Source organism: Rutilus rutilus, assembly GCF_951802725.1.
Source record: "Rutilus rutilus genome assembly, chromosome: 25".
NCBI classification, from domain to species: domain Eukaryota; kingdom Metazoa; phylum Chordata; class Actinopteri; order Cypriniformes; family Leuciscidae; genus Rutilus; species Rutilus rutilus.
In genome coordinates, this window is record NC_140229.1 from 8,107,035 (window position 1) to 8,163,596 (window position 56,562).

The 56,562-nt window shown below is 39.3% G+C and overlaps 1 protein-coding gene across 1 annotated transcript; it reads left to right on the plus strand.

Annotated features, from left to right (window-relative positions):
* Nucleotides 1-24,160: 24,160 nt before the first annotated feature.
* Nucleotides 24,161-51,201, plus strand: nrip1b (nuclear receptor interacting protein 1b). Its single transcript, XM_084400890.1, has 2 exons — nt 24,161-24,358; nt 45,906-51,201. The coding sequence occupies exon 2, from the start codon at nt 46,251-46,253 to the stop codon at nt 49,449-49,451; it is 3,201 nt and encodes a 1,066-aa protein (XP_084257016.1). The 5' UTR covers nt 24,161-24,358; nt 45,906-46,250; the 3' UTR covers nt 49,452-51,201.
* The last annotated feature ends 5,361 nt before the right edge of the window (nt 51,202-56,562 follow it).

Consider the following 56,562-nt stretch of genomic DNA (forward strand, 5'->3'; position numbering starts at 1 on the left):
TTGTGTCATCAAGTTGCAGCTGGTGCGTAATCGTGTTGCTTGGTAACCGCTATGAATGAAAAGGCGTCAAAATGGATAGAATTGCTCGCTTCACATTTGTTCTTTTTTTTTTTTTAACCTTTGGTTTTGTTTTCAAAGAAAAGATCCAGAAAGAGAAACACATTTGTGTTTGTATGCCGCAAAAGTACTAAAATCGTTCCAAAGACAGCGGGCTGTCCGCCGAAGACAATTTTTGCGGAGGCAGCCAGAAATCATCTCTCTGCTTGCAGTGCGTCAATCCCGCTTTTCATCAAGTTAAGTGTATACATGACGAGAATAATTCCTGTTAGTGATCCAGAGCGCGATCCATTTGGACGCCGACAAACTTTATTGCTGCGGATAAAACAATAAACCTCCGCAGAAGCATTCCAGAGGTACTCCGCGAGGAACAAAACATGTTCCAAACATAAAACAGGCTATAACCACCTGACCGTTAGTCCAATTGACTTGAAAATTGGTATGCAGTGTCTTGGTCCAAGGTGCCATGTATGTCTATGAGGACGTTGGCGTATCTCGAAAAACATGGCCGCCATCGACCAATGAAATTTGAGCACCTATTAGACAAGATTAACGGAGGCCAATCGGAACGAAACTCGATGGGCATGTTCGACTCATGGCCCTAGAGGTCTGTAAGAGTTTTGAAAGAAATCAGCCACTAGTTGGCGCTAATGAGTTTTATGGCTCTGTAATAACGTGGTGTAAAACTTAACAACTTTTGATGCTTTTGTGCTTAAAGTCCTTAAAGGCCTTAACTGCTTGAACCCCGATAAATGCTGCTTGCAGCTTTAATTATTATTATTTTTGTGATTTTTCAATTTGATATCTCAGTTGTTTTTTATAGACAGAGCAGTGATCTTAAATAGAGAGAAACAAATGGAAAAAAAGAAGAATTCTGCTTAACTCTAACCCTTGTAATCTCATATGTGTCTCCTTTAACGTTTCAGAGGAGTCAAACTGTACTCTGAGATCTTAATGACACGATCTCCACATTCACACATCCCTGTGCACATTCATTTTAAAACTCTGTACTTTTACTGTATGTCAACAAGTGTCTAATTTGAGACTATTTTTATTCTCTTAATAATTTTAGGAGAAACATCAGACAAAGTTGACTCTTAAAGGGCAACCTCTGAGCGATAAAATTTTCCTCCGGGTGGCCATTAAAGCATCAAGTTTGATCCCAAAGTGGAGATGAGGGGAGGTTTTGTGTATCCATGGGCAGAGTTAATGTGAGTGGTTAATCTGAGTCCGGCTTTCATTAGTTGGACAGTTTTATTGCAGTTGTCTACTCAGCTTCCTGTGTAGTCCCTGCACAGCTGACATTGGGCGGTCCAAGACAGAGACAATCTGAATGCTTTGCATATGAGGGTGTTTGTGTGTGTGGATACTGCTGTTTTTGTGTTTTGCTGTTATTCCCTCAGGGCCACAACAGGCCACAGCTGTACAGAACATTGCCAGTGTTGCATGTTGAGACATTAGAAGTGTGTGTGTGTGTGTGTGTGTGTGTGTAAGTTCACTCTGTTTGTGTTAAGACAGCTGATGCATGAAATGGAACTCAGGTAAGCGCGGGGCCCGCGGCTGTCTCATGTCTTCCACCAAGTGATTTTACTCTGGCGCATTGATTTTGTTCCTCACAAGTTCACAGCCGGCAAAAAGAATCAGCTGACCGACAGAGTCCTGACGTAGGTTAAACCCTTAGAAAGAAAACATGCAGTGAGTGTTACATTACATAGACCAGCAGACACACAAACAAAGCAGCTGCGCAACTTTTTGAATCAAATATAATTGAATTCATCATCCCTCCAAAAAATTTCTTATATTTTATCATAGTGCATATATTTATTATGTAAGGGATAATGTAGAGTGAAGCGGTTGTTATAGCGAATACAACCCCGACAGGCTGATCAGGACCCCGATGCGAAGCGGAGGGGTCTTGAATCAGCCTGAAGGGGTTGTATTCGCTATAAAAACCGCCTCGCTCTACATTATCCCGCTTATTACATGGCTGCCTACCAAATAAATCAATAATTTGACACAAAATATTGATTTAAAAAGGAGTTTATTGATTTAAAAACGATTCCGCTAAAGAAAATAGTCCGTTCCGTCTCTACGGTTAGAATCCTGTGTCCATAGCAACGCTCTGTTTTTCATGGCAACGGTGTGTTATCCTTAGCCGTGGTCTGTTATCAAGAAATAACAGACCGCATTCTACATTAGAATTCAAACAAGCCATGTAATAATATTATATAATGTAATATAATATAATAATAATATTCAGTTGTTTTTTAATTATTAATCATTTATTTATTTTTACTTTTGATAATTAAGTTAACATTATATTATAATAATTTGTTACTTATTATAATATACTAATATTCAATTATTTTATTTTTATATTTGATAATTGTTGAAAGTAAAAAGAAGTGAGTTGAGCAGATGGGGTTTTTTAATAGTAAATGATGTCATTTTATTATTCTCTCATTTATTCAAACTCATGTTGTTCAACATGCAGTAGCCTACTTTTCATGTTCAATCAATTTTTTCAATGGTTGACTGACAGGTGTGCCTTGGGAAATGATCAAATTCCCCAAAATAAGTAAAAACAAATGCTAGTACAAATAAGAATAGTAGGCCATATAATCGCGCTGTCGGGACGAAACCTTGTATCTCTACATTGTTTTATAAAATTAATGCTATTGGTCATCTTTGCCATCTGTATGTGGGGTTTTACAGAGCCGTTGAAAACATATTTAACGGCTCTGGGTTTTTACAATTATTTAACCAATAAAAAGCTTTTAAAAGAGGTTGTGACTAAACCATTGGCTCCTCAAACTGTCAGTCAAACCTCATTACTACATCCCGCCTCCATTTAGAATGTCGATCGAAGATCTCTAACGTTACTTGTTTGCAATGCGAGGGTAAATAAACTGATGTTTGCGTAAGTACAGCGTTTTCTTTACTCAAGAAACACTATGCCCATAAAGGCTAACGTTTTTGGTATTTGAAGAGCGAAGAATAGTCTTAGTCTTTGCTGTGTAGTTGAAGAAAAAGTTTGTGCATAGCGGTTCATATTTTGTATCATGAGATTTTGGTCGTGAGATGTCTTCAAGAAGAAAACTGAGCTCCCATATATCTACAATAAACTCTAAATCCTGTAACTGTTACTTTGATGAAAACGTAATGCCATGCACATAACGTTACTGCCTCAGATGCTCCAGTGACAGACAAAATATGTCATACACTGGTCAAAAACCTCGTAGGCTTACTCAATTTGAGCTTGATTTTCATAAAATGTTAATATTATAATGACAGGTGACACGTCTGACTATAGTTATATAAAGCCACAATACCAACTTTGACGACAGTGTTTAATTAAATAGGAGGTTTTATAATCACTAACAACGTCATACTGACCTTATTGTGGTCCTACCTGACTTAAGCTCTACTTTTAATATCATATCTAGTTTTTAAATGCCATTTGAAGCAATGCATGTTTGTGCAATTTTGTTTGCCTGTATTTTTATAAAGTGGTGTACCGTGGGATTTTTTACTTATCAAAACTGTGCATGGCAAAAAAAAAAAAAAAAAAAAAAAACAAGATTGGGAAACACTGGGTTAGGGTTCAAAGCTGTTGTATGGCATCAGAAAACTTGTAATATACCACAAATTTTTACTCTATTTTTCTCTCTTTTGGAACTCAACAGCATCCTGGAATCTCCATTAAAATCCATTGTATTGGCAAGAGCAGCATAAACATTCGTCAAAATATCTCCATTTGTTTTCCTAAGAAGAAAGAACTGGTTTGGAACAATTTAAGGGTGAGTAAATGATGACCGCATATACATTTTTGGCCAAACTCATTTTCTTCCTCTACAAAATGTAAGAGTTACATCCGCTGGTAAAATGAGGACACACACATGCCCCATCCAGACCTCATAAGTGAGACCTGCAGCTTGTGTCAGCCAGCAGAGCATTCTGGGAACTCTGAATAATAAGTGTTTAGTCCTGATCAATGGGAGCCACCGTGCTGTTAGTGGCAAAATCAATACAGTTTTCTTTGCTATTACAATAGGCTGTCTTGTTGCAAATGAGCTCTGAAACAGAGTTGTCTGGGAGAGATGTCGAATTGGAGCAGCCTGCAGAAGTTCAGAGTAATAAAGAGGTCAATAGCTTCCATTACTGCTGCCGTCTGCACTGAGGGAACCTCTCAGGATGCAGCGCAGTCATTACTTTCACTGTTCGGTGTGGAATAAAGGTTGAAAGAACAATAAGACCAACAAACATTAAAGTCAACAAGAATTGCACTCTGCAACCATTACTACTGTAATTTAACATTAACTGCTGTTCAAAAGTTTGGGGTCGGTAAGATTTATTATGAGAAGTCTCTAAGGCTGCATTTATTTGATAAAAAAATACAGTAAAAAACCTGTAAAATTGTGAAATATCAGTAATATATTATTATTATATAGCAACATTACTCCAGTCTTCAGAAATCATTCTAATATGCTGATTTTTACGTTTACATATTTTTTTCAGGATTCTTTGATGAATAGAAAGTTCAAAAGAAAAGTGTTTATTTGAAATATATATATTTTTTGTAACATTATAAAGGTTTTTGCTGTCACTTTTGACCATTTTAATGCATCTTTGCTAAATAAAAGTGTTCATTTCATTCAAAAAAATCTTACTGAGGCCAAACTTTAACTTCCAAGTGTAAAAAATAATATTTAGAATTAAATTAATTAAGGGACTTGATTTTTATCCATCAGGTTTTGATTGGCTAATGAAAATATGTCTTTGTGAAATATAATTGGCTATGATGACATTATTGGTTAAAAAAATGTTCTTGCATTCACAACCTTCATTACATCAACAGAAATAATGTGCACTACTTTAGAATAATGTGCACTAATGAATCGTGTATTAAAACTAAGGACACGTTATAGCCTTTTAAGACAATATGACATCCAGAGTGAAAAGTCTATAAAATGTAAATGATTGAAATGAGATTTTCTGTTCACATCTCCCCTCTAAATCAAATGAAACATCAGTGTATTGTGAGCTCATGAATCAAACTGCAGTCAGAGAGTTCAGCTCACTGTGAGAGCCCGTTCTCCAGCGGAGTGACCTTTACCACACGCTCCTCAGTGAGACTGGATCATTTTCCCTTCAAGAGATCCATCAGGATTCTATCTATGAGTTTATGAGGCTGAGATGAGAACAGATGTGTCTGAGAAGTAGACAATACTAAGCAACACTAAAAAGTGCATTTCTCTCTTTTTCTGTGATGAAATATAGCTTTTTGCTGCAGACATTAGCTCATGTATGTTGTAGGGTTCGGATAACATGTGGTGCAAATAAAATTAATGGTAGCACAGGTTGTGCGTTTTAAAACATGTCGTCACAATAATGTCAAATCCTGGTCAGTTCAAAGTCCATTCAGATTTTTTTCAACCCTTTTGTTTCAGTCTCTGAGGAAGGCTCAGGGTTAATGGCACAAATGGTTCAATGCATGTGTGTGTGATCCCCATCATCTCACTGCCTGATAAATATGACCTTGCTGTGACCTTTGCATGCAGCCCTAACCCCCAGCATGCAGAGGACAGACATGATTTTTCATATTTAGGCACTGCAATGTGCTCCCATTTTTAGTGTTTAATATAATGCGGTCAATAGTGGAACTTTTTTTGGTTTTGAAAAGTCTTAAAGGGATAGTTCACCAAAACATTTAAATTCACATCCACATTCCCCTGTATGACTTTCTTTCTTCTGTAGAACACAAAAGGTGTTTTTTTTTTTTTTTTTTTTTTAATGATATCCTGGTAATTATTTACAATAGGCTATAATAAAAGCTGAATAAAAACGGGGGTGGTTCAGCGCCAAAATGACAAGAAAGTCTTTTGAAGTCATATGATAACTTTAGGTCCGTGGTTCTCAACCCTGTTAATAAGAACAGACTAAAATTTAAGTAGTTATTCACTAATAATTTCCCCCTCGAGGTGGCTTTTAACTGAATCATTGATTCTAACGCTGAATTCAGAACCACATATTTTTACAGAACTCATACCACTTTTACCATATCTTTCTAAGGCAGAAATAGTAAGACTAGTGTGCTTGTATGTTGTTCTGGATTAAGCATGAATCTTTTACAATTGCTATATATGTCAGAGGTTGCACGCCTCTGGAGCAACTAGGGGTTAAGTGTCTTGCTCAGGGACACATTGGTGTCTCACAGTGGATTCGAACCCGGGTCTCTCACACCAAAGGCATGTGTCTTATCCATTGCGCCACACCACTTGGAACTAGAGAACCAAATCAGTCTGATTTGTGAACAAATAATTCAGACCATATTCATGAAGTGGATGATCTGACTTGTTGAAAAGAGATGCCTGAAGTACAATCAACTTGGATGTTTAAGTCATTTCAACTTAAATTACATTAAACTGAATCTTGTATAACTTGTTTAAAAAAAGTAGAAAATTGCTTAACTTATTTTGATGAGTTAAAGCAATGTATAAACATATGTTGTCATAACTTATTGATCATATCATTTTTTACAGTGTATTCATTCATGAATCAGACATCTGTTCTTCTAGGATTTAAAGCGGAAGTATAGCGACAGATGTCGTCTTCCGTTTTGTAACGTGCATCTGATGGATTATCAAAGAATTTAGGGCAGGGACTTGGTTCTATCCATCGGATGTTAATTAGATTTTGAGATGGTGGTGTTGTACTCAAAATAGATCAATCTGAATGCAAGCTTTGAGACAATTCTGGTGTCATTTCAGTGGAAGATCAAGTTATGACACTTTGATAAAATAAAATAAATATATATTTTATGCCGGCATTAATTCTCCTTTTCTCATAATATAGCATACAAGTCATTTGGACCACTTTTATGTTGCATTTTTGTCATTTTGGAGCTTGACAACCACCTTTTGTGTTCCCCAGAAGAGGGAAAGTCGTACGGGTTTGGAGCGACTTGAGGTTGAGTAAATGATGACAGAATGTTCCTTTTTGGCTGAACTATTCCAATGACACCTCAATCTTACAGAGCTCATATCCAGATCACAAAACCCACCGCTCTATCTCTCTCTCTCTTCCTTATGCATCTATTATTCATCCAGGCTTTCTCTCAACGCAGCACCTCATACTGCCAAAACACTCGTGCTAATAAGGCTCATAGCTTTTCTCGATGATTATGTGTGACAGCTTGGTCAGGAATTAGCCTCACTTTCACCCCTCTGAGAGGCACAGAGTGCCTGTGGCGCCCCGCGGTCAGTCTTCTGACACTCCCAAATGGAGTCAGGCCCGAGAACTGCCTGGATCCTGCACAGCCAGCCTCCTGTGCCCGAGGTCTGGCCCGTTCTGTTTGTTCAGCAGACATTTTAACCTTCATCTCAGAACAATAAAACAAGAATAGAGCGAATGTGTGTGTGTGAAAGCGAGAGACGGTGGGGGTATTTGACACATCTCCTTAAGCCACTGTGTGCTTTATTATCTTTGGCAGGCCTTATTGGTCGTGCTAATCAAGTGAACGATTTGCCACCCTCATTCCCGGCAACTGACAAATGCATTACGAACCGAAGGGAACGTACGACCTTGAACGTGTCACCTGCAAACCAGCTGGCGCTCTCTCCGCCAGCAGGGAACGACCTTTCGGAGGTCAATAAACTAAATAATTCACAAAGGTTATTCACTTTGCGCTGAATGCACAACAAATCTGTAACTCCTTTGCAACTGGAGTTGGTTCATAACGCGGATCCAGTTTCGATCACGTTCATGACACAGGACATATGCTCGATTTCTCTGCCCTCTCAGACTACAAACATGAAGACTTCATGAATTATTCAAACATGGCTTTGATGTGAAACATTTAGTGGCATTTGATTACACAGGGCATTTATGATGTGTACACTAACTTCACAATTTTGGCCGGGATGATATGAGGCTTGGCACTAATGTCTGTGCCAACAAATTATGATCAGTGAAGTTATCAGTATACAGCTGCGAGCCTTTCCAGATCACTAATGATGCCCATCTGCATGAGGTAAGAGTGTCAAACGTCATGCTTTAAAGGCCCCCTGAAATCAAATTTGAAGTTTTTTTTTAGCTTTTAGTATGAATATGTTAGCCTTAAGGTTATGAATAAGATGGTGTGTTCCAAAACAAAGACAAAATTCACATTTAGGAGATAAAAGCATTCAAAACTTAGTCTCTCACTTCCGCTAAAATGGATCACGGATTTTTATGACATCACCGCGGACTTCAGCTTCTCATCACATCTTCTGTCCAATCAAATACTCTCTAGAATCTAAAGCGTCCCGCCCCCTATGCTATAAATACCACCTGGCCAAAGCAACCGTTGACATAAATGGAGCAATATGGGTTGGAGATGTGTGTTCGGTTGCTCAAACGCTCGGGTGTTATTCCGTTTTCCAACTGAACGTTGGTTAAGAATGAAATAGCTAGAATTTATTCACACCTCTAATATTAAATCCAACATATCATCAGCGGTCGGATTCACTTCCGTGGTGCTGTCGAGTACGACTTGCAGTCTGTGAGTTAAACTAAAAGCTATTGGCTATTTGAAAAGGGTGAGGAGCCATTCAATATGTCCCGCCTTAGCTTCCTGTTTCAGTGGAAATTACATCAACGCATCATACAAAGCTGCGCATTCCAAGGCATTTCAGTGGGCCTTTAAATGTAACATTAAGAATGGAAACATCAACATTGGCAGCCAATGAGACGAAACTGCGCAAGCAATTCACACTAGGACAGAAAACACATTTGCTACTGTTAAGTGCCAATAATTCACTTTTATTGCTAGCCAGTTTTTATATCTGGGTGGTAAATATCTTCTGTATCCACAATCTTTTTCATTTTTCTTTTAAATCATAGAACTGAATGGAACTGAAGTAAAACCTGATTAGTGTGGACTATTAGCGTCCACACTAATGGAAAATCTGATTTTTATGTGGCAGTGTAAATGCAGTCTAAAACCCAAAGTATACTTCAGTTTTTACTTGAACACTTAGCGGTCGACAAATGCGTATTGGAAAGTTTCATCTTTGTCCAATGTCTGTGCTATTTCTCTCCACAAGTTATGACTGATAAAAAGGTCTTTGTGCTCCTTTAAACTAAAGTTGCAATTATCTTTTAACCAATAGGTTGTTGTTGTCATCTACAGTAGTTTTATGTTGTTCCATTAAATCGGTTCAGCAAATTCTGATTTTGCGGAGTTAGACGCGTTCCTGGGTCAATATATTTTGTTGACCCTGGGACAACATTCCTGTCTAAAAATGTAATCCTTACCATATCCCTACCCCTACCCCTAACCACTAAACCTACCCCTTAACCTAAGTTATCCCTAAAATCAGAAGAGAAATAATAGGTGAATAACACTGTAGGTGCACCTAACCTTGGTTGTAAGCCTAAACACTGTAAACTTGTCTCTCAAATCTGATTGGTTGATTGGAATGCTATTCCAGGATCAACAAAGAGGTTTATCCATGTTGCACTTGGTAAAATCAGGTTCTGCAGTCTGCACTTATGTGACGTAACGCTGCTTTGACTGTCGGGAAGAAGTCTGCAACAGAGCACGCTTCAGTGTGGGCTCTGCAAAAGTGCACATCGAGGGCACTTATCGACTGCAAAGGGGTTCTCGTGTGCACCCTTCTGAAACCTAAAATTACAAATGGGACACCCTACGGTTATTGTAAGGGTGCTTTCACACCTGAGCGTTTGTTTCGGAACTTGGTGTGTATTCTCCCTTGGTTCGGTTTGTTTAGGCATATGTGAACAAGGCAGTCGTGCTCGGATCTGCACCAAAACAATCACTCTGAGACTGCCTGAACGAGGTGGTCTCGGCCCAATTACAAACGAACTCTGGGGCGGTTCGCTTGAGGTAACAGACCCATCAGACCAATGAACCAAATGGAATTATAATTCATAACAGGAAACGTGTAATTGCGATTCTCCTGTCCCGATGAAGCTTTGATTCCTGCTCTAGCTGCATTATAACATTCGTGTAGTGTTTGCGTGTGTCTTGACACTGTTAACCTCTAGACAGCGTTGGGAGATCGAGAGAGAGCGCGTTTGAATTTGCGGCAGTATTAATATGAATGTAGTATAGAATTTAACAGCGGGAATGACGGCAACATTCGTATAGTCTTTGCATGTGTCTCGACAGTTACAGATAAAGCCACAATAAGCTCATGGAGCAAACTTTGCAATCATCTTGATGGATGACCCAGAGGAAACTGACCAATAAGAGGACCGCTTTGGAAGGTTGCCTTGTGAAAGTGAACCGAACCAAGAAGAAAATGCAACATTGTAACAAATTAAGGGCGTTTTCAGTCCTATAGACCTTATGTAGCCCCGCCCCTTTTCAGCACTGCGCTCGTTGTCTTTTGACTTCCGGCCTTTATTTTCACAGCAATCTTGCGTATTTATTAATGAACGGCTCGTTTTAAAATCTTCCCGGTCTACTGACATTTGTGAAGACATCTGCTTTAAACATTACAATCATGATAACTTTCGTTAACTTTACATTAAGTAAATCCACTTCAAAAGCTAATTGCTCCTGGACAGCAATGCCATAGAAATATACAGAGCGACTGCAAAAAGTGGAAGTTCAAAGACAATATTCTAAAGATGGCGGCGTCCTCGTTTCTCTGGCGCATAAGGTCTATAGAGCGTTTGTTTTGTTCCGAAACAGGTAGACACTACTGCTATTTATAGCACAAACGATCTACAAGACCATAAGTGCATATGAAGTGTGCCATTTGGGACAGGGCTTATGTATCCGCAGTTACATTGTGTACAGTACGCACAACTATGCAGATGATGAAATTTCTGTCATGTGCACTGTATGCATTATACTGTGTTTGCATAAAAATGGCATATTTTAGTTTTTGTGCATTCACGTATATGCATACAGCGGACCGCATAACCTTGCAAAGCATACTTTATTTGATATTGTATGCAAACACAGACGGTCGACACACGAAACTTTCATCTTTGTCCAGTGTCTTCGCCGTGCATTTGCAGTAATGTCCTTGTACTCTTTAAAAATGGAGTTGCAGTCTTTGTGGGTTTTAATGCATCCATGTTTGATGTAACTGTGGTATTGTGTAATACTATGATTGAATCACCCTGGCTGACCCCAGCAGGTGGGGTTTGTCTGAAGATTAGATAAAACAGGCGCTGGCTTCCATATGGCACTGAGACTCACTTAAGATTAAATATGTTTACTTACCCTTGGACTAGGTAAGTCAAGGCAAATACATCCATATGACCTGGCCAGTGTATGGTCGCCAACATAATGACTAATTCATGATACTATTCCTCACAGGTGTTTATTAGATGGACTCAAATGTCACCATGTAGTTCCTGTCTGCGTCAGGATGGCCTCATCATTTCCGCTGGCCTTGTGCCACACTGAAATCATACACTGCATAACTGATGTCTCAAAGCTGCTGAAACATCAGTATTTTCCAGCAGATGCAGAGGGTTTGTAGCTGTTACATGCATCAAACGCGGCACACACCTGGCAAAACGCTGCCGGATACTTCTCCTGGACGCAGGTTTGACTGCAGTAATGATTGTGTGTTTCTGTGGATCTGATGCAATCTGTGCAAATTCACAAGTGTCATGAAACCTGAAAATTCGCTCACCTGAACAGTTCTATCTCATACTGTATGTAGCAATGGAAAAATGTCCCATTAATTTAAATCCTAAATCCTAAATATTGTATAGTCCAGGGGGTACTTATGCTGCCTTCACATGCAATCAGAAATGTCCTACTTCCCACTTCTTTAAGTTGCGATTACAAGCTTGTCACATTCAAGTGTTGGAATCATAGAGGACACCAGGTTTATTTATGCCTATTTATTGGGAAAATCTTATTAACGCCAAAATGATATTTAGCGTCCCATTCATTGACAACTACAGTGGGTACGGAAAATATTCAGACCCCCTTAAATTTGTCACTCTTTGTTATATTGCAGCCATTTGCTAAAATCATTTAAGTTAAATTTTTTCCTCATTATTGTACACACAGCACCCCACATTGACAGAAAAACACAGAATTGTTGACATTTTTGCACATTTATTAAAAAAGAAAAACTGAAATATCACATGGTCCTAAGTATTCAGACCCTTTGCTGTGACACTCATATATTTAACTCAGGTGCTGTCCATTTCTTCTGATCATCCTTGAGATGGTTCTACACCTTCATTTGAGTCCAGCTGTGTTTGATTATACTGATTGGACTTGATTAGGAAAGCCACATACCTGTCTATATAAGACCTTACAGCTCACAGTGCATGTCAGAGCAAATGAGAATCATGAGGTCAAAGGAACTGCCTGAAGAGCTCAGAGACAGAATTGTGGCAAGGCACAGATCTGGCCAAGGTTACAAAAAAATTTCTGCTGCACTTAAGGTTCCTAAAAGAACAGTGGCCTCCATAATCCTTAAATGGAAGACGTTTGGGACGACCAGAACCCTTCCTAGAGCTGGCCGTCCGGCCAAACTGAGCTATCGGGGAGAAGAGCCTTGGTGAGAGAGGTAAAGAAGAACCCAAAGATCACTGTGGCTGAGCTCCAGAGATGCAGTCGGGAGATGGGAGAAAGTTGTAGTAAGTCAACCATCACTACAGCCATCCACCAGTCGGGGCTTTACGGCAGAGTGGCCCGACGGAAGCCTCTCCTCAGTGCAAGACACATGAAAGCACACCTGAAGGACTCCAAGATTCTCTGGTCTGATGAGACCAAGATAGAACTTTTTGGCCTTAATTCTAAGCGGTATGTGTGGAGAAAACCAGGCACTGCTCATCACCTGTCCAATACAGTCTCAACAGTGAAGCATGGTGGTGGCAGCATCATGCTGTGGGGGTGTTTTTCAGCTGCAGGGACAGGACGACTGGTTGCAATCGAGGGAAAGATGAATGCGGCCAAGTACAGGGATATCCTGGACGAAAACCTTCTCCAGAGTGCTCTGGACCTCAGACTGGGCCGAAGGTTCACCTTCCAACAAGACAATGACCTTAAGCACACAGCTAAAATAACGAAGGAGTGGCTTCACAACAACTCCGTGACTGTTCTTGAATGGCCCAGCCAGAGCCCTGACTTAAACCCAATTGAGCATCTCTGGAGAGACCTGAAAATGGCTGTCCACCAACGTTTACCATCCAACCTGACAGAACTGGAGAGGATCTGCAAGGAGGAATGGCAGAGGATACCCAAATCCAGGTGTGAAAAACTTGTTGCATCTTTCCCAAAAAGACTCATGGCTGTATTAGATCAAAAGGGTGCTTCTACTAAATACTGAGCAAAGGGTCTGAATACTTAGGACCATGTGATATTTCAGTTTTTCTTTTTTAATAAATGTGCAAAAATGTCAACAATTCTGTGTTTTTCTGTCAATATGGTGGGGTGCTGTGTGTACAATAATGAGGGAAAAAAATGAACTTAAATGATTTTAGCAAATGGCTGCAATATAACAAAGAGTGAAAAATGTAAGGGGGTCTGAATACTTTCCGTACCCACTGTATATAAACATTTTCCGCGCTATCTAGATCATCAGCTTGCTGACGATTCTGGAATTTCAGTCAAGTACAGGCTATTTTCAGTTATATGAATGAACTTATATTGTAGTTTTAAAATTATATTTACTGTAAATAAATACTGAACTTTCAAGAGATAGTCTTACTCTACATTGGAAACTTTATGCATATATAATCCTAAATTGGATATGAATTTGAATTGAGAAAGCAAACAGTGTAGACATAAAATTGGATTTTTAAAATTAAGTAGAATTAAAATGAATTGAAATTCAAAGAAATCCATATACTGCAAGTATTTTGTGTATAAAAAAGACATCAAAAAGGACAAATCATTAGCTTGGCAAAGACTTGTTTGTAAAAACACTATCATATGGCTAAAGAAGAATTAAAATATAGCACATAAGTAATACTGTCTCCTATCATGGTGTTTTAGTGGTGCAGTTTTTTGTGCTTTTTTCTGCTTGACAGAAACCAGGCCATTATACGCTTTCATTACATTCAAGCAGCATAAACATTCCTCAAAAATTCTCTCCGTGCTTCATGGAAAAAAGAAAATCATGCAGGTTTGGAGCGACATGAGGGTGAGTAAATGATGACAGAATTTTCATTTCTAGATGAACTATTCCTTTTAAAGGCCGAGGAGGAAGATAAATACAGTGAGACAGAGCGAGACAGTAAGAGAGGAGTGCGTGTGTGAGGGGCGGGTGAGATTTTCACAGTGTGAAGGACAAAGTTAGTGACCCGTAGATTATTCAGAGGAGATTGTGTTTCAGGGCCATCTGAAGGTCAGACTGAATATTTTATCTCTCTGCTCTCCATAATTTGCTTTCAGCAGTTGGAAACTGTTTAATCACAGACGGCTGCATAGAGGTCATCCTTACATCAACATTTGATCTGTTAGCAGCATAAATTATAGGGGAGCTACAAACTTCCTTTTTTAATAGCAAAATATTTGTAGAGGGCCAGATGTTACTGACTGATTTGCAACTGTTTTGTAACCTGATGTATTTTATAAAAAAAACTCTGCACATGGACTTCACACTAGAGGCTATATTTGTTTGCCGGACGCAGATAACAGTTGCGCAATGAGGGGTCAAAAAAGGTCCCCACTTTCACACTATGAAGGGTCACGGCTGCTATTGACTGGAGCGCAAGGTTGATGTGACTCGTTTAAACTCCATTTGTATTTGTCCGGTCAGTGCATTCCACCTCATTTAATTGATTTAATCTATGATATGTATCAAGAATATTCATATTTTCATTATACTAAGTTATAATGCTTAACCTATGCACGTATGATGACATTTAAACACGGAAAGCAATATGTCATTGATATCACAGTGTCTTGGAAATGTACTTGTGTAGCAGTGTAGTCAGCAGTCATTGATCTGCAGTGCCGTATGCTGAGATTTCCCCGGAGTGGATCAACCCGAGTGCCTGTGAGCGTCTCAGAGGGACGAGAAATACGCCTGGGACTGCAGTGCTGTCCTAGTGCACTAGTATCACTGTATCTACGCTGCAAGTAAGTGATGTGACACATCAAAACTAGAATACACCCATTACAGGACTGTATCACATGGGCTCCACTGCAGTTCTGGGTAGTAACTGATTTCGTGTAATCTGGATTACATAATTAGATTTCAAAAACGAAGTACTTGTAATTAGATTATATTACGTTTTAAAATACAGACTACACAGAAATCATTTCACTTTTAAGGAGGATTTTCTCAACATGCAAGTCCTGACGAACACATTCTGAACAGATTTCAAAATACTTTTTCCCGTGTTTCACAGACAAGGTTTAAATCTAGTCCCAGACTAAAACGCTTGTTTGAGCTGTTTTAAACGAAAGCAACTTGAACTGACGTATCTTAAAATTTGCCAGTGCTATTGATTTGGCTAAAAATGCACACCAGTAATGTTTGTTTCTAATGCACGTTTAAAAAAGCTGCTTAATTGTCCTAATTAAACAAAGGCCTAATCCTGGCTTAATCTAAGCCCTGTCTGTGAAACCAGGCTCAGGCATCATACACTTGCTGACTTAGAAAATGGGAAAAATTTGCATCATACACTAAACGACTGAGGATCATACACTTTCAAATCGTTCTGAACACAATAAACTCACACAGAAACACAGGAGACGCATTACAGATTAAATAAACATGGATGTGCAGGACATGATCACAGTAGTGGTGAGTTTCCGTTCGCCATCTCATCTTTTAAAAAATTCAGCATCCTTAGAAACGCTTTGAACAACTCAGAACATCACTGGAGAAACATCGTAACATCATAATATACATCATATACATAATTCACCCGCTATATTGCTAAATGTACACGATTTTTCATATCAACAGAAAAATATATAGCCTGGCTTCTCTTGAGACTCCCCTGCTTCACAGTTAATGATATGCTAGTCCACACCCCTAGTTACGGGATTGGTTACAAGGTAGTTTGTGACGCAAGAAACACCGTCGATTTCAAACCGTGTTTTTGAGACTGACTTTGTCACTGCAGCAATAGTGTTGACTTATGAATATGCACATGGTTTGTCTTAAAGCATATTAAAATCACCACATAGACATATAAACAACATTAAAACTTGATTTTCACCACAGGGGGACTTTAAGGAGAATATATATTTGACAAAACAGTAGATGGGCATTCAGACTAAATTGTAATTTATTTTTATCGATATATTTTATATATATGAAAAATATAAATAAAACAAGCAATGCGATCCAGCAATCTAATTTTGTTGGATCGCATTTCTTGTTTTGAACATAGACACGTGTGAGAGAGAATGACAATGTGAGTATGTGTGAAAAACAGAGAGAGAGAGTGAGACAGGCTTGTGGACTGCAGACTCCCCCCTTAAACGGGGAGTTTTATCTCTACTACGTACGGCCTGTTAAAACAGCCTCAGACTGTTCCATGCTGCTCTGATAATGAGCAAACAGGGGCAATTGAATGTCAATGCCCCCGTGGGAACAGAGGAAATGTGCCCGGGGGGGCCATGGCCGCTCTCCCCCTCCTCCCCCTGAGCGACCGGAGAGAGAGAGTGAGAGAGAGAGAGAGAGAGGCGGTGTAACCTTGCGGAGTTGTCTTTTCGTCCTCTGATCGGCTCACTGGGTGAGGGGGGTCTAGCTGACAGCTGAGTTTCCCCCACAGGTGGGCCTCATGCAAACAATGCAGATTGGGCTGTTTTAAAGTCAAAGGATGATTTTGACCTTCTAGAACTTCATTAGGACGTGACCTTTGGGTGTATTTATCGTTGTAGACTGTTGATATTTCATCTTTCCCAATTTGATTGATAATATAGACATGTTAAAGGAATGATTCAACTATAAATGTCAATTCTGTCACTTTTTATTCACCCTCATGTCATTGCAAAACCCGAATGCTGTTTGTGCAGTTTACGTCGTAGAACAAAACCTCAAAGTATCGTCAAGTTATGTTTACCAAAGACCTTTACTCATAACCTGAAAAATAACTGTTATAAAAGCCCATAGGAAGATTTCGAGGGAACCAGCAGTGAATTAGTCTTCCAGGTTGTGACATCATCTCTGCACCACTCTGGTTTTTTCTTTTTTCTTTTCCTCTATTTTTACTTTTAGATTTCCTTTACCATTATCTAACGCGCACTTAAAGTTAATCTTTACTAGTACTTTACCAAAACACTAATAATTTTATAATACTGTTAAATATAATCTTTAGGAAATCTTAAATAATAATTTTTCATGTTGTTTTCATGTTTAATTTAGACAAAAAAATATGATACAATATTTCATATTTATATATAATATTAGTATATAATACTATTTTATCTTATACTATAATATAAAATATGTAATAGTTAATTAAATTATTAATATCGATATTGGATTTTGTCGATAAAGAGTCTGGAAAATCTGGCTAATTAACAGAACTGAAGAACACGGATGAATTAAGCAAACAAACAAACAAACAAACAAAAAGATCTGGAACTCTCAGCGTTGATTTTTGCCGGTAACTAGGAGTTCCATAAAGCAACTGCCAATATTTCAGGCGACCTCTAATCATTTTAATTACTTTTAATGTAACATTTTCAATATTTATTAGCATCATACAGAGCCCCTTTTACAAAACATAAGTTTCTCGAGGGTACGTAAAAGTTTTGTGAGCGAACGCAAAGTTTCTCGGAGGAACGCAAAACATTTGCGAGAGAACGCAAAATGATTGAGATATCATTTTTCCTCCCATCTCATATTTTTTTCCCTTCACCATGTCCCTTTCAGGGGCTCTGTAGTATCTCCATTAACAGCTTTAATATTTGATGTATTCCAAGTGTTCTAAAGCAATAGGGTAACTTTCAAAATGAATTTTAAATGATATTTGGTCTAGAGACACATAAGAACCAATAATGTTTGATCATGTAATTGACATTTTATTTGATGCGGTGATGCCACTATATTAGATTTGAAAGCTACAGTGAAGGGCAGGTTCAGTCATAGCTCTATCAAATGGCTTTGGAAAATAACACATAGTTGAATGAAATCTCTTGAGGGTGAGTAAATATTTAATTTTGGGGTAGAAAAGTAGATACCTCCACACAGAGTTCCTTCTGTTTCATCCACAGTGGAAGCCGAGGTCTGTAACACACGTCCTAAACACAAACACGATCCCCTATCAACCACAACATCGGAAATCTGACACGGACGAGGACGACATGAGGTTCAATAACTCTATCCTTCTAACGTTGGGTAATAAAATCTCACCCAACTGTGTCACTTAGAAAGCTGATACACTGGCTTTTATAATGTGTTTATTCTCAATCTGGAAAGATTCTGATCCACAACAAAGTCCTTCTCGTAGAAAAGAAGAAAATATCGGTGGCTTCTCCGGAGAATGGCGTGTTAAGTTAGAAACAAGGCCAGACGCAACATGACAGGAAAGATGTCAGAGCTTGTTTGTCACCTGATGAGAACCATGTCTCGGTGTCAGTAACATCTCAGACGCATACGACGCCTCCTCCGAGAAAAAGATCTTCAGGATCGCAGTAGGGAAAAGATCAGAGAGCGAAAGAATAACAACGCCGGAGAGTGCTGTGATGGCACATTCAAATCTCATGGCAGCCTGGAAATGTTTTTACAAGGGGCTCTGTCCTTTCCATCTGATAGTCAAATGAGGCAGAAGAAAAGCAAAGCAGCCCCTCCCAGACCACTCTCTCTCTCTCTCTCTCTCTCTCTCTCTCTCTCTCTCTCTCTCTCCTATATCCAGGGATTAACCAAAGACCACAAAGTAGGTCAAGAAGACACGCTCGGAAAGCGCGAGGAAGGATAGACCGCAAACCACCTCTCTGTGACAGGCCGGGACTTGTCCTTCTGCTAGATTTCGCAGCATTTACTCACACGTATACGCACACCAGCGGCAACCTAGATTTCAAATTTGAGCAAAGACACAGAAGTGACAGCCAAAGTGTTTGAGAGCCTGCGAATGTAGGTTAAATGCTGAAGATGTAAAGATTGACATCCAGAGTAAATACTCCCTTCCCCGTCAGTCACCGGGGAGCTTTTAAACTTATTTATTCATGAAACGACAAGCTCAAATCACTCATCAGTTTTGATTAACGCAGGCAACGTCGTTTCGGAAACCATTTTTATGGCATGAATGCACCAGAGACGCTGTTCAGAGACGTTCTCAAGACGTCTCTCGCCTCAGAGACTTTTTGTGTCTTTGAGCCTCAGGGAGCGAAAAAAGGATGAAACCGTCCTCCCGCCTCTTTCTGACACATATCATGGAGATATCAAGAGGCTAACGGTTGCTCAGACGGACTTTGAACCCCTGCGAGTGTAACGCTCGCTTTAATACCTGCGATGATCAGTCGCTGAGCGCTCTGAAAGCTTCCTGTTCAAGATATAATCCTGTGAGGGCTATTTATAGACGTATATTTGGAGCCCTGCAAAAACAGAATATTAAATCTTATGCCTTCATGCCTGTCTGATTATTTATGAATACATCTTTATCTAGGTCATGACTTTGGATGCTGTGGTGATCACATGTGTCGTTTACTCTCAGTTTAAAGGAATGGTTTTCATAAAGCCTCATTCAAGTTGTGTGTTTTTTTTTTGGTACATTTTTTTTTTTCAATGCCAGATTGCATAAATACTTTTGCATTGATTAATTAATTCATTTATTTATTTAGCATATTTTATCCTGGTTCATGTTATGTTATGGTTTTTTTTTTTACTAGAATGCCAGATTTTGTTGTGTTTTCGTAAACTTTTGCTTGTAACATAACTAGATAGTGATTTTATTTTATATTTATTTATTTGGTTCGTATCTTCATTGATTTTACACCCTCATCCATGCACCTCCAGTGTGATCAAACACAAATAAAAAATAAGTGAGGGGTTGTGTTAGCTAAAGCATTTATATTATTTCCCAAATTTAAAAACAAACAAACATTGAGTGAAAATCCCTAGTGAAAAATAAATATGCTAAAATGTATTTGAAATACATTTATTTGATGCTAAGTATACTACAAATACATTTACACATGTATGTAATATAAATATTCTGCTATTGTACTTTTGGTATACTAAACTGGTATACTTAAAGTCTGCTAAATTGGAACAACTAATTTTGTACTTAATGCACTTTAGTTATCCGGAAATGCTGAGGTCCAATTAAAGTTATACTTAAGTATTTGATTGTGCTAAAGTGGAACTATTGCAAGTATACTTTAGGTAAACTTTAAATATCTTGCATTTAAAGATTGATATTATTCAAAGTTCATACAGTACGTACTTTTAGTGATATTAAACACGTTTTAGGCTTTATATAAAAAAAAGTGCATTGTGCAAAACATTTATTGTAATTATAACATTTATATCAGTATATATTATATTATGTCAGTAAATATGTTAATGGATTTGTACACTTAGTATGATATATGTATTTTAAAGTCCGCGTGAACCGGAAGTTGCAAGCTACTTTTCTCCAGTGTTGTGACGTATTTCCCAGTGAAAAGGAATATTGAACAGAGGGCAGGGTTTTACTCTAGCGCTCCTCCTCTCCATCTCTTGCTCATAGCAGACCAACGGTTTGAGGGGAGTGGTTAAGCGTTTCCCAACCCAAGCCGTCAAACCTACATCATCAGAGAAGGAACGCCATTCCAGACCGGAAATAACTTTTCAGACTTTAAAGATTACGACGGCAAACAATTTTTTTCTGTGTATTAACTTGCACGGATTAATTTTTCACCACAAGACTAGTAATATGCGCTAACAAAGTAAATAGAAAAGAAAATGATTTCAGTTGGACTTTAAATACATTTTGGCATATAGTTTTTTTTCACTATGGGTTAAAATGCTTTCCATCAGTTTTTGCATTTAATTTCTTTATGAACCACTCAGTAAAGGGTGTTAATAGGAATTATAAGTGAAGAAATGCGAGGAAAGTTTAAAAGCGCGAGATTTAAAGGACAAGTTCGGTATTTTTACACTTAAAGCCCTGTTTTCAGATCGTTTCTGATGAAAGAGAACGGTTAAGACTGAAATTTGGACACAGCAAATGCTGCTGGCCCGTGTGGTAGCTGTGGTAGCACCCCCCCCCCCCCCCCACCTCCACAATGGCCGCATAGGTGCACTGGAACAATCCTTCCTAAAACGCATTAAACTTTGGTTTACAAAGACATGAAACTCACCGAGTGGTATGCTCGGTATGGTATCACTGATATGCTCACGCAAAAATCGCTACAAAAGATGCTTTCCAACAGGTGTTTTACCATTCGTTGTAAAACTGTGGACCTATTTTTCCAAACGCCTCACACCCGTACATTCTTCCGTTGAGAGCTCGAATAATAGACACTCCAGCCCATAGACTGCTCCAGCCCAGTTGGTTGGTCGTTTCCGGCGGCGGAGTAATACCGTACCTCACAGCACATCCAATACAAGTCAATGGAGTTGGACAAAAACTACGATAAAACCTGTTGGAAAGCATCTTTTGCAGCGATTTTTGTGTGAGCATATCAGTGAACACCCCTGACCACTCGGTGAGTTTCACGTCTTTGTAAACCAAAGTTTAATGCGTTTTAGGAAGGATTGTTCCAATGCGCTATGCAGCCATTGTGGAGGTGGGGGGGTGCTATACCACAGAAACCGAAAATTCTCGGGCCAGCAGCATGTGTCCAAATTTCAATCTTAACCATTCTATTTCATCAGAAACGATCTGAAAACAGGGCTTTAAATGTAAAATACCGAACTTGTCCTTTAAGAGAAATCCGGTAATTCATGTATGCTATATTGTACAGCAGCAGCAGCATGCATGGCAGTAGCAATAACCAACAGCAGCAGTGTAGCAGAACAAACATATCAACATTGTCATATCCATTACCATGCCAAGCACTCAGAGAGAGAGAGTTGTCATAAGAAATGCTCTCAGTCAGGTGTTATTCAAATAGTTGACAGCACATTTAGTGCACATGAACATCAAGTTCATGATTTAATAGTTTAATTGCAGAGTTTTTCAGTCAGAATCTTGTTTGAATAGGTGTGTAATGAAAGCTCCCGAGAGAGAAACCTGACACTTGTTTATTGTACCTTTCAGCTTCTTGACTTTTTGCTGCCATTCTTCCACCCAATTTGTTTAGCTTAAACTATTTTGTATAATTCCGAGAGTAAATGTGTATCTGTTGACATTCGACATTATGTTGCAAATACCTTCCAAATACTCTCCTAAATGTGTTTACAGTGCCTGCCTTCGTACGTTTCTAAATACAAATGTAATTTGAGGTTCGAGAGGTTAGTGACGCCTGTCATGCCAACAAAATGTATTCATATGCATTTGAACAGTGAGGTCTTGCTGCCAGCATGCTTATTTTGCTTATCATTGTTGTCTCATCTCGTGTCATATCTTTTGCTCTCACTGGTCTCTCTTCCTCTCTGGCCACCAGATACACAGAGGTTAATGCATGGATGGGGCCAGAGGTCAAAGGTTAATGTCCTCTGACACAGCGGCCTCTTCCCCTTGAGACAGTCAGGCGTCTGAGTTCAAATGCCCTGAGCACCCTGCTGGACCTGTGGAACCAGAATATAAACCCGTCCTGCATTTCAATGACAGCAGAGAAGAAAGAAATTTCATATAAAGCCATATTTGTACGGTAAGACTGGGAATACTTCATTCAGTATGAGACACTTGTTTGTGGCAATCAGTTCAAAATACTATTTAGAAAGTTCTGCTAATGTTAGATGAAGAAACTTTATCAGTTTTCGTTCATCTGCTGATGTTAAACATCCAGAATATCTTGTCATAGACAAACAGCAATAAATGAAATCAAACAGTAATATATTAATACAATTTAAGAGAACTGCTTTCTATCTTAATATATTTTAAAACGTAATTTATTCCTGTGATGACAAAGCTGAATTTTCAGCATCATCACTCCAGTCTTCAGTGTCACAGATCAGATCATATGATTTCTGAAGGATCATGTGACACTGAAGACTGGAGTAATGATGCTGAAAATTCAGCTTTGCCATCACAGGAATAAATTACGTTTTAAAATATATTTAAACAGAAAACTGTTTAAATTGTAATAAGATTCCAAACTTTTTTTGTTTTTAATGTATTTTTGATCTTAAATGCAGCCTTGGTGAGCATAAGAGACTTCTTTCAAAAACATTAATTTTTGCATTCATGTAAATAAATAAACCTAATAAAAAAAAAAACCTAATAAATATGTTTATGCAGAATACATCAAAACCGACCAGTATATATATGACCAAAATTTCAATAAATCTCTAAAATACCTGATTCTTTAAAGATGGTTATCAACAGGCTGAATTGCAGATGGTATATTGTCCATAAAGAATATGTTGCATATGGAGGCCAATCTACAGAATGACTGAAAAAAAAGAAAAAAAAATACTTAAACACACATGTGTCTCTGTTCTAAGGTCAAAGGTTGAAGTTCCATGAACCATGGTTCCGTGAAAAGCTTTGGAGCACAGGTCACCGACTCGAGATGGTGAAGGAATGAAGGGCGGATATTGTATCTCCATTCATGTGGCATTTGGGGTCAAAGTTCAAAGATGAAAGGTCCCCTAAGTTCAAAGGTCAGCTTGGTGAGATAGCACAAAAATTGCTGATCCGGTGTGTATGCGAGATCCAGGAACTTGTAGTTGAATAATACTCATTAAAAAAAAAAAAAAAAAAAAAAAGTAAACATGCTACAACAGAGCTTAGAAAACTGTTTTCATTGGCGGAAAATAAATATTCAACCTACGTGGCTAATTTGAAATCTGAACAAATGGTTGAGATTGCCTGTGCAATCACACTTTAGGTCCTGTGAAATGGCTTTGGTGTATTTGTTTTATTCTGTCAAATAAGTCACAATAGAAATGTTTATCCATTTTGCTTATAAAATACAGTATATCTGAAGCCATAAAGGCTCTCCTTTTTTCAGATTACTCCAGATTATTAAGGGTGAGAGGTGAGCTGACGCACGGTCTCCCTGTGCGCGCGCACGTACACACAAAGCGCCTCCTGTAGCTTTAAGCTGCGCTCACTCAGTCAGACAGGGAGGGCAAGAGAGAGCAGGAGGAGGAGTGTGAACATTGCGGAGTTCTCGGGGATTCCGAGAATACACAGTTCAGACTCAGACCCGACAGTCGGTGCCGGAGCCCGATGAGTTTTTGGACTCTTACTTCCATTTGGCGCGGTTCACGGCGCACGGAAACGCTCGCTCACGCACGGATAGCGGAATCAGGTACGTGTAGAGGCGACTCGATGCCCGCCCAGCAGCTGGAAACACTCCGCTGTATATGACTGAGATGTTTGCTGTATGTTTATTGTGATCTTAGGAGGTGCTGAAAGAAAAACCGACGCGTACGGAATGCGTGACGCCGTTCACACGGGACGCGTTCTTACCTTTATAAACAGGACGTTGTGGTCTCGAGACACCGTTTTTAAAAGTTGAACAGTTTTTAACTTGACTCGGCGTCTTAAAGACGTAGCCAAAGACGCAAGAACGTGTGCTGTGTGAATCGCAATGGTCGCTTCTGTCATTTAGTTTCCATTTTGTTTCTCTGTTACTGTTAGTGCGATGTTACCGTTTCATTTATGTGCTGGTTGTTATTATTCATAGAAATGCTGGGATAAGAATAGATTATTTCTAGTTTTCTTTTTCCCAAGCCAAATATATTTATGTAATATAATGTAAGACTATGTAATGCAGTGTAAGAAGTCTTAAATTTGGTTTACTGTGGTGATAATGACTTTTACTGATGTCCCATATGTGTGTGTTTTATTTTTTTATTTTATATATATTATGTATATATATTATATACACACACTACGTTAATCTGTTCAGAACAATATATCACCTGCTAAGTGAGCTTGTCAGAGCTTGTGTGTGTGTGTGTGTGTGTTATGTAGACGACGGGCATAGATTTTGGACTTTGCATTGTTTGTAGTTTTCATAAGGTTTCCTGTGGCTTCAGTCAATAAAAATGGGACTAAAGAGGTCAAGGGTTGAAGTTTGAAGGTCGTCAAAGATCATAGTTTGGGTTCAGTGTTGGTTCAGGTGGCTTTTTTTGCTGAAAGAAAAGACCAAAGTTACGGAAAAGCTCACATGTGAGCTTGTGTTTTGTGTTTTAAAGAGATCAGAACATAGTGAAACTATGAGAAATTAAAATCTTTCACTCTCATCTCCATGAGAAAATGTGCATCTTTATGATAATATATGACACCCATGTCTCTTCATCAGACATTTGGAGACATCAGAAGAGATGGGAGAGAATCAGGGTGACGGTATTATGTGGCTTCTTAAAGATTGATGCTGACTTGTAATGATGTTATCGTTGCTAGAGAAATGAAAATGAACACACGGCGACCTAATTTATCAGAGGGGATGTCAATAAAATGAACTGAGAGCGGTTAAAACAGTGCTGGGTCATCGTCACCTTAAAATACTATCCTCCTAAACTTCAACCTCAACGTTCTGATGACTGCCCGCTACCTTGTGGCTTAGGTCTTTCATATCATCACATGTTTTACGTTTAACAAAAGAGTGATTATCAGAATGTGGTGTTTTTCAGAGCACACACTTAGCAATATTAAAGCACATGGTTTTGCTCGTGCAAAACATAAACTTGCTGGCGTAACATGTCGTAAATCCATAGAAGCCAGGGGCGCTTTACACTCATTAACAGGTCAGTTGACAGCTCAGGGACACAGTGGTTGCATGTTTGTTCCTTGTGTAATGAATCTTGTTGTATACAGGGTATATCAGTGGTAATGGGTGGCCTGGAGATCAACAAGCATTTGTGCTGTTTATACGAGAGGTTTTGTACACCAAAAGAAAGGATGAAGACGGTTGGCTGGCTGTGTAGGTGTAATGCCTGCTACAGACTGCGATTTCAGCAAGCCTCATTACAAATCACACTGTACGACATGGATCTAATCAACTTGGGTACGAGACTGTACGATAATGACACCTATTGAATCGTAGGCTACGACGCAAATTAGTAAAAGAATAGAACATCATCAGTGTGCGCTAGTGGTAAACAAATAGAGCAAGATGAATCACACTTTGGCAGTTGTGGTTTTTATGTACGCTGAAAAAAAGAGGAGGAAGCGAAGGAGGAGAATATGGATGCAGTCATGGCTAGGGAAAAGAGGCCAACTTGGCGTGCTAATTTTGCAAATGGAGCTTGAGGAAAGTAGTTTTAAGTTTTGGCGCCGTGTCACGTTGATCAATACGCCATTTCATGTTGCACTTTTATTGGCTAGTCAGTAAACGTAGGTCGTAGCAGCAAACACACAATTGAGAGGATCATGTTAAACTTCTGACACTGTCAGAAAATTACCGCAGGCTATCTTTGGTCGCAAGACCAACCTCTCACTGTACGACGTAGGACCACCGTTTAGGGGCCACGCCACGATTGGTCATCTTTTGTCTGGGACAGCCCAAAATCGAACAATGTTTACTGAGCAGAGTTAAAAATACTGCGATCGTATGAAATACAGGGCACTGATTCTTCTCCCCTCAGCCTTGGGACAGAGGCAGGGCTTTCATTTATAGCGATGCATTGATTTTTGCTGATTGATTTACTGCAAACGATTTATAGTTTGCTGAATTTGCGGTGGAGGTTTGCTGGGAGATGTAACTCCGATAAATCGAGCATCACCACACATTAGAACAATAGCAGTGACCTTAACACACCTACCAATCGACCAATCAATGCAATTTTGAATACTATTCAAATTATACACTTCACCGCCCCTTGCCTGTTCGTATGTATATCATATACATATTCATATATGTTTTGGCCAATAAATTAAGTTTGCTCTACACTCTTAATACATTTTACTATTCTTAGGTTCACTAAAATGATCCCTGAATCTGGCTATAACTAAATGTTAATTTTGCCTTGTTTCTATTCAGTATTTAGCCATGAGTGTTCTGCAAAGAACGGTGGATGGAAAGCATGTAGGCCAGTTGTAAATGTGATTTGGCCTCCAAAACGGACAAATGCTGATCATGAGAAACATGATCTCAACAACTTGTATAACACACAAGTTAATTTAATATAATTACCCGGCTGACGTCTAGCTGCCAGCTGTATTACTGTACTATGTCCTGAGGCAAGATGGACCTGGAGGTCAAGGAATCCTGGCAATTGGGTTCAGGAAGATTTTACTGCTCCTGGGGGACATTACTAATCGTGCCTTATTTGAAGCAGGTTATATGCTGTGCTAAGTGAAACAGCAGTCCTTTCCAGTGATTCTGGAGTTTTGCCGCTTAGTCGTTTGTCTCTTTGAGCTGAGAGATGAATACATGCAGATTTTGCAGTTCAAGGCCACAGCGTGCCAAGCTGTCCTTCACACCATATTAGTGGTCTGTTCGTTCAGAAACCTTCAAAGCTCTGAGAAGGACATAAACCCTGCAGTAATGCTGAAGAGATGAACACTCGCAGAATGATCTGCAATCAGCGCATCAGTAAGGCATTCACACAGAAGGTGACAGGAATGATCCCAGCTTCATTATTTCTCTCATCTAAAAGCTTTCAGATCGCTCTGGCCCAAGCAATTAACTAAAGAGGAGTTTTCAGAATCTATGAATGAAAGATGGATGTGTGGGTTATGAAGACTGCCGCTTGAGGTTGAACCATTTTGATAAGCATTATGTGTGTGTATATGTGTAATATATATATCTTGGTGTGTAACGCACTCACTCCTACATAATTTATATAATGTATAAAGCTTTCACTTGTAGTCTTTTAAAAAGGCATCTGAAATAATAAACTAAGTGCAATGCAGTGTTGTCATTATATATTGAGACTGATATATCTGAAACGCTCTCAGTACTCATTTTCAGCAGAATAGATACACAATACCAGCTGTTCTTTCTCTCTCTCTCTCATCTCTCCGACAGTGAGTTGACACACAAACCCGCCTCCTCTCACTCGCTCATTTTATTTGCTCCGCATGAATATTGTTGGTGTAACAGGGCTTGAATTTCTGCGTGGGATTGTGTGTATTGCACATCATTTTACTTATTCCATCAGATGTTGTGCTCTCAGCCGCCTCTCAGTACTAAATTTGAGTTATTTTTCACTGCTGATTGCTCTTAAACGGTCAAATACTCACAAAATAATGTCAAAATGCCGGTCTTGGCGAGTATTCACCTAAACACAGTCAGTTATGTTGTAAGTGAACGTAAACAGTTGAGAAAGAAAACGCATGTGTAACAGTATAAGGGATCCGTGCGTCAGTCTTATAATTTGGCAGCAGGTGAGAAAGAAAGTATTTTCTTTTTTGTGTGAACTATCTCTTTAAATCATGTGCTTGTGCTGACTCCCCTCGACAAAATCGCAAGTGGTCACGGGTATAAGCGGCGACCACTTATGATGGTATCACGTGAGACGTGATGTTACTACCAGGCGTAAACATGCTCTTTATCGCAGCTTTGAGCTAATAGCTTCCTGCTTCTGTGGATGTCATGGGGCCTTTGTCATATAGGGCTGATTCTGCTATGACTCATTTCATGGAGAGATGTCAGGGGTCAAGCTCAGTGGAGCAGATTTTACGCTGCCGCGTGTTTTTGAGCGCAGAGCTGCACGCTAAAACCCCGGAAAGTAATAAAGTCCTGTCACTTTTGTAGCAGCCCACCCGTCACTGGCCTCAGACTGCTGAATCACTTAATACTTACTTAAGGGGTTAAAATGAGCTGAGCTGTTGCCAGGCAACAAGGGACACCTCAGCAGCCGCTAGATGTGGGGTGTAGCTATCCGTCCCTCACGCACAGCCAGCGGTGAAAACGTTGAAAGATTCACACCGCATGCCCCTGCTCTCAAAGCACTCTAATGCTTCATGCAGCGAGGCATGCTGGGATATATTATTATGGACTGCTGTTTGTATGCACTCCTGCCACATGAAGTAGACGCGAGGGGAAAGTGTTGGATTTTTGTGTTGAACTAAGACCTTCTCCATGTGAGATGCAATTCCTGTGTGTTCACATCACACACTCCGCATCCCAATCAGCCGCGAGCCGTTGATTAGTCAAGTTTGTTTGTGCGCATCTCTTTCGGTAGTTTTGAGAGATGTCCTTGGACAGACGTCCTTTTGTCCTAGCGGACCGCTCGGGGCTTATGGAGGCAGCGCCTGCTTTCCTGGCATTAACGCAGCGCTCCGACCTTGACCTGACTGATATGACCCGAAAGCTTTTAAGTAACTCTCTAAAACAGGATCCAGTCATGTGACACCATGTCGAAGGGCTTATGTGTCACACTCGCACTCCACTACAGGTTTGGGTGAGTTTTTCATTCATATTGTGAATTCACAGCTTCACCGCTGTGCATGATGAATATTGATTCGGTGATTGATTTTGCATAACACAAAACTGAGTAATTATGGTGGAGTCTTTGCCTAGTTTCAATCTGGTTAGTGGAAAGAAATATTAGACATAATTCATTTGTTGTTGCTATGGTTGGGCAATAGAAATGTTTAATTTTGGATGTTAATGTATTTGCTCTAAAATGGCTAAAAACTGTTACCAGAGGAATTATTTAAACCCAAAAATGTAATAGAGTATGAAAGTTTTTACAGTGTGTGTGTGTGTGTGTATATGTATGTATAACTACATATTTGTATCTAAACAATTGTATAATAGATTAGTATTAAGTATTATAAAACAATGAAATTCCTTTTTTTGGAGTACATTTATTGCAATAGCTTAAAGATTCTCAGAAATGAACTGAACTATATCAGCACACATCTACTGTAGCTGGTATAAGGTTCAGTACTCCCAGCGCACCGTGATCAGCAAAGTTTGCCTTTTTCACAAAGCGAATGTGGTGCGAGTTGGTATTTTTCCTCCAGTTATAACAAAATCAGTTCTGCTCCAGTGACCTTGAGCTGAAGCCAGATCGGAGTATTTCAGTGAACTAATGCTGTACATTTGTGGCCATGTAGAAACTGGTTCACCTGTGGCCACTGACCTGTGTTAGATGTTTACATGGGCTGTCGCTCTGCTTGTGTAAGTATGTTTACATGTCTGATTCGGTCACAGAGGCCAGACGGATCTTTAGAGCAGATCTTTTCTTTAAGCCACCTGTCTCTCCATCCAGGGCTGCCCTCGCCGGTTATATTAAGGTAGGGCTTGCTCTAAATACACTTAAACGGGTTTAAAAAGGTCAATGATCAGTTTGATTCAGCGCCTTGTTGTTGCCCTTCAGATTTGTTTATGTGAATGTGTTAGATTCTCTTTAGGCTCATGTGTTTCTTAAACACTTTATGATGGGTGTAAGCTTTCCAGAGTGATTCGTATGGGTAAAATAGTGATAGACTGAGATATATGATGCAAGCCAATATTTAAACATTATTATTATTATTTTGGCAAATGTAAAATGATCAGAAAAGGCAGACAATTGTTAAGCAATTTTGCCCATATTTTGGTGACATGATTAAGTTTTTTGCCGAGATGTGCGCCGGGTGTTTGCGTTTGAAACTGACAAAATCATTTATGTCAGAGACAGACATATGAGAGCTTGAGTTGTTGTTGGCATTGAGTGCTTGATCGATATCTCTTCATATGCATGTGTTTGTGTTGTTTGAAAATATGCTCTCACCTTACAGTAATCATACACTTTCACAACACTCAGCACAACACATCCAAATCTCATTTACGGAACTTGTTAAATAAAAATGTAAATATAAATAAATATATATATTTATACATACTCCTCACATCAGTGACGTCCAAGGGTCAAACCTAATTTCTGACCTTAGTTAAAAGACCTTGCTACCAAACTGGGGCTCACCTTGTAACTTTTGAGATGAGGCTGTCTTGTTTTCACTGATGAGGTCATTTTTGTAAGGTTCTAAATGAGGAATTGTGTACACATGACGTGTGTGATTCAGGCGGCCACAGTTGGCTCGTGAGCCGTGTTTAATTAAGGCATGTGTTGTGTTCGTTCCTGCCGTCTGATAAGACCCTTGGACGTCACTGATGCGAGGAGCATGTGCACTCTGAATACTGAGGTTAATGAAGGTGCTGTAGAATCTCTCTCTCTCTCTCTCTCTCTCTCTCTCTCTCTCTCTCTCTCTCTCTCTCTCTCTCTCTCTCTCTCTCTCTCTCTCTCTCTCTCTCTCTCTCTCTCTCTCTCTCTCTCTCTCTCTCTCTCTCTCTCTCTCTCTCTCTCTCTCTCTCTCTCTCTCTCTCTCTCTCTCTCCTGTGTTTGTGTTTTCTCTTCTTTTGCTGAGCTGCTGCCTGATCAAACTCTGCAGCAGTCTTCATACACTCTCTTTTAGAGGAAAAAAAAGAAAGAAAAGTGGGCCATGGTGACCTATTTTCCTCACAGTTCAGGGAGGCCGAGGGTTGCGGTGCTGTAGTCAGTCAGATGGGGTGCAGGGGCTGTTGCCAGACGCAGACACACAGAAGTGGGTCAACGGCAGGGACTGTGTCTTGTAAACGGCTTGTCGAACAGTAGAGAAAGCTGCAAATGAAGCACATATTATGTGCCCAAAACTGTTCATGGAGGTCTGCGGTCTCTCAGGACCTTCACACCCATTGCCTCCACTGGGACAAAAGCTGAGAAAATACAATATCGTCTAAGTTACAGTTTAGAAACCATGGCTATGCTCACACAACAGCTAAATACAGTTGTCACTCTTGTTCTGAGTGCTTATTCATAGATGGATTGGTAACACTTTACAATAAGGTTCATTAGTTAACATTTGTTAATGTAATAACTAACATGAATTAACCATGAGCAATTCATTTGTTACTGTATTTGTTCATCTTTGTTAATGTTAGTTAATAAAAATATAGCTGTTCATTGTTTGTTCATGTTTGTTCACAGTGCATTAACTAATGTTAACAAAATTTCAATAAAGTATTAGTAAATGTTAAAATTAACAAAGATTAATAAATGCTGTATAAGTGCAGTTCATTATTAGTTCATGCTAACTAATGTAGTTAACTAATGTTAACTACTGAACCTTATTGTAAAGTGTTACCAATGGATGTGTGTGTGTGTGTGTGTGTGTGTGTGTATATATATATATATATATATATATATATATATATATATATATATATATATATATATATATATATATATATATATATATATATATATATATATATATATATATATATACACATACACTTTATCAAATAAAAAAATATTAAAATAATTATAACTATAATATCAGAAATGAAATATATTGTGTGTATGTATATTTACTTGATTATATTTATAAAAAAAAATTATCTGAGATATTGAACTGATTCTCTCATTGTTTCTTTAACATCTCAAATGTTGAAACATGGCAATTGTAACAACCTCAATATCAGTCCCGAACAGAGTGATGATACATTACCCCAGAAATGCTGAGAAAATATCCTCTCCTTCAATAGGTTTAAGTTTGAAACTGTGTATCAGTTTTACAATCTGACTGACGACTTCGTGATCACCGTGATTTCCCAAAGCGTTTCCCTAAAGTCGCTGAATGTACGAGGTGAGCTCACAGTTCAATTCAAGTGTTTTTTTTTGTTTTGTTCCATAGCTCAGGGTAATTAAGATGACATCAGTATCTCCACACTGGTGAAAGCCAGGAGTCATGGGAGAATCACTGCATCATCATTACGCTCCTGGACACAGATCCCAGTGGGCGTGGCCTTTTATGACCGATTGTTGTTTTTGTCGAACGTAAAAGGTCAACGGATCCTTCAGCGTACTGAGAGAAAGCCACAGAGCAGGCGACTGGACTCTGGAACCCAAAAAGCGTCTCTTTTTGAATAATGACCCTTTATATTGCACTGTTCAATATTTGATTTAAGTGAGCTGTTCTGCATCTAACAGACACAGGGAGACTTTGACCTGACCGGGAGTTTCAGTATTTGAGATTTTGAGTTGTGTGTACACACACACACACACACACACACACACACACACACACACACACACACACACACGCTCTTATCATGAGCACTGTGAGTTATGGAAAGCAGGTTGGCCTGCTCTGAAAGTGTAGGGCGGCATGATTGTAAAACATGGCAATTGCAACGACCTCAATATCAGTCCCAATCAAGCGATGACACATTTCCCCAGAAATGCTCTGTAGTCCCACTTTCCTTTAACTTTGAGAAATATTCAACAAAATCCTGATTTTTAAGTTATTTGAGTTTCATTATGGATATCTGTTTTTATTACTTGGCAGTTTAAAGAGAGAGTTCACCCAAAAAGGAAAATTCTGTTATTTACTCACCCCCTTGTTCTTCTGAACACAAAAGGATATATTTTGAAGAATGTTGGTAATCAAACAGTTGACTGCATCTATTGACTTCCATAGTATTTTTTGTCCTACTATGGAAGTCAGTGGCTACCGTCAACTATGTGGTTACAAACATTCATTGATCAGTATCAAGTATATCAAGTATCTAGTGTCTAGTTGTTGAAGACTGTTCTTATTAGTGGCTCAATATATTGAATGAAAATGATTGAAGTTGAACCCAATTCAATTCGCTTTGCATGCTTATTGTTTCCTGACAGCTATTAGAATGAATAATACATAATATGGAAACTATCCAGTAATATTAAAGTATTAAAGCAACGATATGAATATTTAGAGGTATATTTTAAGGTGTATTCTTATTGATAATTCGATTAATAGTTAAGATTACATTTACAAAGTGTTACAATTGTACTCGCAACAGAACCAAACATGCTTTTTATATGTAACATTTTATATATTTCATGATATTTATATGAATCACTGTTAAACTAAGTTAAACTCTGTAATAATTAATGTAATAAACTCTGTAAAAATGCAATAAATGCTGATAGCCGATAAATCTATATCCTAAATTTATGTAATTTTTGAGAGCCTAATTACAAGAACAAAATTCTCACCATTGTTTTTGAGAAAATGTGTTATTCTAAATTTTGCTTACATCGTCTACCCCTATTGTTGTTGCTCCGTTTCTCGTCATGTCTACAGCACTGCTGAACCATGGTATAATCACTGTAACATCTTTTATGACTTATTGCCTCTCTGCTCACTTCCCTAGTTTGAGCCTGATACTAATAGCCCCATGGACCCGATGCCTTGGCACGAATGACCTTTGGTCTAATTGAGTGTTGCATGAGGATCCTGGTGGGTGTTCCTGTGGTAATCTGATGAATTCCAGCGGAGGTGAGGAGAGCGGTGATGTCTTGGACTCCTGCGCGCTACCAGAGGAGTCCATGGCAGATGGTTTCCAGCAGGATCACATATGACATGCGATAACGTTACAGTCAGGAAAGGTCAGTCGGCACGGCACTGCAGAGACTCCCGCAAAGGACACGATCCACACGTTCCCGGGCCGGGCGGGATTCATGCATGTGCGTTGTGTTCCTGTTAGTTGCGAGGCAGGGTTAGTGTTTAAACATGACATTTCTCCCCTCTTCCCCCACCTTGGTGTCAATGTACAGAGGACAGTCCAAATATTTGTTTAAAGTGATGAACCTTGTGCAACCAAGGGCACTGCATTTGCATGATGATAAAAGGCGCTTTATGCTCTCCTGTAACACGTTCAGTGCGTCATTTTTTTATTTTTATGCCATTTCTTCGTTCAGAAAGGCACAGGGAATGCATATTATAGTTTTTGTACACTTTTATTGAAATAATGAAGAGTAGAGGTGTGAAATGACACAAACCAGGATACTGGTTATGGTTAGTGCTAGTTTGGTGCAGATCTAGCTTGTGGACCACCAAAGCCATGATGTTCACCCGCAAAACATGTATGTTAACCCTGTTTAGCTATAAGAAATAACCATCAGTTATTTTAGTATTATATAATTTTATAGTATATTATAGCTTTTATGTTTATATTTTTCATTTCAATATAGGTCATTTTAGTAATTTTCTTTGTATTTCTATGTAGCTTCTTTTCTTTTGTTTACCTCAGCTTTCAATTTAATTTTTCAGTTAGTTGCCAAGGCTGCATGTCTAATTTTTATGCAAGTTTTCATCTAATATTTATATTTTATTCTGTTATTTTATTCTTTATTTTTTATTAAAAAAGAGCATAAATCAGTGGATCACAATGGAAGTGAAAGGTTCAATCCGTAAACATTAAAATACTGTTTTAATAGTATATCCACAAAACGTAAACACAAATTTAGTGTAAAAAAATAACTTACTAACCTTTCCTGTGTAAAGATATAATCTATTTTATTGATTATGACAACGTAATGCCTAAAACAACCAAACATGATGAGAATGTTTAATCTCAAATTATACACAAGTTCTAACAGAAGAATTATTTTACAGTCCTGTAATAACAATTACAATAACTGGGTAATAACTAGGTACTAACCCTGAATCTACCCCTAAAACTTACCTTAACCATGTAGTTACCTTATATTACCAGTACTTTCTTGGGTAAGTACACTGTAAGTACACCTACTGTAAAATAAAGAGTACCCAAATGAATTGGTGCTCCTATAACATAATCACATTTCTGCTTTTTAATCCTCCAAAAATTGGGCCCCATTCATGTTTGTTTTAAGTGCGGCGTCACTGTAAAACGTGGTTGTAATGAACCCAGAATATTCCTTTAAGAAGTCTTTTGGAGATGCCACCATGCTAGGATACAAACCTTTCTTACAAACACACTCTTGCAGAACTCTAGCAGATTAAAACCAAAACCAGTTATTTGCTGAGAGCTTTTTTTGCTGGATGTCGTCTCAGAGTTTGGGATGTTGTGAACGTCAAGTAGTTCTGCCTCAAAAAAAACGTGTATTCCAAGTCGGCCTGGCTAGTGTCTCAGATGCCGTGGAGAGTCATCTAATCCCCTGAAACGGAGACAAACAATCTGTGGAAGAAGGTTAAAAATACATCAGTGAGACATTTTGAAATTCCGCCTCTGTCTGAGTTCAGTGCTAAGGTTAAAGATCCAGCATTCAGATTAGACTCCCCCACTGGGGAGGAGATAACAGGCACGCAGATTGAAAAGAGAGAGAGAGACGTTTGGGTTGGGGGGGGGATTTGAGATGTCTATCTGGCAGTGTGAAGGTTTTTGTCTTGCAGATCCAGTTCAAGGACGCCTAGAGGCAAGGCAACCCTGACTGTGCCATCTATGCATCTCAAGGTCACATGCGCTCACCCTGTGACTCTCAGCAACAACAGGAAGAGGAGGGCGGGGGAAATGGGGGCACTGTAAAATCCTTCATTTACCCCATGGTTAACCCCTCAATGCCTTCCTGTGACCACAGATATTGTGGCTGCGTTGAGGCGCCAGTCAAAGGCTGTCTTCGATTATCCTCAGACGCTTTGAAACAACTCTGCCACATACTCTGGTGCAGCCAGGAAAGAGGGTGTGTGTGGTTTTAAAATCTGGATGAAATGGAGGGAGAGAGGTTTTAACGTATCTTAGCCATTCAAACGGTCATGCTAACCGCTTCCTCTCATGCTTTTAACTCATGCATCCGTTTTTATCTGTGGCGATTAACAGTTAAAGCTCCGTTAAGTCTGCAGTCTCACTGCCCTAGTGCCCTGTGGTCATACATGAGATTAGTATAAAAAAATCCCCTGTTTTATGTCACATGGCAGTTTGTTTGACTAGTTTTGTCTAAAATAATCTTACTAGTGTTGAGAGAGCATTTAAAGGATTAGTTCATGACGTACTTTCCTCTGGTGAACGCACATTTTTGTTGAATAACAAAGCCACTTTTTCAATATAATGGGAGTGAATGAAAACTAGAGTTGTCAAGCTCTAAAAAGCCCCCCCAAAAAATGATTATAAAAGTGGTTAATTTGACTCGTGCATTTTATTTCAAGTGTTCTGAAACCATTACAGTACCTTTGTGTAAGGACCAGACCAGACCGAAATTGAATTTCTTTCTTTCGCATGTTCATGCCAATTCTCAATACAGTAGTCAACATTTGAAGTGTTGACTTCAAATGTTGACTATTGTAGAGGTAGCATTTTCTGATTTGTGGATAGATCATTCTTTTGAGCAGGATCTTGTCAATGAATCATTTCATCCAGTTCACAGACTGTGTTTCCCAAAAGCTAGAGATCATAGAACCATCACCACCAATGGTCTCTACGATCAACTTGGCTCACGATGATTTGAGAAACGCAGTCCTGGTCTGAATGATTCGTTCACAATTTGGATTTTTAGTGATTCTAATAAAACTTATTGTACTGTTTTTCTTAGCACGCTAACCTCTTGAAGCTTAATATAAGAGTGAACCTGGTTGACCTGATGTTTGTCTTCAAAAAAGAGCCTTTCAAAAAAGCAGCGGTCGTGTTCTTGAGGAATCTGTGCTAAACTAATCTGTCCCTCAGGCGTCCGTTATCACCGTTTTGCGACTTTTCTATTAAACAGAGAAACCATGGAGACTAAATGATCAATAACCACTGTCATGATTCCGGATTCTGTCTGTCGTAAATCTTCTGCCGGCTGGCAACTAGCTCATTTCATTTTGCTCTTGCAGATTAGTTTCCGTCTTACTCAAAACAGAAGTGTTTTGAGATGATAAATTATACAATCACAACAAATTTGTCAACAATTTCCGCGCTCCCTGACACACTGCTGAGACCGAAATGATCGTCTAGTTTGCATTGCGGTGCATTGTCCTAAAAACACACACCCAAACAGACACTCACACACATAGTGCAGAAAGGTCTGAGGCAATGGCGGGGGAAGAGCATAAATCTTTAATATTAACGAGTCTTGCTGTGGCAGGAGACCCAGCAGCTTTGTCCCTCTCTCCTCTCGGCTCGCCTACGCTCCCTCGTCATTTAATTAACAGTAGGGAGATTATGGAGGCCCCAGGCCTGTGAAGATCTGATTTAAACATGGAAATGTTACATTACTGTCGCTCTTTTGGCAGAAAAAGGTTGGAGAGGAAGTGAAAAGATTATTTCTCTGGCTCTCCAGTCCTCCGCATTAGTGTATGGTATCGCAAACTACATCACAATATACTGTACAAGTCGTGATTTAATACATTACAGTGCTTTTTACATAATTGGATCAGGATTGAAAGTGAAACTTCAGTTGCACGTTCTTTCCGGTGTGGATTCGGCCATTTTAGAAATTTCACTTATGTCGACTATCTGCTCCTTTATTCAGGAAATTAAATGAATGCGCAAAATAAGTAAATGTTAAATATTGACATGTTATAAGGATTAATTGAAAATCCAAAAATTAAACCTGGAAATAAACGAAACAGTTTACAGTTTTATCAATTTAAAACAATTTTATGATACAATAAATAAACAAATAAACACCGATACCGATAATTCTTTATATTTGAAAGCCGGTAGCTGATATTGGCCGATAAATTTATATCCTAATTTTTGAGAGCCTGATTACAAGAACAAAATTCTCACCATTAAAAGCCATGTCCCAAACACACAATTATAATGTTCTCATTTTAATTTTATGTAGCCTATATGACAGACTTTTGCTGTGCATGTTGCACTTGTACTGTATTTCCTTTTTTGAAGTCATTCCAATCATATTTAAAGCAATTGAAAACCATCATGGCAAACAGTGCGACGTGTCTCAGATATATCGATATATCGTGCATCCCTAGTTATATGATTGTATCAGCCCTATATTCACCATTTTGGGTATTTTTTAGAGTAGATGTTGCTCCTGGTGTCTGCTGCGGGATGAGCAGGGCATGCCGGTAATCAGGTTCCAGTGCCCGCAGGCTAGAAACCTGGAAGCATCGAACGTCATGTGTTGCCCTGGCTCTTTCCTTTTCCTGGAACCGAAGCGGTTAATGTTTCGCTGTAATTGGCACCCGCAGCTGCTCTCCAGTCGGACAGGGATGAGTTTGGAGCCTCTGCCTTGCGTGACAGCTGCCTAATTGGGCAGTCTCCCCTTGTGGCAGGTGCCGCCTCCTCCAGCCGGGCTGCTGAAGAATGGCAGAGGATTACAGATGAGGACATGGTGACCCTCTCTACCTTCCATTGGTGTGTGTGTGTGTGTGGGGGGGGACTAGTTCAATACCGTTGGGTTATCAGGAGGAAGTGAGGGTGGGGTTCTGCCAGGTGGCGGATGACAGAGTGTCACATGACAGTGTCAGTGTGTCAAGGGCGCATACATCAGCAGTGCTACAGCAACCTGTTTTTTTTTCTCTTTTTTTCTGTTCGTTGTTTTTGAGGTTTTCACTCTAGTTTTTTAGCTCCTGGCTGTCTTCACACTTCAGTTTGGAGAGGATGTCAGCTTCCTGTGTGTTCCTATGTAGCTTCTCTTTCTATTCTCCAGCTGTGTATGAAACCAGGTGAGGTTGCGTCCTCTTGTTAGAGGCGATTGATGACACTGTGTAAAAAGCTAATTATTCCTGCTGATGTAAAATGTGCTTTTGGCTTTACTGTATCGCTGCCCTGTTGAGGGGACTAACAGCACAGTGGCTAGCCTTGGCCTAACGGTTAGGACATGTGTTCTGTTCTCACACATTGAGCCCTGGGGCTCATGCAGCTGTGACAGTGTATTAAGAAAAAATAAATAAAAATTATATATATATATATATATATATATATATATATATATATATATATATATATATATTTGTTTTTATTTGTACATTAGTGGAGAAAAGATCGGTAATAACACTGCTTATAGATGTCCAATGACCCTTATTAAAATCTGTCATTCAGTGCAGCCAGAAGCACATTGAATCTGGGAGCTGGGCATTCAAGATTCAGCTCAATCCCTAAATTGAGATTAATTGGTTTTCTCCTCTGACATCCCTTTCCCCTTGAGTGTTTATATGGGTGACTGCTCATGTGTTTCTTTCTGAATGTTTACCTTGGATGCATCTGTGGCGGTGCAGGTGCGTGTTTGGTTTCTGGCTGTAAGTGTGTCCACGTGCGCGTGTTTGTGTTCAAACGGGGCCGTGCAGCTGGGGTTGTACTCCAGGTTTGACTTTCACCTGATTTTCCCCCATAGCTATTCCGAAGTGTCGAGTGGAACGGCCGTGTAATCTTTACCCTGACGCGTACACACAGCCTTGAGAGTTTTCTCATTCCTCCCAGCCAGAGCAACCCAAGGAAAGAGTTGAAATGTGTGTTTGAGTGAACGTGTGAGAGTGTGATTGGGATTATTTGTGCGCGGAGAGAGAGATTCATTAGTATTCTGCTGAGGAGTCCTGCCGGTAGAGCAAATTGATTACCACACTTCACCTGTCTGAGCCTCCTGAGATCTGCAGCGAAGACGGCCATTCTGTCTGCACTCCCGTCGACTTCGTAACGGAGGGCCACTCTCATTAGCCGTCATTAAACAAAGCTTAGAGTTGCGATACTGTTGTCTTAAGTAGTCCTAGCAAGTGTGAAGATTGCTGCTACAGTCCTGAGGGGTTTCTTGACATGAAGATTTCAAGCGGTTGTTAAAGGTGTTTTGTTGGGAGGGGAATAGATTGTTTGTGTATTTGTGTGTGCTTTAAATTGACTCATCCGTTCAGGTGACCTTTTGGAGTAAGACTGCAGGAGTAAGGGAATTCAAATCTGTGCTAAACACTTGTGAAGTGTGGAGAGGAGTAAACCAGGGCTGTGCATCATTCAGAACGGAACGGAAAATGCTTTTTAAATTCCAAAGGAACTACAATATAGAAAATATAGTATATATACTATATATAACTGAAATATAGTTGTAGCTGCATGATATTGGAAAAAAATTGTATTGCGATTATTTTTTTTATTTTTCTTCTGCGACTATATATTGCGATTTAAAACCAATTTCACCAGATGATTTGAATAGCTCTATTTGAAAAAAAGTAATAATTCTAGAATAATTGGGGTGAATCTGCATAGAAATTTATAAACGAATTACAAGCATAGATTAATACAACTGAAATGAGCAGTGCTTTGTTTTTCAGGTAAATCTATCAGTATTCAGGTACAGAAATGGAATAATCAAATGTAAAATAACAGTCTGCGCACAGAAAACAGCGCGCAAGTCTTTTTGCTCATGATGCCTGACTCGATTTAAAAACACATTCAAATGATTAACTTTGACTCTATGATGTTTAATGGTTAAACTTTGCAAATAATCCGCGAATCACATGCGTTCTGAACCGGGGTGCTGCTGGCCCGTACGGATCAACTACGATGCCTATACTTGACATCGCACATCCTGCAGATGCGCACACCGCAAGATCGATGCTAAAACGATATATCGTGCAGCCCTATAAAATAATTCTTTTTGAAGACAAACTTTGAACTTTTGGGGTAATAAGAAGTTTAACAAGTCTTCAAATTTGAGAGTTGTATAGGCTTTACATAAGGATACACTGTATGTTTGGATCAACATGGAAGATCCCTTCATTTCCCCTGAATGTCAGTACCTGTTAAATTTCTTTGAATTGCAATTCAGGAAATTCCACTTCCTATCACTGCAATTCAAATTCAACTTCAACTTCAACGTCTTGTGGGAGTGACCAATTCAATTCAAACTTAGAAGCGTAGAACAATCTTTACCTGAGACGTGGTGTAGTTGTAGGAGCAGTGAGGAACGGGGTAAGATCTATTTGTAACTGCCTGTGTTGCTATTAAAGAGACAGCGGGTGAGTAGATATGGAGGAGTTGGCAAGTGGAGTCAAAGTGTTTCTGCGAGTAGCTGGAGCATGTGTGTGCGCACTCCAGCCCCAGTGATAAGAGCGCAGAGTGAATGAGATGCTGTAATCTAACTCGGGTGGCATTTCGTTGGCATGTTCCGCCATCTTTTGTGCCAGCTGAAATGATGCGCCAAGATGAGGAACTCGGGCGCTTTGTGTTTTCATTGGTTAAGTGCACTTAATCGATTAAGAAAATGAATAGAATCTCATAATTGAATTTAATTACTAGCCTTATGCTGAAGTTTATAAATATGAACATTTTGGAGTTACTTGTCATGCACAGAGCAGCAGAATGATATGAACTAGGGGTGTAACGATACATTGTTATATCGAGATATCACGATATAAAAATGCGACGATATGTATCGTTGATGTAAACGATATGATTCGCGATATACAGTTTTATCCAAGACTAATTCACCCAAAAATGTAAATTCTGTCATCTACTTTTCAAAAGATTTTCATTCAACTTCCAAACACAAAGGAAGATATTCTATATTAAACCTGAGAGATGACCTTTTGTGATCTTTAAATAAAGAAAAGTAATTCTGCGTAAATTATAGACTTTAATTTGATTTATTTGTTAATGTGCCATACAACATGCATTTTATTTTATTGTATGTTTTATTTATTTTTTTTATTACATTGTCCCCCCTTTTTTTTACAGTTTGTAGGCAGTGTGTGTTTACTAATTGGTCATGTGTCGTTTGAATAAGGGCTGTCTGTTTTTGGTTTGTTTCTTAGTAAGTTTGTCCTGATTGACTTGGTTTTAGATTTATAGCAGACTCCGTATGCAGAGCTCCGTGGCATCTCAGCAGCTGTTTACTTGCTCTCTGCTTTACTCCAAAAGAGCAAAAGTTCACTGATGTGGACGCTACAGTCGTGTTTGTTTAGGTAGCACGTCGCTCCCCTTATTTAATTTTCTTGAGCCATATTGGATTTACAAAATCTGTCCTGCGTATCTGAGTGAGTGCCTCTAGCCTGGCCGAACACCAGCTGCCTACGATAACATGATGGAAAGCGGTTCACACGGCTCCCTTTCCTTTCAAATTTCTTTAACCTTGGCTTACCTTTAACGCCGGGGAAGCGTCTGCCAGTCTGGTGTCAGATATTAGCGATATGCGCAGCAAGGACCGGGTTGTCACTTTTTATTAACACTGAGCGCTTTGCATGGACTCCAGCTGTTGCGTGGACTGAGACTCAGGCGTACTTGACCTTGACTCACAGCACAGTTCCTGCGGCTCACCCTATTTTTAATCATGCATTTTAAATGGTGCAAATGGATTACGGTTCCTTATAATGGGGATCATTCATTAACCTTTTTTTGTTAGAGTACTTTGTGGGATGGTTTGGATTCCAATTAATTTCATACCCCACATGTGAGCGTCACCGGATTGGCTTTGGATATCAAATCCCTGACATTTGCGTCAAGAAGTTAGGCGTTCACAGTTAAGGCCATATTTTGTCCAGCTCCTCAGGGGAAATTGCCTCTCAGCCACTGATGATGGTTTGACCTTCCTGCTCGTGGTGTCTGGGTGAGCAAAGAGAGACGCCCTGCCATGATAAAGCTTCCTGTCTACTGCTGTTCTCTTCACCACTGGCTAGTGAAATCACTTAAAATGCTGTTGGGTGTGAATGTTTGACATTGTCAGAGATAATGGATAATCACTTGCGGACCGCTGAAGGGAGAGAGATGGAGGGGGAAAAGAGAGAGAGAGGGAGAGAGAAAACATATTTTGTATTTCTTGTTCGGAAGGGTCATGTGCAGAAAAGACAAATGGAGTGTATGCTGTGAGATCGAATCTTAGACCTGTTTCCCGTCTCTTGTATGCCTGCTTCCTCTCATAATACACTCTCAGAATATTAGATTGTGGAAACACTTCAATATGGGGAACACACATTAACTACATAAACTACAACTTTTGCCTCAATAAACTCCTAATTTGCTGCTTATTAATAGTTAGTAAGGTCGTTTTTGTAGTGTTTAAGTTTAGGTATTGGGTAGGATTAAGGTATGTAGAATAAGGTCATGCAGAATAAGGTATTAATATGTGCTTTGTAAGTACTAATAAAGAGCCAATATCCTAGTAATATGCATGTTAATAAGCAACTAGTTAATAGTGAGAATTGAACCCTAAAATAAAGTGTTACCAAGATTGTTACTTAAGTAAATAAGTATTTATATACTTATTCATAGTCCTGCTGGTTAGGAATCATTCACCCAAAAAACTAAAATTGCAGTGTGGTCTCATCATGTTGTTTTGGACCCCACTGACTTTCATTGTGTGGGGGGAAAAAAAAGAAGCATTTTGGAAAATATCTTTTAAGTTTTGCAAAAATAAAGAAAGTCATACAGGTTTGGAGCGACATGCGGGTGAATAAATGATGACAGAATTGTCATTGTTGCTGAACTACCCCTTTAGTTTTCCCTTTGTTTTTATGGACAAGATCTAATCTAGCTTGATCCGATTGTAGACCAATATTGATTTGTCTTGAATGATGTGTTTACTTTATTGTTCTTATGGTCCAGTTTTTCAGCTTGTCTGTTTATCTTCTTTCTCCATCTGTCCCAAGTTTTAACTTTTATTCCTCCATTGGCAGGACATTAATCTTAATCTGGCCCATTAAGATTAGCGTGAGACATCAGATGGCCCAGTTTTAGCAGGTTGCCCTCTTTGTTGTTAAATTTAGGTCAGTGGCCCAGGCTGATAATGTAACTGAGACTGAATTAGTTAATGAATTAGTTTTCCTCTCCGCTGTCCTCGCAGTCATAACTTGTTGCTTCCAACCTTTGCAACTTAATGCAGTTTGCATCACATTTAAATGCGTGTGACCTTGTGCTGATTCTCACAGGATTTTCCTGTCACGTCATCTTGAGGATCTTAAGTTACTACAGCACATTCAGGATATTCCAGGCGTGAGCATGCTGTTGAATTGCTGTAACAGCATCCCCGGCTCAAGGTCGAGCTGAACTCCTCAGCAAACCACTGAAACACGTTACCCCGTTGCTGAAGGGGCAGGACATGGAGGGTAAGATGTTCTCTGGCAGCTGAGCACTGCTTTAGGGGAGCTGGAATCCTGTATTAATTAACCTTTGTGATGGTGGCCCTGACAGTGGGAAGTCAGGAGTGTTTATGGAAGCAGTTCTGACAGGGTTCAGGCCCGTCGAGCGAGCAGCCAGCGGTGCTGTCATGTTATCTGATGCCGTAGCTCTGTGGAGGAGCGGTCTGACAGGTGTGCCATGTGTGCCCCTCTACACCTGCTAGCTCTGCTGAGCCACTACTGGCCCGAGTATGAGGGGCTGCTGACAGACGTTTTTGAATGGATATTATTCACTTCTTTGGTCCTGTTATGCCAGGTAAACTGTCATATCTGGGGAAGAGGACAATGTTTTCTACAGATTGTAGTCCTAAAATTTGTTTTCCTGGATTTAAAAATAGTTTTTCATATCAGAAAGAGAGCGTGTTTATCAAAAAGAGCAGATCTGTGTTAATGTTTTACTTGAGGAAGCACTGACATTACACTTCTGATGGATACCGATAAGCTCATAATTATTTTCATATAATGACTGATGATGACTGATAAATGACTAGCATTAAAATTCTATACTGTTTTTGTCAAAAGTGAATGTAGGCATCTCAACATTTTGTGAGTGACATTTATAGTTTTTTTTTTTTTTAAGATGCTTGAGCACAGCAGGCAAGAAGTTGTCTTTCTTACTAACAAAGTTTAAGCAAATATCTTTTGGATGTAGTATGCTATGCACAAACACAGGTTCACTTAGATTTAAGAAACCTTAAGATGTCCATTTACTCTCCTTAATCTGTGGTGATACCGATAATTCTCAGAAATGCTCAGCCTCATGGGAAGTAATGGACATTTAAAGACTTTCTTTACGTAAGAACGAACATTTGAGAGGTCCTAAAGAGGAATCTGGAAAAAAAAAGAAAAAAAGCTGGGTGTCAGAGCAGTTTGATTGACATTTGCTTGAGTACTATAAAGAGTTTGTCAAAAAGAAGCTTTGTGTTCACTCTGAAGTTTTCTCTCTTTTTTTTGCTTGAACTTAATTAGCTCTTTTGTGATTAATTGGTCTTGACAGAGACTTCAAAGGAAGTTACAGTGGTTGTTTTGATGATGCTGGGAAGTTGAAGCCTGTCACTCATGGTGTGTTCTCTCTTCTTGTGCTGTAGGTTCCCGTGTGGCCACATCTGAGATCCGAAGAGCAAACATGGAACGCTGAGCCTTTGGTTTTTCCCAGAATAACTCCCAAATATAGAGTGTTTACTTCATCAGGACAGAGAAACCTCCTCTCAACATTTTAAAGCAGTGTGGATTTACTCATGCACAGCAATGGCAGCTGGGTTGTCGTGCTTGACATTACAAATGCCCTCTGGTCCTATATATAAAACTTTTTGACTGAAAAGAAACTAAATCCAAAGCGCTGCTGGAGTTCTCTGCTCTCATCATTTATGGCACAGATCTAAGACATTTTCAGTAGTTGTAAAACACCACATCAGGGCATCCTGCTGTTGAACATGACTCATGGGGTGGAGTCTGGCCCTGAAACTCACCAGGATTCTGCTGCTTTAACATATCTGGAAGGTTTGCTAATGCATCCGGTCACCACTGGGCCTGCTGCCACTGCCACACAGAGATCAGAACCTGTTCACAACAACGTAGAGAATGCCAACAGGGTGACTAGGGTGTTTCAGCTCCCCAATCATGGCTCCCCCTTGCCAGACAAGGGTAGACCACCTAGTGCTGCCTCACAGCACCTTAAAAAAGCCAGACTGCTTCGCTCAGGAGCGTGGAATGAAGATGACAGCCAGAAAAAATCAGGCACTGTAGTGGAAGTGAATGGACAGAGAAGGGAGCACTACAAAGGAAGCCTGGATGGCTCTGGGCAGGGAGAGAGCACCTTGCTGGCTTCTCTGCTGCAGTCCTTCAGCTCTCGGCTGCAGAGTGTCGCCTTGTCACAGCACATTTCTCAAAGCCACAAACCACTCGACAGGGAGAGCAGTGAAAGTGCTCCCGTTGATAAGGAAACCTACCAGAGTTACGGCACAGCGTCAGGCCGCCTAAAAAGCCTCATGAGGAAAAGCAAGCACCAGAAACAAACAGTGCCTTACTGTTGTCAGAGTAACCAGAATCGAGGCTCTGATTCTCCTCATTCCTCTCAAAGCTCTGCCCAGCACTCTAGCTCAGAATCATTGTCCTGCACAGAGCGTCTCAAGGCTGTTGCCAATATAGTACGGACCAGGACCAGTCCGGCCCCTTCACCCAAGCCCAGTGTCGCTTGCAGTCAGCTGGCCTTGTTGCTGTCCAGTGAGGCTCATCTACAGCAGTACTCCAGAGAACAGGCCTTAAAAGCACAATTAACCAGTCGATCAGCCAGCGAGAGGTTAGCTGCCATGGCTACTCAAACGCAGGATAAGAGGCCTCCCAGCATGGGGCAACCAACAACCACCTCAGACATGCTAAGCTCCTTAAATGTTCAAAATGGAACACTCCCCCCACCAGTGATAGATTCCAGCAAAACAAGCCCTTCTCTTTCCTCACCCACCATGAGACCCCCCAAAGAGAGACGGCCCTTCGACAGACACGGTCGACCTCCACAGAACTGCAGCAGCCTATTGCTCCTACTTCTCAATAATCATAACTCCCAGCAGCAGCTCACCAGAAACGGACACCTGGAGGACGACTGCAGCATCCTCCCGAGCCGGACCTCCTCCCTGCATTCTGACAGCGAGTACTCCAACCAGGATAACAGCCTGACCAAAGACAGCAGTGATGCTGAGAGTTTCTCCAGCTGTTCCCCCATCGACCTCTCCATGAAAAGCAGAGGGCCTAGCCAAAAATATGAGCCCTCCTCTTCATTAACCCCCTCTGTGGAGCGCACAGAGTCTCTCATAAACAAATGGAAGCCGGAACCTTCTGTGCCAATGGTCCATGAGGCCACAGATCTGGATACCAGCCCAGACATGAAATCCCATGATAAGATCACTCTAATGCAGTTGCTGCTGGACCGCAGAAATAACGAGAAGGTAAACAAAAGTTCAGATAATCCTGGTTTGCGGCCTGACTCAATAATCGGCAGCTTGACTACAGGCCCACTTAAACGGATTGGCACACCTGAGGACAGCAGAACACTGAGTCCTCTGCACCGGCAAACAGCTACCTTCAGCTCGGTCTCCCCTTCATACTCCTTCCCCTCGCCTCATGCCCAGTCCAGTCCTTTAGATCTGTGCAAGTCTAAAGCTCACTCAAGTGAAAAGTTGGTGGAGCCTCCGTTCAGTGCCAGCAAGCTACTACAGAATCTAGCCCAGAGTGGTATAAAGAACTTGTCACCTTCTCCCCCTCCTTTACACTCTCAAGTGGTGATGAGCAGAAGGCAAAGCCCAGAACTTGAGCTTGACAAGCCTCAGGCCCTCTTGGATCGACTTGTCATGCCAAACAAACGGAATAAAGCCTCTGCACTAGATAGAGGTTCCCCTCCTGCTCTCCCATCTCACAAATGTAACCAATCACCCTCGGCGTCAACACAGATTGAAAATCTTCTAGAGAAGCGCACTGTACTGCAGCTTCTGCTGGGAACGGCTTCCCAGAAAGAAAGAACCAGTGGGCACAGATTCTTTGAAGTAACCTCAGGGAGGCTGGATAAGCCTCAGACAGGCACTGTCAACTGTGACAGCTCAAACAAGCCTTCTCTGGACTGTAAGATCAAAACAGAGCCAGTAGAGGAGAATTTTTCATCAGACAGCTCTAATGATGGGGTGTACCATCAGAGACGATCATCACAACACTCACCCATTGCTGAAGCACAGGACACTACGAAATCTGAGTTATGTCCTACAGAAACAGCTGCTAAATTTGGACTTCTCAGCCAGCTTTTGAAACAGCAGAATGCTACCTACCATTCAAACCCACACACTAGGCTCCTCAGGAACTCTGTAAAAGAGGAGCCAATGGATTTTCAGAGCCCCGTTCCTAAAAAAAGAAAACTGACAGAGTGCCTAAGTAATGAACTTTGTCAATCGTCTGGAGATACCACTCGTGATAATCTCATGTCTGGAACACCTGAAATTAATGGTAGAGGCCTAGTAATACCAAAAGAGGAAGAGGTAGTTGGCAGTCCCAAGAGCAAAAATTCTCTCTCCAGAGAAAGCCAAGGCTTCAATGTTCTCAAGCAACTCCTCCTGTCAGAGAACTCTCTGAAGGAGCTGTCCCAGCCCAGAGGGACCCCAAGTCCTTTCATCCCTCAGGCAAACTGTGCAGCCAATGGGAACTTATCCCAGTCTGGTTCCCCTTACGAGTTGTCAAACTTGCCGTGGTACCCATATACTCTCAGTGCGGGTCCCAAAACAGCACCCACACCTGTTGATACCACAGGGGGGCCGTTAGTTTGGGGTAGATCCTCTCCCAAAGCCAGTCCTAAGCCAGTTAAAAAAGAACCTGAGGGGTCTCCTGGAGGAACTTTTAACAGGGAGGAGAGATCCAGTCCAGACTCACCCCCTTTAACCAGGTCTAACCCGATTCTTTACTACATGCTTCAGCGGGGAAACGGTCAGCTCAGACCTGAGATCCAGGATCAGGTGCAGCCGGCCCACTGTGTCATGAGTGCAAAAGTGGAGCCGTACAATGACTATGAGCACAGGATAAACTCTCCAGTCCACAGACAGACTCATAGCCAGAGAGAAGAGAGCCTAAACGGTTCTGTGGAAAAATGGAAGATGTGAACTACAAAAGACCGAGAGAATCTGAAGAACTGCATGTACGGCCATTTGTCTATAATATGTTTTTCCATCTTAAAACAGAAACTGAATCAATTTGGTCATTCAGTTTAAAACATTTGGCTGTTTGCCACCGCTTGAAATTATTTCATTTTAGTACATTTGTTTTGATTTTTTTTTTTAATTGATGTCAGAATGAGATGGTCACACGATTCTCCATTTGCATACACATCTTTGAATGTTTTTTTGTATGTATGCTAAGCTAAATTCTTTGTCCAGCACAATGTAAAATGTCCACAACAAAAAGCTTTTTCTCCTTCCACAACTGAAATATTTATGAAGAACATCCAATTACGTGTATTATTGATGAATCCAGAAATGTTACTGCTAATTTCACATTATATTTATCTACAGCCAAATCAGGATCCTTTTCATTTTACTGTGACATATACAATTGTACAGTCTAAGCACAATATTGGATTTGTGGCATTGAAATGTCCAGTTATAAAGTATATTTTCTTACAGCAGAACGGCAGTGTAATCTATCAGGTATCTTTCTTGTAAAGCTAGCTGAGGTCAAGAAGGGTTTCACATGTGATCGAAAGGTAACAACATTTACTGGAATGTTCCTCAATCGTAACTTAGTCAGATTTACCGTGCTTTATTTTTCATCTGGAATGAAACTATAGCTGTTATGTGGTGATAATGGCATGACGTTTAAAAAAATAAAAAAATACCTGAGTGTCATATTTTTAGCCAATGAAATGTACCTTTTTACAATTTTGTATAATTTGTTGTTTTGTATCTTATCTAAATATCCTACATGTAGCATTCACACATTTACGGTGTTGACAGGAAGTTGAATATTGAAAGAGATTATACAGTATGTCCACCAAAGCCATGAAGGTTAATTATGAATTATGATATTTATGGACTATAAATGTTTCAGGATACTGTGTGAATCAGACACTCTACTGTGAGAAGGGATTGGAATTCAGTCTGATTCTTTTGTGTTTTATGTTCACTTTATTTGAAATATTTTTATTATTTTTTTCCAGATAGGCCCATCACTCGAGTCTTAAACATTAAATTAAAAAAAAAAAAAAGATTTTATTCCACATTCTCTGTACGATTCAAATGTTTTGACAATGATTAGATACATTTATGTAAATATTGCTTTCAAGATGACTATTTTGTATTGTTCAAGACATAAAAAAAAAAGTTTTTAACGTCTTGCAGTGTACATACTGTATGAAAACTGTAATAATGTACATAGGGTACTGGAGGATGATACTTTTCTGCATGTCTATGTTGTGCTAACGATAATCTTTGTTCATGTACTGCTCTGTTCGAGGCTCTTTGCTGCCTGTAGCATGCACACGCATGGGGAGTCCCTGTGTTATGGGGAAATGTCAAGTCTTAAAATAGATGCTTTTATCATGGAGAGATGGGTACTTAAACCATAATCTGTCTGCAAATGCAGTCCTAAACTGTTGAGCCTGTGCTCAAACCTGAGGAAAATGTGCGTAATTGTTTCTTTTTTCTGAATGGTTTTGTTCGTTAACTAAAAAAAAAAAAACATTGTTTAATTTAGAGTCTCTCATCAATGTTGTGACTCTGCATTGTGAATAACTGAAACTAAAAAAAAAAAATCTTCATATACTCCTATGTTGACTGGAGACTTTTAGTTTTCTTATGTTCTGTCTTTGGTGTTTATTTGCACTGATAGCATAATAAAATATTGAAATGCACAGAACTGAATGAAGGTTTGCCATCTTTTACCTTTATTTATGTATCCAAGGTTACAGTGTGTTGGAAATTTATATATAACCTTACATGAGGCCAGAGGTACCTTGATAGTTGTCGATTTTACAAGTGAACGTGAGTAAACTACTCGAAAGCAAGCTTTTTATCATACTTTTTTTTTTTTTTTTTGCAGTTTAAACTGCTTTAGATGTACACAGAACATCTCCAGGCAAGGAAGTGTGAGAAGGTTAACCAATACTTAACATTTGAACTACCAGCATTCATTATGACCATCATCTCCGTGTCTTTGACTCCAAATCATAAACGAACGATATATATAAAAAGACTTTCCAAACTGGTATTTGCATGACTGCCAGTTCTCAACAATGGCAGGAAAGAGATGGTAAGGAGGATTTGGAAAACATTGTTTCATAATTATGGGAAAACAGGTAGTTGGCTTCCATTTTGAAAAGTGCCTTGTCCAACCATTGTGAGAGAAACGCATTGATCTCAAGTTTGCACTTCCTTTCGGCCACTTAAAACAAATGTCAGAATAAACATTTCAAGCCAAAATTGTTGCGTCGCATGCGTCAATGGATTATAGCATTTCCCCATTGTTGTAGCTCAAAAGTATTTGTAAGATATTATATATATATGAAGAGTTTCAGATGCAAAAGCCTCTAAGTGCCATCTGAAATTTTCTTCTAGAATGATCATTTTTATCAAGCTCGTATAATTTCCCTTAAATGGCAATGAAAATTACCTATTAATTGTCATTTAAGTGAAATTACTGAACTTAAATATACAAGCTTTATAAAAATCATCATTCTAGAAGAAAATTTCAGATGGTACTTTGCATCTGAACTCTTCATATATACACACACACATAGTTTCAACAAAATATCAAGTCTAGACACTTATGCAAACTTTTTTTAGAAAATGAATGTTAGGTTTTTAAAATATACAATATGAAACAGCAGAATCTATATAATATATAAAATCAATGCAAAACTGACTCAGAAAGGTGAGGTTAGTTGTCTTTCTTTGATACTTTTGTATCTAATGCAGTGCCATTCAAACATTTTTAAGTGTGATGAAAATGTCCAAATAATTTTGGGGTGTTCTGCAAAGTGAATAAGAATTGTGATTTTACATTTTACTTCCAGGCTCTTTATGATGGATAGGCTTTTGTCTGCTGTCTTCCCACTTCTTTAATCCTCTAATGAGGTTTCTTTTCTTCAACTTCACATAACCTTTCCTCCATGTGAACTTCTCCATCCAGAGATCTTATCATGCTTGAACTGCCAGTAACCCCCGATTTCCTTTTGGCTTAAAAACAGAAGAGAGGGCAAATGCACAAGTCACGTGTCTGAACCGAGGTCAACGTTTAAAGCGCACAAACGGCCGTTTGTCTGTCTCACATCCTCTGATATCCTGGACTGGGCCGGTGGACAGGGAAGGGGGGTTTGGAGCTCCTTACCATTTAACTTCACCCCACTATACAAAGGAAATGGTTTGGTCTTCCAGGAAGACGAAGTACTGGGGTCAGCAAGGTTCAGCAGGTTGAGATGGAGGTTTGGAGGCACTGTGTGTATTTCCTACGATGAAGCACGGCTTCCCGCGTCAATGTTTAACCAGACTCCATCACAAGCCACAGCTGCTGGTTTAGAAAGCACTCATTCACAGGTGCTTAATTACAGTTTACAGGTTATCTGATTCAATGACTCTCACAGGCTGCTGTCAAAAGGAAATAAGCGTGTACCATTTATTTACTGCTTAAGAGACATCTATCTATCTATCTATTTGTCTGTCTATCATCTATTTATATATGTCTGTCTGTCTGTCTGTCTATCTATCTATCTATCTATCTATCTATCTTCAAGGCTTTTTAAACATGTTAAACATTTAGTCTTAATATTATGTTGCTCAGCAACATTTACCAGTCCATATTTAGGCTAATGAATTATATTACTTTGCAAAGCAAGCAAGCAAGCAACTTTATTTATATAGCACATTTTCAAACAACAGGCGTTGCCCCAAAGTGCTTCACAAAAATGAAAACATTAAAATCATATAACAAAGCAAACATAACTTATTCGAAAGCTAAAGAAAATAAATACGTTTTTAAAAAAGAGTTGCAAAAGCATTTTTGCGGTTACTTTTTGAACAAGAAGCTTTCTTTTAACGAAATTTGCAAACGTCTTTTCTTCCTTATATTGTGACGTTCATCCGAGTGAAACGGCCTCCCATACAAGAAAAAATGTAGGGCAGGTTTTGATTTTGTCCATCTGGAACTGATTGGATCATTGAATGGTGGTTTGCCATTGGTGGATCTCATGTTGAGTGACAGCTTGCCCCGCCCTCACGCCGGTAAACACGTCATCAGAGAAGAGAAGAGGTGAGTTGCGAGAAGGAAGGGAAGTTATATATGGGCACATGAATTAAAAAATTACGGATTAATCACTTTTAATAAATATTGCGACATTCCATAAAAAAGAGTCCATTTTAATTTCATAGTACCCAAAATTGCTTGGCTTTGAAGGAATTGTGAAAAGCACTAAATAAAATTGACTTGACTTTATATGAGCGATAAGATACTATAGACTGCAGTGCATTTCTCTGCACATCATGCAAACCCCCATAACTGTGGTAAAATCACTGTAACACATGTCTTCGTGTGGCCTATTCCTTTAATCAGTGCTGTACGCTGTAGATATTCTTTGTTTCTATTATTGCACCTACTCCTGTGCGAAGGTGAGCTTCTTGAAGTCTGTGCCAGTGCCTCAGGGGTTTTGACCTTTGTCTCTCTCTGACATCTTCAGCTCACTCACTGTGGTTGATCTGCGGTTGCCCTGCAGCTGTGACCCCCCCTCCCGTTTCCCAGCAGCCCCCTCTTCAAAGGCCACCAGAAATGTGACAGCTGGCAGAAGAACTTCTCCTTTCATTAAGAGCGCTCACTGAGCCCTGTTGTTGATCTCGGGCAACTGGTGATGTGTTGACCTCGTGCCACAGAGCATAAAAGAGCTTAAAATTGATTCACACTTAACTTATGTTGGAGTTAACGTTTCATGGGTTAATGGCACGATAAATGGACTGATATTTCAATTTCAGCGCTGGAACAGATGTGGTCCCATGACCTTTGATAATATAAGGGTTTTGTGCATCCATATGAGAAAACCTTGAATATGGAAGGTCAATAAAAATAGTTTCAGTTCTCAGTTTCACACATTAAAAATGAAACGTGTTCATGGAAGATTTTTCAATTAACCTTAATAAATGGAGCAATTCATTCATTTTTTAGAGTTTTTATATTGATATATTTACTGTATTATAAAGTCCAAATGTCATTTTCATTTAAATCGGGAAATAAATGTTTAGAATTTCAAACAATATTATTGTATTTCATATTTTGTCTCAAGATTTTTGGACCTTATTCTGTATAATATTAATATAATATGATATATAAGTTTCATCTTTTTGTGGTTGCATATGTTTAAGAATTTTGAAAAATATTATTTGTATTTTATGTTTTTATATAGTGATCTCATGATTTTGGACCTCACTATATGTATATATTAATTTTTTCTCTTTTTGCAGATGTTTTTTTAAGTTAATTTTTTATTTAAATCTGGAAATAATATACAATATAATAATATATAGGCTAATAAAAATAATATATTTCAAAATAAAAAAATACATAATAAAAAATCCTGAGATATATTATACATATAGTGATAAATTATATAGGCCTACATATACACATACATTTTATATAGGCTAGGTTACTATATATAACATTTTTGCAGATTTTTAAGAAAACTTTTGTGTTTCCATAAATATGTTCTACGCATGACCAGCTCAAATCCAGCTTCATGGGTTCATGGACTTTTAGCGCAAACATTTCCACAAATCACTTTTAAATGTGAAAGGGCACTTTTAATGTCAAGCAATCTCACCGAGGCCAGATTGAGATTAGAACTATTGGTTCTGAGGGCAAAGGTCAAAGAGTGACCGCCGCAACTAACTCATTTGTCCAGAATATTTCCAGAGCTTCATTTCCACTCCCAAAGTTGAGGAAATTCCCCAGACTGACCCGTGAAACCCATATAAATGTTAAGAGAGCTGGGTGGGGGTAGAGGTCAGATTTATGTTGTTTGACTAAAATGAATTCTTTACCGTGGATTTTTTGCGACTCCGAGAAACATGCTAAGTGTAGGCCTACTATGAGTGTTATTTTTACAACATGTAACATGAACTCACATGTGGTTGCCAAAGTGGAGCCAACTGCATTATGATCACATCACATTTAGTCAGCTCTGACCTGTAAATGTAAAGTAGACCTACCTTATGTAATCTGAGAGAGTGCTGCTTAATTACAGTAGCCTACAGGAAACGGTTTTGATATTCTTCAGATTATTACTCTAGATACAGACGTGACATGCAGTGAAACATATCACACACTATTATTAAGGAACATGAGAGACCAAACTCCATATTTACACAGAGTTCCAGGAAAAACAGGAACAGGGCTACAAAACAGCACATTAGTAGTTCACCTCTCGAGTCTTTCGTTCTTTTGTCACGTGATGTACGAATGACTCGAACCCGAAGACACAAAAGATGAACTATCAATTCTGTATCCGGTACCGACTGCATAGCTCAGCCTATATGGGGCTGTCACTGTCACGTGATGAACGAATGATTCGAACCCAAAGTCGATAGACTCGAAACGTGAACTTATCAATTCTGGATCCGGTACTACAGACTACATAGCTCAGTTTATGATGATGTCCCGGGATGAACAAATGGCTTAGATCGGGAGGTGAGGTAAACTAACAGACTGCATAGCCTGAAGACCAAGATAAATGAATTAATCATTTCTGTTTCTCATAATTTGGCCTTTTCCTTGCATTGCCATTTTTTTTTCTTATTCTAAATGCGATCAACATTTTATGTGTTTGGGGAATTTGGCTAACATGTAACATTTTAAATACATTCTGGTGATCCGAACTTCCCACTACTCTGCCTGGGTCAGAGTTTAACTTTTAATGGATTGAAAGCATGTACAATAGCGCCATCTGCTGGAAGGACACACAATTATCTATCTATCTATCTATCTATCTATCTATCTATCTATCTATCTATCTATCTATCTATCTATCTATCTATCTATCTATCTATCTATCTGATGTAGGCTAGCAGGGAGTGATTAACAAGTTATCGAATTAAATTAAAAAAAAATTTTTTTTTGGTGTTTCGTGAATTGTTTTGTGTTTCATAATCGTTTACATTACACATATACATTTATGTATTTATATATTTATTTATTTATGTATGTGTGTGTGTGTATGTGTGTGTGTGTGTGTGTGTG

Bases quoted from the DNA above. Each gene is read 5' to 3' on its own strand.
- nrip1b (XM_084400890.1), top strand. From the start codon at position 46,251: ATGACTCATGGGGTGGAGTCTGGCCCTGAAACTCACCAGGATTCTGCT.